Genomic DNA, 72,089 nt, shown 5'->3' on the forward strand with positions numbered 1-72,089 from the left:
CCTGCTATATCATCATTTTAAATACTTAAATATTTTATATGAGTTGGTGATTATTAAATATATTAAATCCATGAAAAGCTTCATATTTTTAAATTTTCCTCCAGTTTAGAGAATCAAGTTGGAAGTTTCCTTAGAACAATCAGAAATTACAGTCAAAAGTCAACTCCTTATGAAAGTGAATAATAAATCATTGTAGATATTACAGGAATGTCTTTCCTGCCTGTCTTCCCATTGCACAAAGACTGTAATGAAACTGAAGTGAAAATCTGACTAGAGCTGCAGCAATACAAGTTTTTCCTTGCATCTTGTTCTGTTTTGGGTTCTACTGAGCTGGAAATTGACCAATAATTTTTCTGTAAGTTATACCAAAGCAGATAGTCTGCCGAGGGGGTGGGAAAAATGTTAAAACAAGCTGAAATAGCCAAGCACAAAAGTCCATGAAATTTCAGCAACAATGTTTTGACTCCTTATCTGTTATGTCATTTGCCAATATCTTCTCCAATTCTGTAGGCTGCCTTTTAGTTTTGCCGACTGTTTCCCTTGCTGTGCAGAAGTTTTTGTCTTGATGAAGCCTCAAAAATTCATTTTTGCTTTTTTTTTTTTTTTTCTTGCTTTTAGGGATGTGTCTTGCAAGAAGTTGCTATGGCTGAGGTCAAAGAGGTTGCTGCCTGTGTTCTTCTCTAGGATTTTGATGGATTCCTCTCTCACACTTAGGTTTTTCATATATTTTTTTTAAAAGATTTTATTTATTTATTGACAGAGAGATGGAGATAGAGAGAGATCACAAGTAGGTAGAGAGACAGGCAGAGAGAGGGGGGAAGCAGGCTCACTGCTGAGCAGAGAGCCCGATGCGGGACTCGATCCGAGAACCCTGAGATCATGACCTGAGCCAAAGGCAGAGGCTTAACCCACTGAGCCACCCAGGCATCCCAGGTTTTTTGTACATTTTGAGTTTATCTTTGTGTATGGTGTAAGAGAATGGTCCAGTGGCTGTCTAATTTTCCCAGCACTATTTATTGAAGGGATTTTTTTTTCCATTGTATATTGAAGATTAGTTGACTATAGAGTTGAGGGTCCATTTCTGGGGCCTCTGTTCTTCCACTGATCTATGTTTCTTTTTTTTGTGCCGGTACCATACTATCTTGATGATTACAGCTTTGTGATAGAGCTTGAAGTCTGGAATTGTGATGTTGCCATCTTTGGTTTTCTTTTTCAACATTCCCCTGGCTAATAGGGTCTTCTCTGGTTCCAGATAAATGTTAGTATTGTTTGTTGCAACTCTGTGAAAAATATCTATGGTATTTTGATAGGGATTGCATTGAACATTGAATGTGTAGATTGCTCTGAGTAGCATAGACATTTTAACAGTACCTGTTTTTCTAATCCATGATCATGGAATGTTTTTCCATTTCTTTGTTCTTCTTCAATTTCTTTCATAAGTGTTTTTTAGTTGCTAGAGTATAGATCCTTTACCTCTTTGGTTAGGTTTATTCCTAGATATCTTATGGTTTTGTTGCAATTATAAATGGAATTGATCCCTTAATTTCTTTTTCTTCAGTCACATTATTAATATATAGAAATGCAACTAATTTCTGTGCATTGTTTTTGTATCCTGACACATTGCTGAATTGCTGTATGAGTCCTAGCAATTCTTTGGAGGAGTCTTTGGGGTTTTTCCACATAGAGTATCATGTCATCTGTGAAGAGTGATGGTTTGACTTCTTTGCCAATTTGAGTGCCTTTTATTTCTTTTCATTGTCTGAATGCTGAAGTTAGGACTTCTAGTACTATGTTGAACAATAGTGGTGAGAGTGGGCATCCTAAGATCTATAAAGAACTTCTCAAATGCAACACCCAAAAACCAAATAATCCAATCAAGAAATGGGCAGAAGACACGAACAGACACTTCTCCAAAGAAGACATACAAATGGCCAAAGTCACATGAAAAAATGCTCCACACCACTTGTCATCAGGGAAATACAAATCAAAACTTCAATGAGATACTACCTTACACAAGTTAGAATGGCTAAAATAACAAGACAGGGAACAACAAATGTTGTCAAGGATGCAGAGAAAGGATGCAATATGGTGGAGCCACTCTAGAAAGCAGTGTGGAAGTTCCCCAAGAAGTAAAAAATAGAGCTACTTTATGACCCAGTAATTGCACTACTGGGTATTTACCCAAAATATACAGATGTAGAGAGAAGAAGGGACACCTTCACCCCAATGTTCATAGCAACAAAGTCCATAATAGCCAAACTCTGGAAGGAGCTGATTTGCCCTTCAGAAGATGAATGGACAAAGAAGATGTGGCTCATGTATACAAGTACAATACTACTCAGCCATCAGAAAGGATGAATACCTACCATTTACATTGCCGTGGATGGTACTGGAGGGTATTATGCTAAGTGAAATAAGTCAATCAGAGAAAGGCATTTATCATATAGTTTCAGTCATATGTGCAATATAAGAAATTATGCAGAGGATCATAAGGGAAGGGAGGGAAAACTGAGTGATAAGAAATCAGAGGGAACCAAACCATGACAGACTCTTGACTCTGAGAAACAAACTGAAGATTGTGGAAAGGGAGTCTGTGGGAGGATGGGGCAATTGGGTAATGTGTATTAAGGAGGGCACAAGATGAGATGAGCACGGGGTGTTATACGCAACTAATGAATCATTGAACACTACACCAAAAACTAATGATGGCTATGTTGGCTAATTAAATTTAAATTAAAAAAAAAAGATTTTGACTCCCAATCTTCTAATTCTTATATCCTCTCTTTTAAAAAATATTTTTTTATTAATGTATAATGTAGCATTTGCCTCAGGGGTACAGATCTGTGAATCATCAGGCTTACACATTTCACAGCTCATGTGATCTGTTTAATACAACTATCTAATTCAATACCATATCATTTATCTCCTAATCTTCACTAACATGGGTAAACTATGATGTCTCTTTTTTAATTTAATTTAATTTTTTTCAGCTTTCCAAGATTCATTGTTTATGCACCACACCCAGTGCTCCATGCAATATGTGCCCTCCATAATACCCACCACCAGGCTCATCCAACCTCCTACCCTCCCTTCCCTCCAAAACCCTCAGTTTGTTTCTCAGAGTCCACAGTCTCTCTTGACCATATTTCTTTGCCACACAATTTTCTGGGCTATCCCATTGTGGATTGACGTAGTTAACTAATGGTTTCCATTTCTTGCAGCCAAATGGCCACTGATAAACAGCCAACTCAACTTTTTTGTTCCAACTAACCTCTATAATTCTGATCTCTTTTTGTAATTTCCACCTTATTTTTTTTTTTTTTACTTTTTTCAGTCTTTATTTATTTTTAATACATAGTTGAGCACCTTCCAGGGGTCAGACACTGTTCTAAGCCCTTTACAAATACAATAATCCTATGAAACAGATAGTGTTATTGGCCTGATATAACAAGTGAAAAAATAAGCACTGCCCAAGTAGAATGCTAAAGATCATATGAAGATTGAACCTCAGGCATCTGGCTCTTGCGGTATAACCAATACCTTCTACTCCCTCCCCCTCCATTTCAACTTGGAAGGATTTTAGAGGATATGCATATTTTATTATTTAAACTAGCTTCTGAGTTCTGAAAATCTGCAGGACATTACAAGCACATGTCTAACCTTAGCTCACAGTCTAACAGAAGACAGAACTTGGTAAACAGTATGATAATGTTTACTGTAACTGGATATAATTATCCTTTAAAATGCAATTTTAAATTAATTTCAATTAACATATTAAGAGGAATGAACTAATTATGTCCTTTTCATGGGATAAGCTGGTCTCCTGGCAAGAGGTAGCTTTCTTTGTACCAAAACAGTATGTTTTTCTAAAATCGGACTTATTTACCAAAAACATAACAACCTGCCTTCATAGGCTCCTTTAAAGAGTGAAGCAACCTTAGCCAGGACACTGAGCAGCATATTTCTGAGTGACTGGCTGGCTACCTGCCTGTTGTGAGGGGGAGCCAAAACACCCAAGCAGTACTCCCTCAAAGGCTGTAAGCAAAGGGTAGGCAGAGTCTAAGCTCCTAATTTATTTGCGGCATTTATCGGAGTTCCTGATTATATGAGCTGGAATTTGGATAGACAGACTGCTTACTGAGTAAAACAAAACTAACTTCTTACACCAAGAAAGTGAGGCAACAAATAAAAATGTTAATGTTTGGCTTGCCTTTGAAAATGAAAAACAAATACCTAGCCATAGGCTGACTCAAGGAAACAAATACAGGGGCGCCTGGGTGGCTCAGTGGGTTAAAAAAAAACAACAACAAAAAAAAACCCCACAAATATAGTCACACAGACCATCAAGTTTTTTTAGTAGCTGTCAAGAGAATATAATTTAATATGAAAAGGTATTGTTGACTCCTTAATCTGTGGCAGGGTCAGGTACCTCTACACAGGTAGGGCAGAACACCTTTAGACTTAACTGCTGGCAATATAGTCATCAGATTGAAATCATTCCTACTGCTATTGTATTGGTTTCTATTGCTTTTCTAACAAATTACTACAAAGTGGACACAACACAAATTTATTTTCATGTTATTCTGGACATCAGAAATTTAAAATCAGGGTTATTAGGTTAAAGTCAAGGTGTCTATAAGACTGAATCCTTCTGGAGGATCTGTTAGGGAGAACTCATTCCCTTGACTTTTTCAGCTTCTGGTGCCTGTTGGTTTGTGGCCCCTTCCCCCAGCTTCTAAATTTAGCACTCTAATCCATTGTCACTTCATCTTCTCTTCTGACACTGATTTCTCCTGCATGGGAACCAGGACTGTTGTGGCTATGTCAGGCCCAGCAGGATATCAGAATTATCTCCCATCTTAAAGTCCTTGATTTAACCACATGTGAAAAGTCCTTTTTGGTGTATGAGGTTACATTCATAGCTTCGGAAGATTAGGAAATGCACATATTTGGGGGGACCATTATTTAGCTATAACTACATACTTATGTTGTTTCTTTTCATTGTTGCGCCTTGGATCTCTCCTTTTTTGATTTCTGAAATAAGGGGACTTCTGATGGATGACAGATTTGGGAGGAAAAGATGACAAAGATAGAATGTGGTACGTGCTTCCTGTTTGATCTGGTAGACTGAGCTCCAACTGGGAGGGAAGTGAATAGGTTAACAACATGGTTAAAAGATATGGCTCAAGCCAAACCACAAATCTTTGAGTTTTCAAGTATTCCTATATCTAATGGAATCAGAAAGAAGACACCCCTGGGTCTGCTCAGAACTGTTTGTTCTCCCTAAAGCATAGGCCAGATGTTATTTTTAAGATGTTCCTAGTCAATGGAATATTTTTTGCAAAAAAAAAAAAAAAAAAAAATCAACAAATAACAGGAAAGATTTTCTTTTAACTGACCTATGGGCATGTTTTAAGTCATTCTGGGAGCTAGCCCAAGGAAGGAAAAAAATGAGCCAATGCTACAAGAGGATTGTCATAGGTAATTGGTTTGTGGGCATGTGAAAAGCAGACATTTGTTACTATTTTACTTATCTATTTCCATATAACTAATAATCACATAAAAACACCCATTATGTTATCTCTTACCCCTTTTATGAGTTAACTGGATTCAGCTGAGCAGCCCTACTGATCTCAGTTGGGGATTCTTAACTACTTGTAGTCAAATGGTTGCTTAGCCTGGTGTCATTGGAAGGCTCAACAGAAACACTGGATTGGTTGGAATTTTCTCATTCTTCCTGTAGTCTCAAGGTCTCTCTGACTATATACCTATATAAGTCTCCTCTCCTTATAGTTTCTCTAGTTCTGGGTTTCCAGAAAATATAAATGCAAATGCTTCCAGGCTCTAAATGTTTAAGTTTAAAAGTTCCAGATTTGAGGCTTTTGGTGAGGCAAGTCACACCCAGGTCAGATTCATGAGAATTCCACTAGGGCCTGAGTGCCAGGAGTACCGTTTCTAGAAGCCCATATTTTTGGTGACCATTAAAAAAAAAATCAGAGCAAACCAACTGTTCCAGTTTTTCTATGACTAAGAGAATTTCCTGGACATGGAACTTTTAGTACTAAAACTAGGTTATTTATTTATTTATTTTTAAGACTTTATTTTAAAGTAATCTCTATACCCAATGTGGGGCTTGAACTCACTATCCTGAGATAAGAGTCACATGTCTTACTGATTGAGCCAGCCAGGCACACCAAAACTAAGTAATTTCTAGAAAAAGTAAAATGATTGGCCGCCCCACAATAAACCATTTGAGAATTTGTAGATGGGAGGTCTAGTAGTCTATTAACACACGAATATGAGATTGTAAGATATTTTTTATATAGATTAAACTCCTTTTTCTTAACCCAGTTTTAAACTCAAGTATTGTTTTAATCATTTAGAGATAAGGATATACAAGCTAAAAAACAAAGACAAAAAACAAACAATAGCAATGACCATAACCAAATGTATTTTCCTTATCCATGGTCAGCCAGTTATAGATAGAATGGCTTGGATTTAAGCTTCATGTTTTTTTTTTTTTTGTTTTTTTTGTTTTTTTTCATCAAACTGCACTGCCTGGAGACCTGTTACAATGGACTTGCCTATGTTTTTGCTTATCTCTTTTGCCATTAAAGCTTGAGGTTTGGTCTTCTATATAATTTTTACATAGGGTATAGGTGGATCATGCTACTATATCACAAGAGCCTGAATAGGAGAGTTCACGCTTATTTATCTTTGTGGTAGCTGTTATAGAGCTTGGTATATGACACCTGTTCAATAAATGTTTGTGAGTTGTAAATTCTAATTGTTGAACTTTTTAGTGTCCTTCCATTCTTTAACTCTATACTACTATTTCCAAATGTGTGAAAATTCTGTAGTCTTTTTTCACTTCATTTTCCAAGTGTATTGTAGTAGCTTCCAGGGCTTCTGTAACAAATTACCACAAAATTGGTCGTTTTAAACAACAGAAATTTATTTTCTTGCAATTCTGGTAGCTAAAATTTTATAATCTGGCAAGGCCATCCTCTCTCTGGAGGGTTGTAAGGAAAAGTTTATTCCTTACCTCTTCTAGCTTCTAGTGGCTACTGGTCTTCTGTGACATATGACTGACTCATTCCAGTTTCTAACCTTGTGGTCCTATTGCTTCCTTCTTTGTCTCTGTGAAATCACCCTCTACCTCACTAGTATAAGGTGGGTCATTGGAATAGAACTCACTTGTAAAATGCTACGATAACTTTCTCCTATCAAAACTCTTAAATTAATCTAGCTTTTGACACCTAAGAGAATAGTCACAGATTATTGGAATTAGGATGTGGAAATATCTTGTGGAGGGCTACCAGGAAGCTCATTAAAGATATCAATGCCTACATGTCCAAATATTCGGAGTTAAAAACCAAAAGTCTAAAGTACTTTATAACATAATTAAAACAAACACTACAGATCTCTAGATGATGAAAGTAAGAATATTTTAACCCAAATTACTATAATAGTTTTATACTTTCAAGCTCATATGGTCAAAGAAATTCATAGTTAGTTAGTTTCCTTAAAAACAATATAAATAAGAAACTGAAGAAATGAGTTTCTAGTTTCCATGAGAGAACATTGGAATTCATGAGTCTGGGATAAGAGCTGATGAGCTCAGCTAGAGAACTTGTGACTCTTCAGATGATGAGTTTCACAGTCACGTACTGGAGTCAGCTGAGTAGTTGAAGGGAAAGAATACCTTCCTGGAAATAAGAAAGAAGCAATTGATTTTTTCCTTCTGAAGGAGGTGTGTGCGTGTGTGTGTGTGTGTGTGTGTGTGTGTGTGTGTGTGTGTTACTGACCTAGGAATTGATATATTCCTAAGAAAGAGGGTTGAGTTTACTAAGAAAGAGAGCATCTTCTGAAGCAACAGTATTATTAATGTAGAATTATCTAAAACCATCCTTGGCCTCAAGCCATAAATAACTTGATAACAAAACATCTGTATTTAGAGAACATAGCATACATTTTATAACAATTTGATACTTATAAACTGTTTGTTTTCTATAAATATTTAAATTATTTAACACAAAAATGCTTTTTTATCAGTTTTCTTTCCTTACAATATAGGAATATCCACAGTACTTTTAATTAGTGAATGTGGCCCCAACAATACATTACTTGAACAATTGGTCTTTCTCAAGAATTGCTCGATAAAGATTTATTTTACTTGCTATGAATATGGAATATTAGCTTTTTATATAAATATTTCCAAACACATAGAAAACAAGTTATAACGAAAAGATTCAGCTTTCATTCTTTTTCTGTCCTATTCTGAACTATAACCTTCTTTCCACTCTATTTATTTTGATTCCTTTCGACAGTATATCCCCTTGAATTGCATTTTAACACGGATGTCCAGAAATGTCTATTGTCCTTCACTTTGCAGAAGCTTATACAGCAGATGGTGCAAATGGTCCAGCATATATTTGAGGGATTGATATAAAAATGATCTGCCAGAATGCTAACATTTTTGGCATTTTGTCAAATTATAACAATGACATGTTAGAGGAATTCAGAATATATGAAATAATTGTAATGTTTTCTCCTTATTTTCCAAGTCTATATTCTATTTTCACAAAGTATGATGTAATTTTATCTCCTAAAAATATGCTTTTCCTCAAATCCTTTCTTCATCCTGCTTCTCGGGTATCATCCTTGATGGCAATATTTTTATTTTTTCTCTTTGCTTTCTTCTGTGAAAGTCTCAAGTGTTTAGCTTCTTTTAACTCACAGCAGATGAAAATTAGATAAATTTGCGTCTTTTATTGTACATTTATTTTATATGTATAAAAATTAACTGGGAGAGACTATGGACTCTGAAAAACAACCTGGGGGTTTTGAAGGGTCAGGGGTGGGAGGTTGGGGAAATAGGTTGTGGGTAATAGGGAGGGCACGTTTTGCATGGAGCACTGGGTGTTGTGCAAAAACAATGAATACTGTTACGCTGAAAAAATAAATAAATTAAAAAAATAAATTAACTGGGAACAATGAAAATGCTCTTTGTGACTTTAAATTTAAAAGCACTTTCTCAAAGTAGATATTTTAATGAATAACAATTATTTAAAAAGTAGATTAGTGGAAGAAACCTCTGTACAAGTAGCTTATCTTTTCAACTATTTTTATATAAACTAACAAATTGAAAATATTACAGAAATAAAAGTAACAGCTATGACTTTTTAAGGTATTTCATTTATTTCTGTATTCTTTGTTACATATTCAGTAGAGATTTTGTTGGGAGATTGTTCCTGTGAATCATTTTGGGAAGGAGAAAGGACATGTAAACCTTAGCGAAGTTAGCCTTCTAATCCTGACTTGACAGTAGGAAAAGGCTACTCAAATCAGACATCAGTAGAGGGGAAGGCAGTTTCATCTAGTATAATCAAAGATGCTATAAGTGAGGCCATGGTACTTATTTTGGTACAAGATTTGTGGTGATTTTTTTTTTTTAATTTACTACTTCAAACTGAAATGTTTAGTATCTTACAGTTACATTACATATTTGTGATAAAAGCATAATGTAATGAAGCCAGTTTTATATAACTCATTACCTAAAAATTACAGTTTTTTTGGATTAAGATTTGTTCATCATGTATTGAAAAAAGGAACAAATCTGGAAAATAGTCTGAAGCCTAACTGGTTGACCACATGAGACAGAAAAAAAAAAAAAAAAAAAAAAAGGTAAAATTGTAAAAAAAATGTTACATGAACAACAACAAAAAAAAGGTAAAATTGTAAAAAAAAATGTTACATGAACTGATTTTGGGGCATAACATTTAGTTGATTATTAAAATGAATTAGCTCAGTCTCTGGAAAATGTACTATAAAATACTGAAACTTCAGGATCAGTTATCCTCCTATAGGTTCTGAAACAAACTTTATCCCCAATTCCCTGTGGATGTAAAATGAAATACTGCTAAATATCAAACATTTAGTAGGTTTCCTTGTTGCTTCTATGTCTTCACCAACTTCTTGCCTTCACAAATTGCAGGACTCAGTGATGGAATGAGTATATGCTCTTCTCCTTTTCTTTGGCTCTGATCATGTAGCTTGCTTTGGCCAATTATTTAGGTGGATATAGGAAGTCAGTTCTGATTCTAGGTCATAAGATGTCCTACATTTTTACGTTTGCCCTTTTGCACCCTTGCCAACACCTTGAGAAGAACAAACAGGTAGCCCAAGAAGGATGAGAGATATGTAAAGAAGCATCACAATATTGAGGAGTAAAGCCACAACAATTGTTACCACCTGAATCAGAATGATGAAAAGAGCTGAGAAAACTAAGAGTTTGGAATTTACAGATGTTGGTTGACACAGTCTATAAGAAAACTGTAGTGATGTTGTTGGCAAAGTGAAGTTTTAAGTTTGATATCACAAATTTAAAAATAAAATTACTTTGGCCACGTGTACATTTTTTACCAACAATCATGAGTTCTCCTTTGTGGCCCAGAGAAAAACAGGATGATCTTATGGGGGGCTAGGTTTGGACATGGATCATAAGAGGGTGGAGATCATTCATAGTATATTCAATAGACTGATTAGAATGATGTCCTAAGTAACCTAAGATGAAATAGTAGAAAAAGGAGGATGGCACTGTTGAGAGATATTGAGATGAAAATGGTATCATGACCTCATAAGACTTAAAAAAGGTAGAAAAATTACAACAAATGTGCTGAAAAGATACAATTTACAATTGAGAGTAAAATATAAAAATTAAACCTTTCAGAGATGGTACCATTCATTTTTTTTATCTTTAATTTTAAGACAGAACTTTAGTTTCCTCTTCCTGTCCAATTTTGGCAAAAAGGAATTACAAAATAAGAAAAATATAGGGTTTAGATGCTAATATTGTTAAGATGCCAGTCTGACTGAGTGACTTCCCAAACTTATAAGTTTAGAATTACGATTAAAAAATATTCATCCACTGGTTTTTCACCTGTAAAAGGAAGAAATAAAATAATAGTATTTAATTATTACAATATATCTAGAACAAAACAATAATTATACAGTAATTATAACAGTAATTATAAACAGTAATTAAAACAGTAATTATAGCAAATAGAATTATATCAAAAATAGCTCTGGTTACTTCAGAAAACATTGAAATGTAGAAATCCATGAAGAAATATATAAAGGCATATCTATTTTATTTACAAATAATGATTAAAATATGTGAAATCATAAATGACTTTATGTATATATGTATATAATTTTTATATATGTATATATAATTCATTGATACCACGATCTCTATTATAAGGATTTAGTAGTATTAACTCATTTAATCTTCACAGCACATTCATGATATTGATGCTAATATTATCTGCATTAGATATATTTAATAAAGAAATGGAAACAGAAAAGTTTGTAAATATTCAGACCTCATAGGCAGTTTAGCCCAGATTTGAACATGGGCAACCTGGCTGTAGAGATTAGAAGCTCTTATCCTCTGCAGTACATTAAATATAATTGTCATATGTAAATTAAATAGTGTGTACACAATCAATACTCACTTTTAAATATTTACATATCCTACTGAAAATATATCAACGTCAATTAGAATATGGAAAATATATTTTTGTGGTGAAAGCAAATATTCCTTTTGTTGGATGTACCTTGATATTTCATACACTATTACCAAAAATATGTCATGTGCCTTTTAATTATATAAATGCCATTTCAATGAACATCAGAGGACATAGATTGCTCACTGTTTCTTAACTTATTTTTTCTAGAAATATATTTAGATCTCAGTTTTCATAAATGAGTATAAAGAGAGTGTGAAGATTTATGAGTTTGTTAAAAAATTGTGTGAAGATAGTGTAAGCCAAGTGTATAGATAAGTATAAAAATGGATAGCATTTATAAGAAATTTGATATAATTTTTTGTCATAAATTCCTAGACTGCTTTGGAGAAACATTTTTCATTATCACTTTATCTATTACAGGGACATAGGTCTAAACAAAATGGTTTATTACCATTTTCAAAAAACAAAAAAGCTTATTTTTAACTTCACACAGCTAGAATTTACAAATGTATTAAGGAAAAAGCAGTAGGGGATAAGTCCACAAAGGTAATCTGACAGCCAAATTTGGAAGAGAAGAGAATCTAGCAACATGGGAATCAGTGAGAATTAAAATAATTATCTAGTTGTATAGTAACAAGAGCACAAACCAGGGTAGTCCCTGTGAGAGAATATAATTGAACTGATGAAAACTGGGAGGTAGATAAAGAGCAACTAGAAAGAGAGCAAATAAAAAACAGAGAGGAAAAATGTTGATTTGTATATCTTCAGCTCAGGAGGATGGAATGATGGTGATGTCAAGAAATATTACTTATGAGAGTGGATTTTCTAAATAAAATGTCTGGCTTACATCCACATTGAATGTAATCTTCTTTTCTACTTATCCTTTCTTTCATCTTCCACCTATGCCAGTTCTCCATAAATTTATCAGCCTCGGGGAGAACCTTATGAATTAATCTTATGAAAATGATTTCAAATGTTTTTTTTTAAGTGTGCTAAGGGAGAAGCACGAGAAATCATCATCCTATGTTTTATAGATCAATATATGCCAACAAGTATACACATTCTTCCACAGTCAGTATTCAGTCTCACAATAGATTCATAAGATCTCATCCAGTATGCTTCTAAGGAATATCTCCTAAGTGTCAGTTCATGTATCTTAAATGAATATAAATTAATTACTGAATAATCCTGAGTGAGGGTTGATTGGTAAGACAATTATTCTTTGAATTGCATATAATAAATTTAGATAATATAACTATGGCTTCTTTCTACTGAAATATTGAGGGTTATATCCAACATGCCTTCCTCAGTGCTTTAGAGATGCTATCATTTCTGAATATTACCTTTATCCTCCTTCTGATTCTTTATTTTTAATATCATCTTTAAAGCTTCAAAATATTTTCATTTCCCCAGTTTGATGGCAAGTTTATGATGTTCATATATTTACGATTGCAAGTACTGGAATAGAATATTGAAAAGGTGGGACTGGCTGAATGGGATAACTATCTGAAATTATCTTATTCTATTAGCATATAAATCTACCCTGAAGCAAGATTGTAAACTATGAAATATTTTAACTGTCCACTAGTGAATAGGTGGATATTTCAGAAGTTGTCAGAGACCTATGGTGCACCATATTCTATTATTCTGCTTATTTCCCCCTATTTCTCACGACCCCACATTTTCCCTACATGTATGTCTGTAGGGTCTTCACATGATACATGGTCAATGATATTCTCTTGTGCTCCTCAGTGCTACATCTCCTTTGGGGGGCTTCATTTTATACTTACATATTCCATTTTGATTAATGATAATTTTTTTCTTGGTAACATTAATATGGCAATTCACTAGAGGTCTCAAACTTTACATCTGCAAAAATTCACAGTTCAGGTCTTATGTTTTAGTTTTCTAATGGCCAATATATCATTTAGCAGTGTGCTTTTGCTTTCTTTGCTATTTCTATTCTAAATTATTGCATGATAGTTCTGTAAAACACAGTATAAGAAGTTGGTAAAGCGTAACTTGGGCTTTCTTTGCATAGGTTTCCTATTTGTAGGGGATAATAGTACTAAAGTGCCCTGATTAAAAAACAGAAAGAAGATGAAGAAGAAGAGGCAAAACAAAACTCAATTACTACCAAGCTCCTAATCATGATGAAGGAATTTCATTGATCCTAATATTCCTTAAGTCAGTCCACTCAATTTAGATCAGGAATACTGCCTTCAGTATTCCTTTCCTAGTGCTACTACATTAGTTAGACTCTTTGTTGCTAGTGATACATATCTAGCTCACTTAATCAAAAGTAAGTTAAATTTACATCTGGAGAATAGGAGTGACCATAATATTACTGTTGCTTGCTGTATTCTGGGTAATGATGTCCACTGTTTCTGACCCTGAAGTTCCATGCCTTTGGCTAGCTATCCATGAAACTGTGGAAAATTAATTTTTAGCTTGAAAGTAGATTAATAATTCATACTTTTTATAGTTCTTGACACCATTCTTTCGATGGATATTCAAATGGTTTCTAGTTTGGGGGACTATTAAAAATGAAGGGTCTATAAGTATTTGTGTACACATTTTTTTTTTTTTAATATTTTATTTACTTAACAGAGAGAGAGGTCACAAGTAGGCAGAGAGGCAGGCAGAGAGAGAGGGAGAAACAGGCTCCTCACTGAGCAGAGAGCCTGATGCGGGGCTCGATCCCAGGACTCCGAGACCATGACCTGAGCCAAAGGCAGAGGCTTAAACCACTGAGCCACCCAGGTGCCCCTGTGTACACATTTTTGTAAGAATATTTGCTTTCTTTTCTCTTCAGTAAGTATCGAGGAGTGGAATGGCTAGACGGTAAAGTGCATGGAAATCTCACCTACTTTAAAAACTGAAAAACTATTACTAAGGTGGTTGTACCTTTTCACACTCTCACAGAAACTTATGAGAGAAGTTCCTCCACATCCTCCCATTTGTTCTAATTAACATTTTCCTAGTTACTATTAGGGTTCATCTTTTCCTATAGTCACTTATCATTGTATATGTTAATTATTTGTATATCTTCTCTGGTATAATGCCTGTTTAAATATTTGACTCATTTTTGTAATTGGGTATTTATTATTATTATTAACTTTTGGAAGTTCTTTCATATATTTGGGATAAAAGTTCTTCAGATACATAATTTGAAATATTTCTCCAGTTTATACCTTTTTTTATTTAAAGATTTTATTTATTTAATTATTTGACAAAGAGAGAGAGACAGAGAACACAGCAGGGGGAGAGGCAAAGGGAGAGGCAGAAGCAGGCTCCCTGTTGAACAGAGAGTCCATCAATTTGGGGCTAAATCCCAGGACCTGAGGATCATGACTTGAGCTAAAGGCAGACGCTTAACCAACTGAGCAACTGGAGTACCCCCTCCAATTTATATTAAATGTATCTTATACATTTCTCTCTTTTGAAGACTAGATATTTTGTTTGTTTGTTTTTATGAAGTCAGCTCTTCCAAGGTTGTTTTTTATGAGTCAGGATTTTGATCTCACATTTAAGAAAATTTGCCTAGCCCAGTGTCACACAGATTTTCTCTGGATGCTTTTCATTTCCATTTTTGTCTCTAGCTTTTGCTGGAACTTGTTGGAACTTCGAAAACATTGCTGAATAATAATGGTAAAAAATTCTTATCTGGTTCCTGATATGGGAAAAGCTTTCTGTTTTTCAACACTGAGTATTATGTTGGCTGTGGTTTTTTCATGAATGACTTTTTTTCCTTTGTGGATGTTTCCCTGTATTTCTAGGTTTCTGAAAGTTTTTATCATGAAAAGATGATGTATTTTGTCAAATGGTTTTCTTCATTGATTGAGATGACCATATGATTTCTTTCTTTCATTATACTGTAGTGTGTTATATTGATTGATTCTCTTATTTAGAACCATAGGGATTCTAAATCCCAGTGCTGGAGTATATTCAACTTGGTTATAGTTTCATTTATTTTCATAAGAAGTATTGATCCGTAGCTTTCCTTTCTTACAATGTCTATGTGGCTTTGGTGTCAGAGTAGTGAGTATTACTCAGGGCTGGTGTTTATTCTTTTTTAAATATAATGTAGAATTCACTAGTGAAACTGTCTGGCCCTGGGCTATTCTTTTTGGGAAGTTTTTGATTACCAATTCCATTTATTTGCTTGTTTTAGATTGTTGATATTCTCCCTTTCTTCTTGAGTCAGTTTGGTAATTTGTGTGTTTCTAAGAAATGTGTTCATTTACTCTAGGTTATTTAATTTGCTGGCATAAAATGGTTCATAGTATTTGTTAATAAGCTTTGCTATTTCTGTAAGGTTGATAGTAATGCCTGCTATAATTTCTGACTTCAGTTATTTGCACCTTCTCTTTGTTTTCTAAGTCCATATTAGTACTCAGTTTCTGAAGTTGAAAAGCCTAATAGGCTCATGTAGAGAACACTAGAAGTGTGACCCATTATCACCTTATTTATCTTAAGACTGGCCAGTATTCCAAGTAGGCCATCTCCCAAGTGGCTAGTTAGTGGCCAGTTAGTGAATGCAGTACACAGTGGAACTGGCTTAATTAGGCACGTCTTTCTGAAGGTTGTCATGAGATCCACTAGAAAAATGAAAGGAATGCTTTGCCTCTAAAACAAAGAATAAATTAGGATTGGAAAGGAAAAATTTTGTATAGTTCTTATGAAAGCTATTAAAAAGAGACCTTTATTGTGAAGTCCGAGTTCAGAAAAAATACATTTTACCACAATAAGGCCAGAAGTGATAAATTGATTTTTTAGCAGTTCAAATTTTCTGGGTAAAATATACCTATAAGTATAAATATAGCTATCTCAACACCTATAGCTCTATCTACATCTTAGAGTGACTCTCCCCTCAAACATACAAATGGTCAGTTTGAACACATCACCTTGATGACCCTTCTCTTCTCCAACGTAAGGATGGAAACTCCTCCTCTTATTCCACACAAAACAGTTAAAATGGGCAAGGAAATAGGGTGGGGATGATTAGAGGAAAGCAAGATAATCAACAAAGATAGAGTCTAGCAGTCAAGTCAGGAGGACAAGGAGAATAGAATGCTAATACAGTCAAGGCTCTACTGCTAACTGGAACAGATACACGGGAATATTGCTAATGGCTGAATAGTAACTAACTTTTGGGCAAATACAAGTTAGCTGGACTGGGGAAATGCCCTGACTGCACAGTTCCCCACCCCATTATGTCCTTTCTTTATAGTTGGTATCATATCATTGATCCTGAAATAAGGAACTGACTGATCTTCATACTATGGTATCTTAGTTTCTACCTATGATAGTGCAATTCGTGAACTGACTTCATAAAGATACCCAAGTGAGGAGGTGATTGAAGACTGCCATATACTGTGACACTATGTTTATGTGAATGTTGGGACATTTTCTTCTTTGCAAAAAGTTTTCATCTATTCATTACGGCATGCTTTTGTAGGGCTGTATCCACTAAAAGTAATCACCTTTTTCAGACTTGTTTGAAGATACTCTATGGGCTAGTGGCATATGTGTGCAGATTTGCATATGCCTATACCCACATGTACATACACATACTTTCATTAGACTGAGGAAGAAAAAAAAAGGAAATGATATTTTCTGCTCTCTTTTCTGGTCTCTACTGATGACCATGACAATATCTAACTCCTTTCTAAATTGAAATTGGTTGGCAAATGACTCTAACATAGATCTATAATATTTTTAATATTATAAGTTAAAGGTTGGGATATAAGAATGGTGAAAATGAACAAAAGAAAGAATGATGAAAAGGTATGGCTTTTGTCCTTATTATATCTTTAATTTGCCCTACTACTTTAAACTATAATCTGTCTTCTGAGTTCAGTTACAAAGCAAATATGCTTTAACTCTAGAAATGACTATGGAACTTGTAAAACATGTGAATAAGTTTTGAAAAATATAAATTATGCATAGTATATTAATACTTTGGACTGGACTTCCAGTCTTAGTACTAAACCATATTCATGTAATTCGACCAAAATTGAGCACTAAATCCCCAATTTTTAGTTATACTATATTATATTCACCATAAGCGCATGTTGTTTTTTTTTTCTTTTTCTGATTTATTCTGTCCCACTGGATTCCATATTGAGAAGCAAGCAGGAAGGTGCTGCCATATCTGGTCTTTTAAATTACATAAAGATGAAAGAGAATATTTCATGCTATTCTCCTTGCACATATACATGCCTCCAGTCTTGAAATAATTTGCTTGGATTTTGTGCTAAGCATAGAATGAGGAAAAGAAAATCCTCTGGAGAATAACTAAAACTGGGATAGTTGCTACCTTTATATTGACTTGCAGGTTTTCACTGAAAATCTCTTCATTTCACTTCATTGAATAAAATCATACATATATATCTCTGCCTGGTTACATTATTGTATATCAGAAACAGAGTCACAAAAGACATTTGAAAGCACACACATTTGTAAGTACAGTGAGAATGACTCTACCTTGACTCCAAGGTTAAATCTATTGCCCGCATGCACACAAAGTCAATCCAGTTAATTTAGTCAGTGTAAATAAATCCAATTGACCGTCATACTTTGTTTAAAAAAGAAATGACTGCTGAACAGGATTTTTTTTTATTATTTGAATATTATAAAATCTCAACTACCAGATTTACTTTAGGGAAATATAGTAATATATGTAAATGTACAGTAGAAATTTTGGATTAACTATACTTGTAATTTATAGTTTTTTTGTGATTATAAGGCTAACTTAAATAAGACTTCTAAATTCTTATGACATACTTTTAATTTGTGTTAAAGAAATTTTCTATATTGCTTTCTAGATCAAGTTAATTTCATACTCCGTCTAGACTCTTTTTTATTAAAAGTTATTTGAAACTCATATTTTACTATAGAGTTCTTTTTAACATTTTCTTACCTTTAGTTATTTTGTTTGTCTTTCCCTATAAGGAGCTTGAATAAAATAGAAACAATTGTTTGAGCTGTATTTTCCAGTGCTCTGTTATAACTTTTATGAGTCTTCACAAAAAGTTCCAAACCCTAAGTCAATTTCTTCCCTGTCAGCTACAACTGATATCTTTCACTTTTCTTTTGATAACAAAGATTATTTATTTCAGTTAACTGAACCTTAGCTAACCAACATGAGCAATGATAATGCATCTTTGATAATGTATTTCTTGTAAACAAAATCTTTCATTTAAATGAATGAGTTTGTTTTCATGTTATTTCACAAGGGCTCTTAGCTTCATTATTTACAAATCATAAATTCATATGTAGAGTGTGAAGAACAATTTCTCATATGGGTGAATGTGATGAAAAGTGTTTTCCTAGAATTATTAACATATTTTTTTATTCAGTTTTCCAAATGTCTTAAGGTGTTTTGTAAAAAAATATTCTTTAAAGATGTCATCTTTGGAGCAAAAAAAATAATTTAAATTTCTCTAATTCTAATTGAATCACAGGGAGGGAGAAAAAGAAAACTGAACTGAGTGATTATCCAAAAATCTTCACTGGATTATTTCATCTACATACTTTCTGGCAATTGCAAAATAATTCAAAATTGGTTTATATCTGTATTAGGATAAATTAAAGAAATCTACAATATAAAATGGTTCACAAATGACGTAAGTTTATTTCCCACTCAAACAGTAGATGAAGGTGGATATTGTTTGTTGGTAGGTCATCCTCTTCCATGAAGTGAATCAAGGCCTGAATCTGTTTATTTTTCCATCTTACAGCTTTGCCATTCCTTTGGCCATCTTTTTTCCACAACTGGTTTGTTGAAAAGGAATGTGGTCTTAGCTGAAGTAACACCTTTCCTTAAAAGCCTTTGTCCAAAAGTGTCATGCTTCACTTCCACTCACATTCATAAGTGAAGTTTCATCCAAGAATTAGAAATAGCATAAAGGTTATTTACCTGGGTAGAAACAAAATTTGATGAACAGCCAGCTGGCTCATGTAATTATTCTCATGGGTTGAGATTCTAAGACATATAACCAGAACTATAGCATTCATCCTTCCATGTCCACTCATCATTTAGTCAAAAGGCTCAATAAATATTCTACTACTAAATCCAGATTTTTTTTTCTTTTAAGATTTTATTTATTTATTTGAGAGAGAGAGAGAGCATGAGATGGGGGAGGGTCAGAGGGAGAAGCAGACTCCCCACTGAGCAGGGAGCCTGATGCAGGACAGGATCCTGGGACTCTGGGGTCATAACCTGAGCCAAGTGTAGTCGCTTAACTGACTGAGCCACCCAGGTGTCCCAAATTCAGATTTTTCTTGATGCTTACTTATTTATTCTTAAGGGTGTGTGGTATGTCTGTGCATGTATGTGTGTGTATTTCCCAGAGTTAAAGGATTGTATCAAATCTTAGATTTGCCTAGGTGTACTTCTTCATGAACGCTTTATGCTTGTACCCTTCTTCAAACTTGGGCTTAACATGCTCCAAAACTGAGTCATGTACCTTTAATTGATTCTTTTGGTGAAGCTAAGGCCCATTAACTGACTATTTTAACTTTTGTCAACCACAAAAGTGACAGTAGATACCAAAATATACTTTGGTTATTTGAAGTGGACAAAAGGACAAGGGCTACTATGTTATGTACTTCCACTTATTAATACCTATCTTAATTAATAATTGGCCTTTCTGTGCACTCAATGAATTATATTCAGTTCAATAAAAGAGCAAACTTAATTTCATCTTTCAGAAATCTAATTTTTTTTTTAATAAGTGTGTTTGTTATTTATATCTTAAACTTTGATGAAGGTATGGACTTGATGTTCTGTTTTCAGGAAGACTTTTTTGAGTGGTTAATTAAAGTTAGATTCTTTTATGTAATGAGTTTATACTCCAATCAAAAGTAAATGAAGTATATAAGATAGTGAACAAATTATATGTTTCCTAAGTAAATTCAAATAATTGAAACTACCAAGTACCCACCTCGAAATGACTCCTATGACCACAATCCATACACATCAGCGATAAACTTCAGAAATAATAGTTTCATGAAGGTGAGGATTTCTATACTGAATCCCAGAGAAAATAAGAATTAAAGAACTAAAAATCTTAATAAGCCAGTCTTAGAACAGAAGGAATGAGTTTATTATATTGGTCGCCCATAAAAATAGTGTGGTTCATATAAAAAGTACTTTGATTCTTCTATTTTTTTTTACATTCCAGTTATATCTATTCTGTACTGTCTTTAGAAAAACCTACATAAACTTTTTTCTTCTTCAAGCCAGGAAATTTGACTCTTTATTTTTGGATTCTTTCACAAAATTTACTTTTAAATCACATCTTATTGCCAGACTATTTCTTCCCAAATAAGAGGTAAAATGCTTCAGGCAATGGTTCAGTTAATACAAATAATCAATCTTAGTAGGAATGAAAACATGTGCTCCATGTTCTCAGTTTGTCCCTCTAGATCCGTTCTCTCTGGTCTTATTTAGGCAGGGCACTGATCTCTAAGCATTGTTATCATCCAGGTTCCCTCTTCCTACTTAAAGGCAGTGGCCTGGGATCAGAGACCAATTCCCCTCCTCCACTTGGACTTAACCAGGCGCCAGTACTTTAGAATATCTGTAGAATTTTATCCTTCCCTCACCTGTGTGGTGATGGTGATGACTTCTTATTTTACTGATTCATGGGTGCCTTATATCCCTTCCAGGGCTTTTAGTCCTACCCCCACCTCTGGTTTGTTAATACTGAATTGGCTCCATGCATTTCCTGCCGGAACCCCATTTGGGACACTGAAACCGATTTACCATTCAACTGATTAATGGCGTGTATGCTTCAGAGCCTACATTTCTACAAACCCCTGGTGACCCTGAAATTACTAATATTGTAGACTATTCCAGGTGAAGAGGTAAAGAGGTGGTAATCGGGAAGCATTACTTGGTAAGATTTCTGAAAAATGGCGGAAAAATTTTCAGAAGAAAGAGACCTCTATCTCTAAAGCTCAGGTAACTGTTTTTTTTTTTTTTGTTTGGTTGGTTGGTTTTAGTTTTTGTTTTTTTTTTTCCCCATCATAAATAAATATTTAGGACACCTGGGTGTCTCAGTGGTTAAGTGTCTGCCTTTGGCTCAGGTCATGATCCCAGTGTACTGGTATCTAGTCCTACATCAGCTCCCTACTTAGCGGGGAGCCTGCTTCTCCCTCTGCCTGCTGTTCCCCCTGCTTGTGCATGTTCTTGCTCTCTCTCTCTCTCTTGAAAAAATAAATAAATAAAATCTTTAAAAATAAATAAACGAATAAGTATTTACCTTCATGGCAGATTATATATTTTTAATTTTATTTTTTTTCTTAAAGAAGACCCCCAAATTATAAAAGTTTTACATTACCCTGAATTAGATACTGCAAATAAAATGTTATTTGCTGGAGATATAATTCAAATACTAATTAGTAGATCTATCTAAATGAATTCAGAAAGCAGAGGAGAGAATATGATTGTACACTGGCTGCTTGGGTTAGTGGGAAAGAACACAATAGGAAGGTGACATCTGAATACAATTTTGAAAACTGACAATGATGTAGGAGGACCAAGACTAGGGTAAGGGCAGGGGAGGTACTTGCCTCAGGCAGAAATTTATTAATCTACATCAGTCATATTTTCATCAATGATTGCCTCAGAGGAAAGCCACCCATTTTTTTGTCTTCTTCCAGGTGGGACAACAGGTGGAATCTTGGGTCTGTGCACAGACCTGTGCCCACAGGTGGACAAGGAACTAGGACGTGGAGAGAGACAAGACAGGAGCGCAAAGACATCAATCAGGAAAGATCAGGGCTGAGAGCTGAAGGAGAATCAGAGACAAAACACTAGTTTACAAATAAAAGGAGGGGAGAGGGCAAAACCAAAATCTGCCCGAAATCAGAACCTGCCTAGGAATAATGGAAATTCTCCAGACTTGTCGTAGCTGCCCCTGTGGCAGGAGCAGTCAGACCTCAGTGCATCCAGAGAGATGGTGGTGTAGTCCCTAGGGCTCCTCCTGGACCTGAGCAACTGCAGCATCTTCTTCCTCCTTTTCCTCATTGTCCTTGTTTTCCTCATCCTCATCCTTCTGCTCATTGTTGTTTTAAAAAATAAATAAATAAACTGACTCAATGTAAAAACTCAGGATGAAAAAGGAAGCAAAATTTTAAAAGGACATGATTAATATTGCTGTTGTTTTCCCTTTTTATCTTTGTTTCCAACAGGGCTCAGCACAGCACTGGATCTAGCTATATTCTTTCTTCAACTCAGGTCCCCACTCAAAACACTCTATTCTCACTGTCACTTTTCTCAAGGCACACTGAGCATTTTTGTTGTTCTTCAAATGTATTGAATATTTGTATCCTCTTTCCAGCTTGACTATAACATTCTTCTCCCACATTTCTCCTGGCTAGTTTCATCTTTGTTCTCAGCTGGTAAGTCAACTCTCAAAGCCTTGTTCTTTTTGTTTGTTTCTGATTTTATTTTTTTATTTATTTTTTAAATTTTATTTTATTTTTTCACTGTTCCAAGATTCATTGTTTATGCACCACACCCAGACCCAACCCAACTGCCCACACCCTCCCCTCCAAAACCCTCAGTTTGTTTCTTAGAGTCCACAGTCTCTCATGGTTTGTCTCCCCCTCTGATTTCCCCCAATTCACTTTTCCTTTCCTTCTCCTAGTGTCCTCCGTGTCATTCCTTATGTTCCACAAGTAAGTGAAACCATATAATTGACTGTCTCTGCTTGACTTATTTCACTCAGCATGATCTCCTCTAGTCCCATCCATGTTGATACAAATGTTGGGTATTCATCCTTCCTGATGGAGGCATAATACTCCATTGTATATATGTACCATATCTTCTTTATCCATTTGTCTGTTGCACATTTTAGCTCTTTCCACAGTTTGGTGATTGTGGCCATTGCTGCTATGAACATTGGGGGTACAGGTGGCCCTTCTGTTTACTACATCTGTATCATTGGGGTAAATACCCAGTAGTGCAATTGCAGGGTCATAGGGTAGTTCTATTTTTAATTCTTTTTTTTTTAAGATTTTATTTATTTACTTGACAGAGAAAGACATAGTGAGAGAAGGAAAACAAGCAGAGGGAGTGGGAGATGGAGAAGCAGGCTTCCCGCTGAGCAGGGAGACTAATCTGGGGCTCCATCTCAGGACCCTAGGATCATGACCTGAGTTGAAGACATCCGCTTAATGACTGAGCCACTCAGGTGCCCCTATTTTCAATTTCTTAAGGAATCTCCACACTGTTTTCCAAAGTGGCTGCACCAACGTGCATTCCCACCAACAGTATAAGAGGGTTCCCCTTTCTCCACATCCTCTCCAAAACTTAACAACTAATTTAAAGTTAACTCCTGGTTTCTCCCTACCATTTCACACCAACATCTAAAATTATCTTATTTATTTTTTTGTGCTTAATATTTGTCTTTTCCCAATATTATGTGAATTTCAAGATACAGTTCCTTCCCCAGTCGTTTCTAAAGCTGAAACCACACAACTTAGAACAAATCCCGGTACCTGATAGAAATCCAATTAATGCTTGCTAATGATTAATGCTCTGCAATAGTAAGTTCTCTATCACTGAAAATGCTATGCAAGGTCTGGGTGACTTGCCTTGTGGGGTGCTTTGAAACATTTGCTTGTTCTGAATGCGAGGTTGTACATGCTACCTTCAAGCACCTATTTAACTGTAAATTAAAAACTGTAATTGATCTTTTGCTCCTAAATTGAATGACAATGAATACCCAAGCTATTGTTTATCTCCTACTTTCTAGATTAAATATTGAGAGTTCTGGACTGTATAATAATAAAAGAACTAAACTGCCAACATGATGTTTTGACTGTCAAAAATCCACAAAAATATCTCTATAGTTTTTATAATTGTTATATTTATATATTTTATTTATATAAATTTTATGATTATACTTTTATACAATTATATTTATTATATATTTTTATAAATATATTTTAAAGCATAATCTTTATTAAAGTAATCTTTATTTTCATTGATAAACCAATGTATTGAATAAGAGTTTAGTTCATATTTTTCTTCTTTATGGCTAGTACACAAAAACTTTTCATTCACTTTAACTATCTAAAAGATAGAATTCATAAGAACAAATATGATTATTGGAGCTGCATTCATACAAGCATTTACACAATCTTAGGCATGTCCAGTTTCTTCAGACTTACCATATGCTTTATGTCCTAAGCACACTGAAAACCTGACTGGATAAAGAGGTTCAAGCTCAGGGGTAAACCAAAACTTACTTGATTATACATAGCAAGGGTAATCATGATATCTTCAATATGCCAGTGAAACAGAGAAAAATCAAAGAAAGAAAATGATACATTTTTCATAGAATAGTTGAATGTGAGTTTAAATTAAACATATTTTTAAAATACCTAAAATCAGCAGCCATTCTTATATGTGCTCACAGGCAATTTGTTGTTAAAATTATTATTATTCATAATTCATTCATTAGGGAGTTATTTATTAAGTTTCTGCAATATACCTGGTTCTGTGCTAGCTGGTAATGATACGTTATTGAACAAAACAAAGACTTTGTCCTTTTGGAGACTATATATATATATTTTTAAAGATTTTATTTATTTATTTATCAGAGAGAGAGAGAGAGAGAACACAAGCAGGCAGAGCGGCAGGCAGAGGCAGAGAGAAAAGCAGGCTCCCTGCTGAGCAAGGAGCCCCATGAGGGACTCAATCCCAGGACCCTGGGATCATGACCTGAGCCAAAGGCAGCAGCTTAACCAACTGAACCACCCAGGCCTCCTTTGGAGACTATATTCTTATGGGAAGAGATGGTAGAAAGAGCTCCATATATGTCAACTGGCTATATAGGCTATAGAGGAAATTCAAATAGAGAAGTTTCTGAGAGAGAGTGCTATTTTTAAGTACACTGATTTTTTTTTTTTTAATTATGTTCAGTTAGCAAACCATGAGAGACTCTGGACTCCAGGAACCAAACTGAGGGCCAGGGTAACTGGGTGACGCGTATTAAGGAGAGCATGTGTTGCAATGAGCACTGGATGTTATACGCAACTAATGAATCGTTGAAAACTACATCAAAAACTAATGATGTGCTATGAGTACACTGATATTTTAAATACAGTGATTAGGAAAGTTATCTCTGAAGAGATGATATTTGGGCCAAGACCTACAAGAAGTCAGGAAAGGATATTAAAGTTAGAGAAAAGAACAGATGCCAGCATCTAATGGAGAAAATGATTAGAGATCTTGAGGGATATCAAGGAAACCTCTGTAACTGGGGAACAGAAATGAAGGGTGGGAAAGAAAGTCATAAAAGTAACAGAGAACAGGAATTTAACCTGAACCAGCTGGGAAGCAACTGGAGGATTTTGAGCAAAGAATGACATGATCTAACATGCATTATAAAGGGACTGGTGGTGTAAGAATAGACTAAAAGAAGTAAGAGTTAATAAAAAGATAATTCAGGAGATTATTACAATAAACTAGGTAAGAGTGATGAAGCAGTTTGGGCTATAGTGTTAACAGTGGTTGAGGTGAAAAAAATGGCTCTATTTTGAATGCATCCTAAGAGTAAAGACAACAGAATTCATTAAATAATTGGATGTGGGTTGCAAAGTAAGAAAAATGCAGTGGTGATTCTAGTATTTATGGCTTGAGTAACTGAAAAGATGCAACTGCTCTTCAGCTCAATGACCTACATCAGAAAAGAGAAAGTTTGGTGGAACAAATCAGGAGTTTGATTTTCAAGATGTTAATCGAGATGTTTCTGGTTGTTAGATATTTATATCTGGTGACCAGAATGTGGAGAAAGTTGGAAATAAAATTTGGGAGATGGTGGTTAGGTACTGGAGCTGGATAAGAACATTTATAGGTTCCATGGTCTTGATATATAAAAAAAAAAAAAGCAGTTAGATTTTATAGCTGTTTCTTGGTAGATAAGAAAAGGCTGGAAATTTTGATTTGAGAATCATCCATGTAAAGGTCATGGGTGATATTAAGAATGGATAAATCCTCTAGTTATATTTCAGCTTGAAATTTCAAAGATAGAAAAAGGACCTTGGGGCAATAATGATACCTCTCTACTGCTAAACATGAGAAAATAAACACCCACAGTAAAATGTCTTTAGCATTAATATGTCAAGCTACTCCATAGCACTCCCACAGCACCCTTAGAAAATCTCCGCAGTAGGCGTGGCCTCCAGTAATTTCTCACAGAAATTCTCACAGAACAGAGTTGTATTTTACTAAATTTCTTTTTGCCATAATGATGCTAGATGTTAACACGATAAATACATCTCAATATTTTATGTTTAAATAATGGGTAGATTTTTAAATTGTTCACTGTTATTAATTGTTCTTGTCTTTTCACTTTGGACATTTTCTAATGTTTTATATTTTATTTTACAGTCAAACCTCAACTTAGCCATGCTTAACATCTGAATACCATGAAGTTCAGTTTTACATTTAAACAGAAATTGTTAAATATTTCAATGTGTTAATAAGTTATTGATTTGGTTATAAATTTAGAGATAGAAATTAAATTCAAATTTTGAAGAATTGTTTCCTTTATGATGAGCAATGGAAGCCTTTCTTTTTAATCACTATTCCAGTTATGTGCTTTTTAATGATGTTTGAAGATAGCTAACACATAATATAATGAATACATAATAAGTTATTTAATGTTCTCCACTTAAACTATCTAGAAATTTTAAATGCAGAGATGTTAGATAGACTGATATTTCTATGATTCTAGGGACTCATATTAACCATGTTGTGAATCTGTGCATCGGGTCAGAGACTTAGAAAATTGTGCAGTCTGTGTCCTTTTTAAAGTAAATTGTATCTTACTGATATTTATAACTCTATTATCATGAACAGTGCTGGCACATACTAGGTACTGTCACTGATGTAATTACATCATATATCCCTGCACTACAATTAACTGGAAAGCTTGTATATACCAGGAAAAGGCAGCTAGCTAGACATTGGGCATAGTCATCAAAAATCCTGAGATGTGAAATTAACTCAACCCATGTCAGAGTACCTGGAAGCAGATTTCCCTGTTTGTTCTCCAGGGCATCTTCATAGTTCACATTACCAAGTAATTTTTGAAGATTTTAATAAAAACTTATGGTTATTTCCTAATCTCTTTTCTAATGGCCGCTTTCCTGAATTACTGTCACAGTGGGAATTTTGTTATATTAACATGGTGGATTTTTGGATACATTCTATCTTTTTGCATATTTTCTCCCACGGTGCCTGTTCATCCTAACCTTTTTTTTTTTTTTTTAATCTTCTCAGTTTTGAAAAGAAGATACATGAATTTTTCTTCCTTCCAAATATTTCCAACTTCCTTCCAAATACTTCCAACTTCCAAGCAGCAGAACAGCAGCTCTAAAAGTTTAATTGGAGGAGTGAAATGATGTTCTGTAGAAATGAGGACACCCTAAGTGGTACTAATTGATCAAAAGTGGTTAGGTTGTCTGAGTAAGAGTCAAAGGCTAGTTTAAAAAAGATAATTAAACTAGGTTCAGTAACTGTTATAAGAAAATACATATACATACAAGTCTTTTTGGAATCTTTCCCACGTCTTATTTTAGGGATAACATAACTGAGGAAGAGATTTCCAATTTGCTAAAATAACTTAGACTTTGGAAAATAGTTGTTTCTATCACTGTTATTTTTAATGGTGCAAATGTGTATCAGGAATTATAGGGGAGGACCATAATGTGAATTCTCATTCTTTTATTTTTTAGTAGGGTCTATGCGGTGGACATTGTACTGTGTGTTTGTAATAAGTATGAGGATGTAAGGGCATGTTTCTTTCTCTCAAAGAATTAAATTCTGGTAGGATTAATTTTGGTCATGAAATATAAAACAATATGTATATACAATATGAGATCAGAATATAATAAGTATTTTGGTAAATGGCATGAACTGTGTTTAATAATAAATTTAGTCATTTTGGGGCGCCTGGTTGGCTCAGTGGGTTAAAGCCTCTGCCTTCGGCTCAGGTCATGATCCCAGGGTCCTGGGATCGAGCCCCACATCAGGGTCTCTGCTCAGCAGGGGGCCTGCTTCCCCCCCCCCAACATCCCCTCTCTGCCTGTCTCTCTGCCTTCTTGTGATCTCTGTCAAATAAATAAATAAATAAATCTTTAAAAAATAAATAAATTTAGTCATTTCAAAATCTAATTTTAATTGTTTTAATGACAGAATCACCTATGTGTTTATATATCTGCTGCTTCGTTGCTTACTTGCATATAGTGGTTCCAAGTATAAAATTCATTACACCCACATCCTGCTCTATTCAACTAAACACAACCACGCAACGCTATTAATTAGTGCTTTAGAGGTAAATATTACCAATTTTATGACTCTATATCGATAACTGATAAACAAAATCATGCAGTTATCTGTAACCTCCCTGAGCCATAGTTCTGCCTATTACTCCTTCTTTGTTCAGTAACTTTTTTTTTTTTTCCAAAGATTTATTTATTTGACAGATAGAGATCACAAGTAGGCAGAGAGGCAGGCAGAGAGAGAGAGAGGAGGAAGCAGGCTCCCCGCTAAGCAGAGAGCCCGATGCGGGGCTCGATCCCAGGACTCTGGGATCATGACCTGAGCTGAAGGCAGAGGCTTTAACCCGCTGAGCCACCCAGGCGCCCCTGTTCAGTAACTTTTAATCCCAGTCTTCTCAATGTTTTTTCCAAATATCCACAGCTCTTCTCTTTTCTTCTAGTCTAGCACTTACCCTTAGCCCAGAGGACAACCTAACATAGAATATTAAATCAATAATAAAATCTCTCAGAAACCAATGCATTCCACCCTTATCTGTGGTAACTTTAATTTCAGGGGATTGTTCCAACACATATCCCTCTTATCTCTATCATCAGCAACCTCCAACCCTCTACTTTTAATGGTCATTTCTCATAAATATGTTTATGTTTACTTCATCTTCACCTTATAATTATTTCTTTACTGGATATTATTCTCTCGTCTAGTATTTTACAATATGTCTGCAATTCTCAAACTATATTAGGGATTTGACACAAAAGAGGACTGCGAATGTAATGTGCATTAAAAGTATCATCACAGTGCTTAAATTGTAAAAATAAAATATAACAATTGAAAATGAATGAGCTATTAATAGTTTCAGTGGATGAGGGAGTTAATATTGTTTGTAATCTTTTCCAGGCTCTTTATATCTACATTGCTGATGAATGGCTTAAAACACTCATCTGGTTTGACCTTTACTAGGTTTCTCTTCTTACTCATTACATATAATAAATTAGAATATCCCAACTTATAATTATCATTTATTTCAAATGGCAGGAAGCGTTTGATGATTTTGTCAGGCAATTTAAGATATTTGGATTGAACATGGACCCAGAAATTATGAAGAGATTTCTTACTTGTCAAGGGAAACTCACTTTTCATTGCTTCTTGGAAATGAATCTGTTAGAGGCACAAAAGTTGTATTCCCAAAGAAAGCATGTGAGGACAACTTTATAACGTGCAAAAAACTTACTTCCCTTGTCTATGAAGTCAAGCCATCTACATAAAAGTGATTATAAATTTAACAAATTAATAAATATATATATATATTAATTTCAGTATAACCAGTTGAAATTAATATGGTCCTACATAGTGAGTTATATTTTAACAAATATATTTTCTATAAAAATTTGTAACAAGTAAATAAAAGTGTCCATGCTGAATACTTATATAGACAGATTTGAAAATACAGTAATAAAATGCTAAACATTTTAGAGTTAAAGGCAGTACAGTCAAACGAGGACTTCTTATAAATAACTAGCCAAATTCACTTTCATTATGAACTATCACAAATATAAATATAACTTGAAATAATGCTAACACTAATCTGGATTATATACACATTTTGTTTTTTTCCACATATCTGACTTGTAAATATCCTTTAGGTTTCATTTTTTTTGTTGTTTTCTATAAAATATGATTATATATTCAAAATACTTCTGATTTCATATGTTCAAGGTGTTTTATTCAGAGATATTGAAACATTTGTCCTATAGCTTCAGCTATAATTTTGGGAAAACTGAGACAAACTATTTAATATTTTTAATTCTATTATTACACAAAGAGTACTTCAGTGCTCTAGCAGATACGTACTCATTTCAAATCTAGAATCTTGACTATGTTTTAGTAGTGGAATTCAGTAACTACTTTTGGTTAAATAAAACTGAAAAATATGTTTTATCTTACAGGTGTACTTATTAAATTTGCCAATGACATTTATCTATTTGTTTTCCAAATCACAATGAAATCTCAAGAATTAAGGAAATGCTGAATTCTCAATGATTATATCATTGGTGTCAGTTGGGCCTTCCAAGAAATACTGAAATGCCATTCTTAATATCAAAAATCCTAAGATTTTTACCTGAGGCAAAAGACTCCGAGTATTTAAAATATAAAACACATATCACTCAACTACCTTAGTAATCTGATTGAAAATTAAAAATTTTCCTTTACTGTCTTTTTTCAAGATCTTATTTATTTATTTATTTGACAGAGAGAGAAAGAATATAAGCAGGGAGAACAGCAGAGTGAGAGGGAGAAGTAGGCTCCTCGATGAGCAGAGAGCTTGATGTGGGGCTCAATCTCAGGACCCTGTATCATGACCTGAACTGAAGGCAGATACTTAACCAACTTAGCCACCTAGGTGCCCCCTTTACTGACTTTATCAATGTCATAAAATATAATCATATGTAATCACCAAATAGAGAACAAAAATAAAATAAAAAGAACAGCAATGGCCAAAACTCATGAGAGTAGCTTTCCTTTTATAGCTACCTAACTTCAGTTAGAAAAATAATACCAAAATGAACAATTTTTATTAAATGTCACACCACATTCTGAAAAGGTGGGTACCCACAGATAAGACACTTGACCAAAATCACAATTTTACTGTCTTAGTGAACAAGAAACCAAGGTCAGTCAGCATATTATCACCACCCTTTCACTATAATAAAGCAGAATGTGATTGTTCTGTATGTTCAGACTCTATTTGCACATGAAAGACCTTTGCTGTATTCACAGGTGGATGCCCACTAGTATCAGCCTCAACTCTTTTTTAGTTTTGTTTCCTCTAAATGTGATGACCAGTTATTTATACATACACTAGCACATTGTACTCACACAATATTTACACCAATAGCTAATTTCGTTACTAAAGATCATTTATATTATCCTTAGTCACATAACACCTAGTGCTTGTTCTTCTACAGTGCACATCTTTGATATTAGGTGGCATTAATTAGTAAAAAGTAATGAAGAAATTTTGTCTCTAGCAAATTTTTCTTTATAGAGATTATAACACTTAACATCTCAGGAATAATGAAATGTATCTGGTTTTGTTAGTAAGACTGACAATTTTAATAACGTCTCTGTAGTTGTCATTGTTTTTTCCTCTTCTAGGGGTAGAATTATCAGTTTTGTACCCAAAATATCTACTTTTGATTGTTTTAATACATATAATAGCATGTAAACATTTAAATGTTTAAAACATTAAACACTTATGAATAATGGAAAATGTCTAAGATTGTTAAATGGAGATCTATAATAAAATGTTGAAAGAAATTAAAGTAGCCCTAAATAAATATATATTTTATGTGGATTGATTAGAAGACTTGTTATCCCAGTCTTTTGGAAGATGTTGATTCTCCCCTAACCTATTTATGGAGTGAATATAACCCAAATCAAAATCTGTAACAGGCCTTTGGGGACAGAAAATTGTGGTTAATTGATTTATGTGCACATAAAATTAATATGGAAATACAAAGTAATTAAACAGCCAAAATTAAATATATATTCTATTTATAAACATTTTCTATAAATGTATATGTATGAAGAAAATTGGGGAAGTACACGATTACTACTTGCTTTTGAGCTTACCATTAGACAACAGTAATTCAGAAGGGTGTAGAACTGGTGGAAGAACAAAATAATGATCAATGAAACAACAGAGAGCCCAGACATATACCCACACATACAGTATGACTTCATTTTTTTTTTAAAGGCACCAAGAAAATAGGAAAAGTCTTTTCAACAAATTGTAATGAAATAACTGGATAAATGTATCAACATTCATATCAAGCACAAAAATTAGTCCAAAATATTAAGGAGGCATAAAAGAATATAGTCCATAACATTGAAGTTAGCAAAGATTTCTAGATGGGGGTAGGGGGGTAGGGGGAGAAAAATGTTATTTAGGCTTTATGAAAATCAAAACTTTGAGTAACTCCATAGTCATCACTTGGAAAATGAACATTGCTCAACATTATTACTTGTATGGACAATTAAATGTCAAATTAAATTTGACAGTTTGACAATTACTTAAATAACTAATAAGACCTTGAAGTCATTGACAAAATCAAACATTGGTGAGGATGTAAAATAAGCTTTCATTCTTTGCTGGAGGGATATAAAATTATACAACCACCTTGAAAAACTACTAAAGATTTTTTTATAAAATTAAGCATGCATGCACATTTTACTTAGTCTATCCTTAAGTATTTGTACAGGAAATATAAAACATTATTTTCAGACAAAAAAGATTTAAATAAAAATATTTTTATCACCTTCATTCATAGGAGATCAAAACACAAACAACCACCTGGATAATTGACAAATTTTTTCATCAGCTGGTTAATTGACAAACAAATGTCGTATTTTAACTAAAGGCATACTACTCAACAAGACACAAAGAATTAACTACTGACATTCACAGCAATGTAGATAAATCTCAAACACATGTTGAATCATTCCATTCATATGAAGATTAAGAATGCATGGAACTAATTTATAGTGATAGGAACAGAAGATTGGTTTCCTATGGAGATAAAGAACGACAAGGAAGGGTCAGAAGGAAATTCTCCAAGGGAGATGAAAAGTTTTGATATGTCGATAGGGGTATTAGTCATATGGGTGTGTATAAACATCAAAACTGAACAAACAATTCCTGACTTGTCAATTTTAGCCATTCTAATTGGTGTGAGGTGGTATCTCATTGTGGAGAAAGGGGAACCCTCCTACACTGTTGGTGGGAATGTAAGCCAATACAGCCACTCTGGAAAACAGTATGTAGGTTCCTCAAAAGAAGTTAAAGATAGAGCTACCCTATGACCCAGCAACTGCACTACAAGGTATTTACTTAAAGGATACAAATGTTGTGATCCAAAGGGGCACCTGCAGCACAATGTTTAAAACAGCAATGTCCACAGTAACCAAATTATAGAAAGAGCCCAGATGTCCATTGACAGATGAATGGTTAAAGAAGATGTGGCAGATGATATAGACATAGATATAGATATAGATATAGATATAGATATAGATATAGATATAGATATAGATATAGATAATGGAATATTGCTCAGCTTTCAAAAAGGATGAATTCTTACTATTTGGCATGACATAGATGAACTGGAAGGTATTATGCTAAGCAAAATAAGTCAATCAGAAAGACAATTATTGTATGGTTTCATTCACATGGGGAATTTAAGAATCAAAATGGATGCTCATAGGGGAAGGGAAGGAAAAATAAAATAAGGCAAAATCAGAGAAGACAAACCATGAAACTTTTAACTATAGAAAACAAACTAACTGAGTGTTGCTAGAGAGGAGGTAGGTAATGGAATGGGGTAACTGGGTGATGGGCATTCAGGAGGGATGTACTGAGCACTGGGTGTTACAGGCAATGGAGGAGTAACTGAAGTTTACACCTGAAACTAATGACACACTATATGTTAACTAACTGAATTTAAGTAAATATAAAACCAAAACAAACAAACAAAACTAAACAAATAGATATTCTTAAGAAATACACATTTTGGGGGTGCCTGGGTGGCTCAGTGGGTTAAAGCCTCTGCCTTCGGCTCAGGTCATGGTCCCAGGGTCCTGGGATCGAGCCCCACATTGGGCTCTCTGCTCCACGGGGAGCCTGATTCCTCCTCTCTCTCTGCCTGAGTCTCTGCCTAGTTGTGATTTCTCTCTGTCAAATAAATAAAATATTAAAAAAAAAAAAGAAATACACATTTTGCTGTATGTAAATTTAACTTCAATTTTAAAAAGTGAAATGCAGTGAGAATTAGGTTAAAAAAAACCACAAAGCTGATAAAATCAAAGTCCAAACTTCTTTTAAATTTTAAAATGTTGGTTGCTTTTATGAATCCTCACCATACAATATTAATTTTTCAGTACAACTAGAATTTCATTTTATCGTTTTATTAGATTCCGCTTTACTATTTCTAAGAAGAGAAACAGGAACTTAATAATTACTTTTAGTAAATATTAAATAAATGGAATTTTCTATTCATGCAGTATGTATATATCTATAATTTTGATAATTTTATGCTTTCAATGAACCCTGCTTGATGCCAGATACATTGTGTCAATCAGTAATATAACATAGTACTATGTCATATTTTTTTACTATAGTAATGTGGTAAAATTATAAAGCTGTAAATTATTAAATTTTTAACACAAAAAATTGTGAAAATACTTTGGGAGAAATAAACTGCACCCACCTAACTGAATTTTAACTAAATTTAGACTAGGACAGTGTATGCATTCCTTGTATAACATTTGAAACAAAAAAAATATTAAGATCACAATGTGATTTTATAAAGTTATAAATATAATGTTGCAAATTGTGGAAATATGACAGTAAAATATTTAACCATTTTTTTTTCTTCTGAAACTAAACAAATCTCCTTTAGTTCTTTTGACAAAATGTCATAAATTATCAAATGTACATCAAGCACTTTTTAAATGAAAAACTACTATGGGCCAATATATGCTTTCTACCATCACCATTCTTGTCCAGTCTGTTCAATGGAATTTGTTTCATGCATGGTATTCACTTCATCTTTCATTTAGGGTTTCTCTATGAAGTTCATTATGACACCACTCCCTTTCAATTCTTAAAAAAAAAAAAAAAGATTCCACTATGTGCCACATTAAAGGCCAATTTCTATGCCCTCATTTCAATAAATCACCTTCTGTAATCACAATTGATCTATATTTCTAGTTGAAAATTTATTCTTTAGGACTGGATTATGCCTCCTCTTTGGATATCTTTAATCACGGCTTTTTAGCCTTCTCTTGTAGAAGTAATTCCACTATGTACCTACTAATGTTGGCTTATACATTCTCTCCTATGCTCTTCAAATATCCTCACATTGCCATAGCATATTATATTTGTATTTTTCTGTATCCTTCACTTGATTGTCAACACCTTGAGGAAAGAAAAGAGCTTGTTTGCTTGCTTGCTTGCTTTCTCTCTTTTTTAAGACTTTATTTATTTATTTGAGAGAGAGAGAGAGAGAGAAAAAGTAAAAGAGAGCATCAGAGGGGGGAGGTCAGAGGGAGAAGCAGACTCCTTGAGGAGCTGGGAGTCCAATGCAGGACTCAGTTCCATGACTCTCGGATCATGACCTGAGACAAAGGCAGTCGCCTAACCAACTGAGACACCCAGGCACCCAAGAAAGGAGTTTTCCAGTAAAAGTATTCTTAATGAAATAAGAATGAAAATACATGAAAGATCCCAATAATAATATACATTAGTGTATATAATTTTTAATAGTAGACAATGGGAACTTGATAAAGAATGATTTGTGATTTAGAAACGTTTTCTTGTAGAGATCACATCCCCCCACCCGCCCCGATTCTTAAAGATGACTACAAATGAGAAGGAAAGAAATGGAGAGGGGACATACCACTTGGAAGAAAGCATATATAAAACAATCAAGAGAAATATAAGTACCTTACAGTCTCAAAAACAATCTTCTTCCTCCTCTTCTTCCCCTCCCTCCCTTCCTCCTCCTCTTCTCCTTCTCCCTCTTCTTCTTCTTCCTCCTCTCCTCTTCCTCCTCCTCCTCCTCCTCCTTCTTCTCCTTGTCCTTATGTGATAGTTTATGTGTCAACCAGGCTAGGAAATGAAGCCCAGATACTTGATCAAACATATCTGGATATTGCTGTAAAGGTATTTTTTAATGAAATTAACATTTAAATAAACAAATATTGAGAAAAACAAATAGTCTTCCATAATGTGGATGAGCCTCATCCAATTAGTTGAAACTCTTAAGAAAAAAGGAAAGAATGAACTATCCCAAAGAAGAGGGAATTCTGGTAGCAGACTGATTTTGGACTGGAGCTGCAACATGAGCTCTTTCCTCGATCTCTAGCCTGCTGGCCTACCTAGCACATTTTGGACTTACCAGCCTTCACACTCATATGAGCCAATTCCTTATACTCAATCAATCAATTACTTTCACATACACATACCTCTCTCTTTCATTCTCTCTCAATCTAGATACATAAATAGACACATATCTACATATAGATATACATATACATATGAATACACATACACGCACCTACACCCTATTCTGTTCCTTTGGAGAATGCTGACTTCCACATCATGTTTGTAAGTTTATATTTAAAATGGCTATCTGGGGCGCCTGGGTGGCTCAGTGGGTTAAAGCCTCTGCCTTCGGCTCAGGTCATGATCCCAGGGTTCTGGGATCGAGCCCCGCATCGGGCTCTCTGCTCTGTGGACAGCCTGCTTCCTCCTCTCTCTCTCTGCCTGCCTCTCTGCCTACTTGTGATCTCTGTCTGTCAAATAAATAAATAAAATCTTAAAAAAAAATAAAATAAAATAAAATGGCTATCTGAAAGACATTAGCTCTTTAGGCATAAAACTGGATTTATAAATACTTACACATAATTCTAGTTGTAACATAAAGGATAAGTTCAAGGCTATGTGTAATAGGTGCTAACAGTTTTTAATGTTATAAATTATACTCTACATAAATAAAATTCTATAATTATATAATGTTATAAATTATACTCTGTGTAAATAAAATTCTAAAGGAAATGCAGAAAATATGGCAAGAACATAATCTACTAAAATAATATAAAATATTAGAAAGAAAAAAATTCGTTAGAAATAATAAAAAAAGAAGTTTGTCCAAAAATATTTAGCAGAAAATATTTGAAAAATTCAGCTGACTAAAATCAGCATCTGGGCCAAATATTAATATCACCTTTTTACTATTATTTTAAATATAGTTCATTCTCGGACTGTAAAACACTTCATTTGTTTCAAATATCTTATCTATTTCTTAGAGATTTTTGTTAAGGTGATGGGTTGTTTTGAAATGTCTAAGCCATTTTCATTCAGTTTTTGACTTACACAAATTGGAAGAAAAACAGTTTGCACCAACTGAGAATTATATTTGTGTCTGTCATGTTTTTAAAACTAATTTGTGATTGATGCAACCATTTTTAAGAAAAATATGCAAAGAAAAGATCTCAGTACATAGAAACTAAGATGATGAACATTATCTCTGGAAGAGAAAGATTGAGTATACTTACAAGTACTACTCTTTGTCATTGTTTGACATTGTTTTCTATCAAAAGCTAACTTTTGGGGCACCTGGGTGGCTCAGCAGGTTTAGCATCTGCCTTTGGCTCAGGGCATGATCCCAGGATCCTGGGATCCAACCCTGCATCAGGCTCCCTGCTCTGCGGGGAGTCTACTTCTCCCTTTGCCCATCACCTTGCTCGTGCTCTCTCTCTTGCTCTCTCTTTCAAATAAATAAATAAAATCTAAAAAATAAAATAAAATAAAATCTAACTTTCAAAAAACCTTTGAAAAAATAGTAGGTAGAATTTTTCCATTCTGGTAAATTTTATAATGAAAAAATTAAGATTTATTTGTTGTAATTAATATAATCTCTGATTTTTTAAAATGCATTTCAAATACTTTTTATCTTTATTACTCTGAAATTATAAACCCAATTATTATATATAAATATGCCATCATCATAATGTGATGGCAAACCCCCATCTCTCAATGATGGAAAGACGCAATGTGACCAACCTATCGCCATGTAGTTGGCTGTTCCTTCTGGACAATGGTTCTATTTTGAGTATTTAGTTTACTTGGTTTCTTCTCTTGGTGGGCTGGGAAATCAGCAGTTAGATAATCAGATCAGCCTACCACATATACCATGATACAGGAGAAGCTGGTTGAAGATAATTTGATGGGCCAACTGAGGAGTCAGTTATGATGTCAAATGGTAACCAATAACCAAAAAAGATTAATGAAATGTCCTCCCAATTTTTTGAATCAGTTACAAATCTAAGGTACTCTTTCTACCGTAGGCCAGATTACACAGATCAGAAAACCAAAAATGAAGTTGAAAATGATACTTCTTAGCATTATACCTAATAATCCACCAGAGATTTTCTGCAACTTGTTTCTGTAAACTTGCTTTTATGTCCCATAGTTCTTAGTTTCTTTTTCTTGTTTAAAATATTTTATTTATTTATTTGACAGAGAGAGACACATTGAGAGAGGGAACAGAGGCAGAGGGAGTGAGAGAGGGAGAAGCAGGCTTCCCACTAAGCAGGGAGCCTGATGTGGGCCTCCATCCCAGGACCCTAGGATCATGACCCGAGCTGAAGGCAGATGCTTAATGACTGAGCCAGCTAGGTGACCCCATAGTTCTTAGTTTCTGAATGAAGATGTTTTCATCAGGGAACAACATGATATTATTAAATTGAGAGTTGATACTACCCATAAGATATTCTGGCCACTATACATTACTGGTCAGAAAATATATGTCATTTATCAGGGAAAAATTAAGTTGTTGCTACAAAATACTTGCAAGGAAGTCAATGTTTAGGACTCAGGCAATTTGGGGGATGGGTATTTTTCTTGTAAATTCATGCCCTACAATAAAGGTGACTGGAATGTTAGAACAATATAATAAAAGCAGAATCATTACTAATTCAGATATTTCATGAATAACATTTTATTACCAAATTAAAAAGCCAAGAGAAAACAATGAACTGAAATATTAACTGAAGATAAAAGCTAAATGATATAAGTAGAGAAAAAAATAAATAATATCAAGTGAAACTCCTTTCAGTTTCAAATATGAGTACTATAGCAACTATGTGTACATTCCTTCTTTGTGTCTTCTCCTTCGTTACTCTGTATGAAGAGTACAGGTTAGTTTTGACTTGACATTTGGTTCCTGGTTCTTCTCCAGATCATTGGTAGAAGGTAAAAGATTCTGTGTTTATATGTGGGATCATGGTCTTATATTAGCCAGAAGCATGAGGGTTTCTTAAGACAATCAAATATACCAAAAGGGAAGAAAGAAAATGCACACAGAGTGAAAAAAAGATGGATTGTCCCATTCTTGGACCGGTACTCCCAAAGACATTTTTTTTTTCTTGCCATTCCTCTGCTCTAGTCTTTATTGCAAAGGGGCTAACTGAAGCAAGGAACTTTCCCAGGCACATTTATCAGTTGACCTCCAGCTAGATTTTACCTATGAAAAGAACCAGTGGAAGATTCTGTGCTCCTTGATGTGTGGGGCAGCATCTCTGACAGCATCTGAATTTACCCATATGTAACCAGCCTTTACCAGACTCCCTAGTCTTACAGTTAGTGCAGTCTTTGGGTTCTAATCATAGTTCCCAATAATTTTATTTTAAGAGTTGGAACTATAGTATCATCAAATCGGAACCTAGTGACTTTACTTCCAGGATTCAGCAGAGGACCCAAGGCCCAGGTATGAGGTTTGGAAACTTTTGCTGTGATCAATATCATAAGAACTGTGTTGGGTATTATGCTTCTTTAATGTCACAGAGTCTGTCCTTTGAATTGTACTTCCATGTAACTCCTGTTCTTGTTCAAACATTCTGATCTCAGAGAATAGAAAAATAAGTCAGATAAAATGAGATACATTGTTTATATAAATCTAAAAACTTTAAGTTAGAACAGGATGAATTATTATATATTCGAGGCAGAAATGTTTTTTATCAAATATAAAAATTCTGTAACAACTATGGGAAAATGGAAATTTTTATCTTTAATGTCAAACTATCCATAATTTTCTCTTCTAAATCAACAAAGTGTCACTTATGTAAATCATTAATATATTCATTGCTAATTTATGCTTAAAGTATAAAAATTAATAGGTATTTTAAGACAATTAATGCAACATAAGTCATTATTAAGTTAGTATTACTCAAGAGCCACTAAAATAAATATTTCATTAGTGTGCCAAAATAAAATAATGATGCAATTAGGAAGATGTTCTTCATAATTTTAAAGAGAACTTATTTATTTTAAATTTTTTAAGAAAATATATATATATTTGTTTTTTTTGAGAGAGAGAGTGAGAGGGCACAAGCGGAGAGAAACAGAAATAGAGGAAGAAGTGGGCTCCTCACTGAGGTTTGGGTTCAGTCCCAGGACCCTGAGATCATGACCAGAGCTGAAAGCAGACCCTTGGCTGACTGAGCCACTCAGGCATCCCTTAAGGAGAATTTAAACCAATTTGTTTTAAGGTGATCTGAAAGAAAAATGAATTCTGGATGAAACTTATTTCCATTCTATAAAAACTACTACATTCTCCAGTTTTACATCTTTTTCAAAAATGACAAAAATAAGTTTGCCTTGAAAATCACAAATGCTTAGAAAGTAAAACATTGTATGCATTAAATTCAGATAAATTTTGGATGTATCACAATTAGGTGTGACAAAAATACCTCATTTGGGGGAAATTGAAAAAAATCTAAAAATTAGTAAGTATAAATGGTTAAATTAAAAATTAGTGTACAATTAATTAATTAATTAATTAAAAATGCATAATGGCTCTGCACATATAAGTCAGACACTCTTGTAGACAGTGGCTATATAGTAATGAAAAGTAGTAGAATGCTTGATTTGAAGCTTGTTTTAAGGTGGAGACCAGACAATAAAAGAACGACATATAAATAAATAATATGTCCCGTAATTACATGTGTTATGGATAAAATAAAACAAACTGAGAGAAATAGAGAATCCTGAAGATAGTCAAGAAAAGGGTTTGCTATTTTATGGTAGAGAAAGCTTGTCTCTAAAGATGTCATGAGCAGGGAGCTGAAGTGACTTAAAAACAAACAAACAAAAACGAACAAAAAAACAAAACAAAAAAAAACTATGTGGTATACAAAATAAGAATGTTCCAGTTAAAGGAGGTAGAAAATTCCAAAGTACTGAGATTGGAGAATACTTGGAGATTGCAATAAACACCAAGAGGCCAGTAAGAGGCTCTCAGAATAATTGAGAAAAAGACATTGATGTGTTGGACAGTAGTTACCATTTGAAGGCAATTTTTACTAAAAAAAAATAAAGATTTATTTATTTATTTTAGAGAAAGAAAGAGAGAGCATGCATGAGTTAGGGGAGAGGCAGAGAGAGAGGGATAAAGAGAATCTCAAGCAGATTTCCAATCAATTGTAGAGCCCTATGTGGAGCTTGATACCATGACCCTGAGATCATGACCTGAGCCAAAATCAAGAGTTGGATGGTGAACTGACTATATCAAACAGGTGACCCTGAAATTTAATAAAATTTTAATAAATAAATCTAATGGCAAGAAAATATGGTGTAAACACTCATTTAAAAGGATTTAAAAGGATTAAAAGGGAAGAAAGCATATGTATATGACTTTACATTAAAAATATGAATGCAGGGGCACCTGGGTGGCTCAGTGGGTTAAAGCCTCTGCCTTCGGCTCAGGGTCCTGGGATCGAGTCCCATATCAGGCTCTCTGCTCGGCAGGGAGCCTGCTTCCCTTCCTCTCTCTCTGCCTGCCTCTCTGCCTGCTTGTGATCTCTGTCTGTCAAATAAATAAATAAAATCTTTAAAAAAAAATATGAATGCAGACTCAAGGTGTATCATTGATGGATGGTAGCATAAATACTTAGGTATATGCAGAACTTTATGTATTATATAATTAGTTGCACAAAGGCCATTGTCTACAATCATAAATAATTCTGATTAATTAACCAGGAAGACTTCTATTCATAATAGATACAAAAAATCAATAAGCACAAAATAATTTCAATAATTTTACTTGGTATTTTAATTAATTCATAATAGGATTAAATTTTGGATTTTAATGCACATTTGAAATAAACAGGATATAAGTCAGATCAATATTTTGCTTTCTTTGAAATATTCTTTAAATACTCAATCTAAAAGAAATTAATTAAAAGAATTATTTGTTTATGTGCACATAAACGCACAAACACACAAAGTCTTAATCATGTGGGAAGCAGTATGGGATAATGGAAAGAACATAAGCTTTGTGGCTAGGCCCATGTTTAAATTCTGTCTCCGGTAATGAAATATATACACTTTCTGGGAATTTACTTAATTAGAACCTTATTTTAAAAATGGGGATATTAAATGATAATATCTGTTGCATAATATTGATGCAAATATTGATGATAACACATGTGAAATATTAAGCATATATCAGGTACATAATACCCTTTCAACTAAGATTGCTATTATATTAATGGTTTGCTTTTTATGCTATAGGAAACTAGTTACATATATATAGCTTCAAGGTATACAAATACAAATCATGTAATCAAAATCCTTTAGTGCAACCCTAGAATCTGTGACTATTATGAAAATAATTTTTGTTATGTTCTTGTCAGATGTACAGAATGTAATTTCGAGGATTTCCTTCCTTATTACCCATTATTAAAGGATAATGAATGCAAGATTTTCTTAAACTCAATGTATGACTGACTTCTCTAGCACTGTCAGAAAGTATTCAATAAATGATAAATTAATAAATTAACTTAAAAACAATAAACAAATCTTGGTAATTCCACCTGAAGTGTATTTCAAATATTTTGGAACAACATTAAATGCTTAATGCTTATGCAACATGCTTCTCTGTCAACTAAAAATTAAAATAATTTATTGTCTTTTTTTTCCATTCTATTTGATGGGACGTGACTAGCAATATGAAGAATGTATTAAACTTATAGCCCTACTTTCATTGTTCTAAATCATTTCATGTATTTCATGCATTTGGTATTAAACACACCTAAGCCAAAAAAAGCAAAACTATGGTTGTATTTATGAAATAAAAATACAAAGACTTTTTTGAATTATTGTCAAGTTGCATGTGATAACAAGTATTATTAATAACAAATTGAATATAGATAACATTTTGGCTAATACTCCTTTATAAATATTATTGAGTTTGTTATTTTCATATTTAACACATTTTATTTTATTATTTTTTAGAAGATTTTATTTATTTATTTGACAGAGAGAGATCACAAGCAGACAGAGAGGCAGAGCAGAGGGCAGACAGAAAGCCCGATGCAGGACTCAATCCCAGGACCCTGGGATCATGACCTGAGCCAAAGGCAGAGGCTTAACCCACTGAGTGACCCAGGCACCCCTTAACACATTTTAAAGTGATGAAAAATTTAATAAGACTTAACAACCAACTAACTTATTAAGAAGAACAAACTAAATAGGGCTTAAAAGATGTAATTTAGAAAGCAAACCAACAGCTTTCCAGTTAGTTTCTTTTTTAAAATAAGTAGATTTTAAAATTGTTTCAAATTCTTTGACACCTTCTGATACATCTTTCATTTTTTTTCTATTGTCTTTACTCACACACCCATGCACATGCACACACATGAAGACATGTACACACACACTCACAAATATTTTGGTCACAGCCCAGAATTACTATTGAGAAGTTGAGTAAGCAGTGATCTCTCATAATATGAAAGTTAGAATACATGTATGAATAAGATTCTAACATGGCTGATACATAATATGTAGGCAGTATGTGCTAGAAAGAACATTACTGCTTAATTCTATTTTGTAGTTGTGGTGTGGGTGTCTACTTAAAAATTATGAAGTTCAGGATAATTTAGAGCATTAGATCAATGGAAGAGAATAGAGAGCACAGAAATAAACCCTCCATTATATGGTCAATTAATCTTCAACAAAGGAAGCAAGAGTATAAAATAGGAAAAAGACAGTCTCTTCAACAAATAGTGCTGGGAGAACTGGACAACTACCTGTAAAAGAATGAAATGACCATTTTCTTACACCACACACAAAAGTAAACTCAAATGGATTAAAGAACTAAATGCAAAACCTGAAAGAATAAAAATTCTGGGAGAGAGCATCTAGGCAGTAATTTCTCTGACATCAGTTATAATATCTTTCTAGATATGTCTCCTGAGCAATGGAAACAAAAGCAAAAAGAAATTATTGAGACTACCTTAAAATAAAAAGCTTCTGCATAGTGAAGGAAACAATCAACAAAACTAAAAGACATCCTACTGAATGGGAGAAAATATTTATAAAAGACATATGTGATAAAGGGTTAGTATCCAAAATATATAAAGAACTTATACAACTCAACACACAGAAAAACCAAATAATCCAATTTAAAAATGGACAGAAGAAATGAACAGATATTTCTCCAAAGAAGACATACAGATGGCCAACAGATACTTGATATCACTCATCATCAGCGAAATGCAAATCAAAACCGCAGTAGGATATCACCTTACACCTGTCAGAATCTCTAAAGTCAACAACACAAGAAACCGCAAGTGTTGGTGAGGATATGGAGAAAAAAGGAACTCTCATGTACTTCTGGTAGGAATGCAAACTGGTACAGTTAATGTGGAAGACAGTAGGGAGGTTCTCCCAAAAATTAACAATAGAATTATCATATGATCCAGTAATTGCACTTGTGGGAATTTACTCCAATATAAAACACTAATTTGAAGGGATATGTACTCTCCTATGTTTACTATAGCATCATTTACAATAATGAAATTATGGAAGCAGCCCACGTATCCATTGATAGCTGAATAGATAAAGAAGATGTGGGGGACACACACACACACACACACACACACACACACATTATGTATGTATAATATATAATAGGTATAACAAATCATATAAATAATATGTATCATATATAATGTGTATATAATACATATTACATACATACATATAAAATGTGTATAATATATAATATGTGTAATATGTATGTATAATACATTATATATTATATATAATGTATAATATGTATAATACATACATCTGTATGTATGTATAATGGAATATTATTGAGCCATAAAACATAATGCTATCTTGCCATTTGCGATCTAAAGAATATAATGATAAGCAAAATAAGCCACTCAGAGAAAAGACAAATATTACTCATGGTGGAAGTTAAGAAACAAAACAAAGAAATAAAGGGGGAGGGGAGAGACAAACAAACAAACAAAAAGAAGTAAAGTAGTCTTAACTTTGGAGAACAAACAGATGTTTGCCTAAGGTGAGGTAGTTGGGAGGAAGGGTGAAATAGCTAAAGGTGAGTAAGAGGACACTTATATTGATGAGCACAGAGTAATATATGGAATTGTTGAATCATTATATTGTACACCTGAAACTAATATAACACTGTATATTAACTATACTGGAATTAAAATAAAATTTAAAGTTAACTTTATTCAAAAAATTAAGTATTTAATCATGAAAAATATCAGAAACCATTATTTATTACTCATTACTCCCTGGTATATAATCAATTAAATAAACTCTTTAAAGGCATGTTATATGTGTGTTCACCATTGTGTATCCTGGCATTTAGACTGTATCTTGTTTAAGTAGCAATTATTGAATAAAACATACATAATGCTACTCCTAGAAAACTAGCCTAATTTCTATACATGTTTTTCATCTTGCACTTTCTGTGCCTGTATCTACAATCATCTACCTTGCTTCTAAGAACAGGACTTAAGAATTATTAACTGGTGAGCATGTGGGAAATAAGCAGGTAATAAAAGTGCATTTGGCTTATAAAGTTAACTTTTCTCATAATAAAGTATTTTTATAATGTATATTCAATTATTAGCAAATGAAGAGATAAAGGCACAATGTTATATTTTATATAACCTGTCCTTACAAGAGAGAGGCAGAGAAAGAGACTTGATGAAGAAAAGGAGAAGGAAATTTGACCATGGAGGCAGAGATTAGAGTGATGTGGACATGAACCAAGGAATAATAACAGCCATCAGAAGCCAGAAGAAGTAGAAAATGGATTATCCTCTAGAGCCTCCAGTGGAAGTATGGTCCTGGTAACAGCATGATTTCATCCTACTAAAATTGATTTTGGATTTCTGGCCTCCAAAACTGTGAGCAAGTCGATTTCTGCTATTTTAAGCAACCGAGTCTGTGGTAATTTGTTACATCAGCCACATGAAACTAATACACACTCCTCCCTGAGCTTACACCTAATGCCTCACAGAAGGTCCTGTATAACAAGCTTAATATGGGAGAAAATTTTAAATTAGTGACTGCATATAGTTCTGAGATGAAAATGGACAATAGCTGTACTGCAGCCATGTTCAGAGGTAACTTTATAAGACAATGCAGAGAGAAAATCTTCCTACGTTGAAGTAGGACACTTTGTTATCCACATCGTCCAGAAAATGTGGCCTGAAGAAAAGCTACATATCAATCTAATTATGTGATCAGGTTTGGAGAAGAAAATGATCTTTTAAAGTTTGAGGACACAAGGCTCTGGGTAAAGGCATTTCAGTAGGCATATCAGAATGAGCATCCAGTGTGAAGATGTCCTCCATCACATGTTGATTCTCACCTGAAAGCTTTTATCCTGAAAGAGGTACTGAATGACCAAATAGACTAAATAATGTGGCCACTTAACCATCCACCTATGGGTGGACACAAGGGTAGAGTAGTCATGGTGGCCGACTGAGGCTATGCTCGTATGGGCCCAACAACATGGACACCCCCTTGCCAATACCAGTCATTTTATCACTACCTCTGAATATCCAACCTATAAAAAAAGAAGACTTATATGGAACTTCCAGAACAGCACTATTCCCTGAGGAGTTAAGAAGCTGCTTGATGATAAGTTAATTATATTGAGACCTTTCTTTCTTAGGTTGCTTTTCTTGCCTGTAGAACCTCAGCCAACACAAATGAAGCAGACAATGATGATTTGCTCTTCTTTCTAATCTCTATAACCTTTATTATTTTGTGGTTAATTATCTGTGATTTTCTCATATGGAAGGTTGTGTTCTCAGTACACAATCTTCAATTTTGTTACTTCCATACAGCTTTCAATTTTGTCCTTTATCCTTCATTCATTTTCTGAAGCCCAACACATATGAGAAATAAGATTAGTTTTTAGCTGATTTGTGAGCTAAAGTTCATCTACCTTTTGTTTTCTTGTATCTCAATTTAGAATTATATTTTCAGTGTCTTTTTTCCCCTTTAATTTGCTGGGAACATGGAATGTTTCATTCTGTTGTATAATATCCTTGCATTTTGGGAAGTTTGTTTTCGTTTTATGGATCCTCTGCATGATAAATTATATGATATTTGCTGCTTGTTCAATGGGAGTAGTTTAATCCTGGCTTTTCATGTGCTGAAAAATATGATGTCAATAGGTAGAGAAATGAACAAAAGCTGCTGGAAGCTTTAATCATATCAAAAAAAAATTGGGGGGCTCCTGAGTGGCTCAGCGGGTTAAGCAGTGGACCCTCGATTTCAACTCAGGCTATGCTTTAAGGGTCGTGACATTGAGTCCCTCCTGGCATGGAGTCTGCTTGGCATTCTCTCTCCATCTCCTTTTGCCCCTTCGCTGCATGTTCTCTTGCTCTCTCTTCATCTCTCTCTCTCTCAAAAAAAAAAAAAAAAATGTCACATATTAACTTTATTTGTGAGTCTGAATATACAGGGCCTTCAGTTTCCAGCGTCCCACCTTTTAGGGTTGAGCAAGAGGTTTTCATCACTCATTTTGAGGTTAAGTATAAATAACGGGCTTTTTTTTTTTTTTTTTACACTTTACATTTCTTACTTGGTTGCATTAGGCCAACAGCAGAAAACCTCTAATTTAGGAAAGTAGGCCAAAGGGAAAAAAAAAATAGAATGTCATTTCTTTTTAAACATTTCTGACATTATGGATGTGGAATTCAGTGGGCCATTTATTATACCTTCTCTGTGGTCATGCTCAAACCATGGAATTTTCATTGTTCTCATATTTTGCACGTGTTTTCAACAATGTCCATTTGTTACTAGGAAAATCTGTACCCTGTCAGTTTATTCAATGTGTTTCAGTAAGGGAGGGAGTGCAGAAATAGGCAGCTTACATTTATCTTGAGAATTGTGCTCTGATTGTTAATTCGCTCACTCTGTTTTTATACCTCCATGAGTGTGTATGGGTATGTATGAATGTGCGTGTTAGAGCCGTGATTATGAAAAGTAAGGATGCACAAATTATCATGTCTCTATTTCTTTTTAGTTGGATATCAGCAGAATAATAATCATGTCACCCACACAGGAATAAATGCTCTTTTTCATTCACACCCTAGGTCCCAGTTTATTTTTTTTCATAGCATAATTTATGTTATTTGAAATGATTTCTGATGGTCTAACCAATCTGTGGGCACATTTGATCACATTATTGATAACTATCATATTTTATTCACTGTTGATTCTACTTCTTCATACTGAATACAGTCCAACATCTTTCTTTCTGGTTCTGATGTACAAGTCCAAGCAGCTACCACAATGCTCCTTTCAGAACTATCGCTATCTTCTTCTCACAAAGAACAGTAATGTGTTTTAGTTTTTCAGCACAGTCTCTAACTCTTCTCCACAGTGAATGTCCTGCTGATCCGGAAACTTCAGACTACCGCACTCCAAGATGTTTTATGGATCCCTTACTTCTGAATTCTACTCAGTTATATGTGTTGCAATATACTGCGGCTAGTTTTCCTTAAGTTTCACCAATTTTTATGTAAACAACTTTTTATTTTTTATTTTTTTAAAGATTTTATTTATTTATTTGACAGACAGAGATCACAAGTAGGCAGAGAGGCAGGCAGAGAGAGAGGAGGAAGCAGGCTCCCTGCTGAGCAGAGAGCCTGATGCAGGGCTCCATCCCAGGACGCTGGGATCATGACCTGAGCTGAAGGCAGAGGCTTTAACCCACTGAGCCACGCAGGCACCCCTGTAAACATCTTTTCAAAAGACCTTTCTTTCTATATGATCTAAACATAATTGCATAGACTAGATAGATGACGTATGTTAATGACAGGAGCCTTGCTACACTGTGAATCACTTCCCCCTTCTGACAATCAAGGCTTTGATAATAAAACAAGCTCCTTGAATATGTATTCAACTTCCTTTAAATTTGTTTTCTTCCAGAAAACACATCAATCCTTTATGAAAACAGAATCTATAAGTTTTCAGTGCACCATTTCTTAGTTATGCCTACAGATGCCTGAATCTGAATGGCTAATAGAGTTTGGCTTCAAGCTAAAATACCTCTAAAATGAATTATGTATATAAGACAGTACATGTTTGATTATGTTGCTAGATGTTTTCGTAACGGGTATTTTAAATGTAAAATGTGAATATTGTGATTCATTAAGTTGCTTTATTTAAATTACATTTTTCAAGTTAACATTAATAATATCCTTCAGTATGCATCAACTATCCAAATCTTTTGGATAATTTGATTAGTTTTATCTTCAGTCTTCAACCTTGGAAGTACTTTCTAAGCACTTTCTTGAACCTACTTTTGAGGTTAAATCACTGTGTCATTAATATTTAAAAAAGACTAAATGGAAAGAGATGCTCATAAAGTCCAGACATCTTTGTCACTGATATAATAGGGCAATGAGACAATTTCCCTCCTAAGAACCGGAAGATGGTTCTGTGTTGGCTCATTTATCTCTGTTACATTGATGAATTCATTTTCATGACAATACTTGGTCTGAATAATGAAAAGCTGGAAGAGATAGTCTGATGGTCGAGACGGAATATTTAAAATTTTCTTTCCAATTATAGCTAACCATCTTTTTGAGATTTACCATTGAGATGATCAATCATTTAGGGTGAACAAAAATTCCTGGATATTTTTAAACTAAATTACAAGTCATTTGAATAGCATGATCTCTTTTAAAGCTTTATTAAACCGGTATGAACTCCAAGTCATTATATCTTCTTAAACTTAAGTACATAAAGTATAACTATGTGTTTTCAGCTATTCATTTGGCCAAAACTTGAATACACATGACAAAAAGTTTATTGAAATAATGACAACTTTTATAAAATAAATCAACTTTTTATTATATGTTCAGTTCTGTATGTGCTCACTAGTTAAACAGATCGGCTAGAGTGCTATTTCTGCAAGGTGACTTAAAGCACCATTTCTCAAACTTCAGAATGCCTAGGAAGCACTTGAGGATCTTGGTGGAAACTGAGGCTCTGCATTTTTAACAAGCTTTCTCCACATCTACCTAACTAGTCAAAATCTGGTGGCAAATTTTCTCCATAAGAAGTTCATATAGTTGGGTGGATTCTGTTTTGTTTTTTTGTTTTTTTTAAGATTTTATTTATTTATTTGACAGACAGAGATCACAAGTGGGCAGAGAAGCAGGCAGAGAGAGAGGAGGAAGCAGGCTCCCCACCGAGCAGAGAGCCTGATGTGGGACTCGATCCCAGGACCCTGTGATCAAGACCTGAGGCAGAGGCTTTAACCCACTGAGCCATCCAGGCGCCCCGGATTCTGTTTTTTGATTGGTAGTTAAAACATATACAATTCTGAAAGAAATGATGCTTTAAACTAAGTGACAATTTACAATATTTTTAATGAAAACTGAGAGGATAAATTGTGAACCAATTTGACTAAATTTTGCCTATGAAATTCAGTAACAAAACAGGATATTATCATTAAAATGATGACTCTTCTTTCATAATTGTTACAGCACACCTCATATGGCTTTTTTTTTTTTTTTGTGGTGCCAGGAATTTTTCTAAGGTCTTATATTTAATAAGTCATTTTCATGCTTCATGCTTACAAGAAGCTTGTCAATTACAGAGAATAATTATCCCCATTTTACTGCTGATAAAACAGAGGTAGAAATTGTTTAAGTAACTTTGTCAAGATCCACAGAACCACAAGAAGTAAATCAAGGAGCCAGACTCAAAATTTAAGCAGGCTCTATAGTGTGAATTAAACACTCTGCTGTACTACTTGTATTTCAGAATGAAAGCATTATAGCAATTTTAATTTAAAAAATTGAACTAATAATTCAATCAAGGAAGAAATGGAAGGGAAAACTTAAGGTTTTGTAAAGATGCTGTTGGCAGATCTTCCTCCAGTTGAAGAAAGAACACACATGGAAGCTTCAGCAGTCAGAGACTCTTGCTTACTTATTTGTGGCTCTATAAAATGAAATCTCCCAAACCCAAGCATGACCTTACAGTTTGTTACATGTTGTTAAGTTAAATGAATAATAAAAATCAAGCTAATTGAATCAGTGACAAGAGGCTCATGTAAATGTACTGCCCTACATATAAATAACCAGAAGTGGATTTTCTAAAGAAACAATTTGAATGGTGCCGCTTGCCTCACTAGGAAGAGACTAATGAGCTGTCCATGCACAGAGAGTCAGAAGGTATGCATATATGCTCACATTCATGAAAATTATAATTAAACTAGGCTATAAAGTGGAATGTTTTGTCAGTTATTTGCACTTCTAAAAAATATTATTTGTTTCTAATTTACCAGCTTGAGTTTGGTTTAGATGCTGGGTGAAAATATAAAAGAGTTCTCTAGATATACATTTTTTTTTTAAATCTCACTTTGTACTTATAGACACAAAAAATATCAGCATAGTGCTTGTTATACACTGTTTTGTGTCTTCCCCCAAATTCACATATTGAAGGCCTAAAATTCATATGTTGAAGACCTCATCCTTGAGGTGATAGAGATTTCAGATGAGGCTTTGGGGAGATACTTAGGTTTAGGTGACATCATCATGGTGGGGCCTGTAGGTAGGATTAGTGCCTTATAAGAATGGACACCAGAGAACAATTCTCTCTTGTCCTGTCATGTGCCAGGGACATGGTAAGAAGATGGCCATCTGTAAGCCAAAAACAGAGCTCTCATCAGAAACTGAGCATTGTTAACACCCTGACCTTATATTTTCAGCTTCCAGAATGTGAAAAAAAAAATTCCTATTGCTTAACTTACACGATCTATGGCATTTTGTTATGGCAACCCATGATGTGGCATTGAAAAGTGGGGTGCTACCATATCAAATACCTAAACAGGTGAAAGGAGTTTTGGAACTGGATAATGGGTGAAATCTGGGAGAGTTTTCAGGTGCATGCTAGAAATATGGATATTAAGTGTGATTCTGGTGAAATCTGAGATGGAAATGAGAAACATTTTACTAGAAACTGGAGGAAAATTAGTCTTTATTACAAAGTGGCAAGGAACTTGGCCAAAGTATATTCTAGGGTTTTGTGGAAGGTAGAACTTGTGAGTGAAGTACTTGTATTTTAGTTGAGGAGATTTCTAAGTGAAGTGTTGAAGAAATGGCATGTTTTTTCTGACAGCTTATAGTAAAATGCAAGAGCCAAGAAATGAATTGAAGAAGGAATTGTTAAACAAACAAAAAAGAACCCAGAAGTTGAAGATTTGGGAATTGCTCAGCCTTTCCATATTGCAAAAAGTAAGAAAGCTTGTTCTGAAGAGGACACTAAGGGTATGGCTGAACAACCATTTGATAAAGTTTGTGCTATTTTATTTCACTGAAGGGGTGGAGATGGGACAAAATAAAGGATGGCTGTGAGGCTTCCTGGATGACAGAGATTTTTGTCTGAAAATAAGTTCTTCAAGAAAAAGGAAAAAATATTGTGAATCAATTCAGAGATCATCACGGCACTACTTTGGTTCAAAACTTCACTAGGCATTTTAGGATAGGATGACTAGTGACTCAAAGACAGGACATAAGATGCCTGGTGGACTGAAAGAGTGCTAAGAAAGCAGAAAACAAAAACAACAAAAAACCTCAACTATTATTTGTGTGATTTTTAAAACATATCTTATGTAGTATCTGCTGTAATTGTCTGAGAATAGAAAGAGGTTCAGAATTAAACAAGTCCTTTCTTTACCCCCATTTTACATATATATACCTCTGGTATTCAAAAGACATGTTGGTTTTACTTCCTAGATATTTCCTGAATCTTTGAGCACTCAGTGCTACAATATTAATAACTAGTGGTTGGGGTCCAATTCTCTTTAACCATTTCATTCTACTTTTATGTCCCTTTCTCCACTGAGCGTTCTACTCATCTCATGGTAATCATTGCTTGGTATTCTTTGCAATATATATCTATTTCATTATGTTTCTTCTTTGGTTCCCACCATATTTTAGTATCATGTCTGTATTTCCTTGACCTCCTCTCCAATACTCCTCATTTCCTCTTTCCAGGAGTTTCCCTTACCAGGTCCTTCTTTGCGAAATTTTGCTAACCTTGATCTCAACACCCCGTTATTATTATTATGTCTATAATCACCCCTATGTTTCCTTGGGCCCTGCCAGTCTATCTGAAACCAAGTATTTTTTTGTCAATTTCTACCACCCCTTACATGAAATTCCTTGCCTTAGATTCCCAGTATCCATTTCAGACTTTCTACCTTTAGCTTTTCACAATTTCACCTTATAGGTCCAAATAATTCATGTCTGACTATTTCATAGACAGCCCCAGTGACTTGCTGTCCAAGTCTGTTTCCTTGGTGGACAACCAGTGAAATTGCACAGGATCCTAAGTCAAAGGGCTCTAGTACTTGAGGTTTAATGTACTGCACATGCTGTTTTGATTTTTAGTAAGTTTATCATTGTACTTATATTTTCTAAGTGGAATCTGAGGAAACCATGGAGCATGTGCCAGAGGCTCAGAGTGTCAGTTTTGGGGCTGGTAGAAAGGTCTTCTGTGACCACCATGGGATCTATTCTGGGCTGCCAGGATGTGGGGATGTGTCTGGGTAGGAGTGTGTGCAGGGGCAGGAGCAAATTACCACATCACTTGCAGTCTTTGTTGGAGTAGATCATTGAGAGGACATGGCCCATTGGTTGACTTGTGAGCTGAACTTGGGCAAATGGAGCCTCCCAACCTCCTCCTCTTTCCTTAGAACTACATTCTGCCCACTGTTCTTGCCCACAGCAAGAGCTGTTTTTAAGGACACAGCCTTGAAAGAGCAATGTGTTGTTAAGCGCCTCTGCACAGTGTACATGAATGGACCCAGTTAAGGCTTCTTTAGAAACTTTTAACATTTGGTCAGTGAGTGAGTGAGAAGATCTGTTTGTCTTGCAGCCACCCAGGACAAGCTTTAAATGCCAATCCCTTGGTTGATAAAACTGCCACCTACCACTCTGGAGTCCTGTGTGGCTTTCTTTGGTCCTTCCTTGCCCTCCAAGGGCAAGTGGAGGGGGCAGTTACTAGATTCCACTTCAGAAGCTCCCAATTTGAAAACCAACTGTCTTCAGAAGTGACATAGCAGAGGCATAGGTCCCCAGGCTGGCAGCTTCACAGGGTGTTTGGTGAGCAGAAGGCTGGAGGCTGCTTCTGAATGGGACTGAAGCTCTTACCCATCCCATTTCAGGAATGGTATAGCCCAGTGTAGAATCTTAACCATTCTTGAGTTTTGCCCTTCTGCAAGTATCCCTAGGCCAGCTTGCTTGCTTGAACAGATCCTCCCTTCCTTCTTCCAACAGAGTCTAGTTTGCATTCCTGTCTTTGGCCAGCTTGAGGCATCCTCCAGAGATGAGCCATGATATAGGAATGAGGCTAATAATTAAACATTTTAATTTTTCTTTACTTAGAATAGGATTACATAGAAAATAAAACCACCATGACAAACTGGGAGAGGGGAGAGAGAGAGAGACAGAGACCAATAGAAAGAAAAACATTCTATATATCATTAGTGACACTTTTTATTTGACCTTTTAAACAGAAAACCCTGCATCTTTACTTTGCATTGAGCTCCATAGATTCCGTAGCTGCTCCTGCTTGACGTTCACTGCCGTCCTCAGGCCTAGGATACAGACCACCTACCTAAGACTCACCACTTTTGGTTTTGCGCCAGCATTTCTTCTTTCTGCCCTCATTTGATGCGTGGCTTTCTTCTGGGATCTTGTTACTCACATTTTACCCATTCATTCTCTTCTTGAACTGTATTTGAATAAAAGTGGGAGTTGATTTTAAAAATGCATATACTGATAATGATTATACTGACATTATAAAATGTGCTAAAGTTGTACAGAAATGTTAATAAATTAATGACTTTGAGCAATGGGCTCTGTTAAATACCTTTCTGCTTGAAATATCTAGAGGAGCTTTCCTTTTCACAAGTGAATATTGAATAAAACAGTTTATAAACTAAACTAGACTAAAAGAAATCCCATTTCTTCCTTAATATTGCAGAATATCAAAAGTTACTGGAATGGGATTTCTCATGATATTTAGGAGGTGATATAGCTCCAAGGGAGCCATATTTGAACAATTGAAGAGTCTAGGCTCTGAATTTACAACTTGGAGACTTTTGCTAAGTTTAGTAACTGCTAAGATTTAGTTCCCTCATTTATACAATAGCGAGAAAATAGTACTTTTCACATGGTTAACTCAATGATTACATGGATAGTAACACCTCACAAGCACTATGCAAATATCTCTTATCGTTTATATAATGTCTTAACTTCAGAATTGTTTATGGGGATTAGATATATAGAAGTTTGAAGATTTTCATAACTCCAGTTTTTAAGACCCCAATACTAAACATTTGGTTTGGCACTTATGAGGTGCCAACCACACAAATTTAAATAACTCAGATTTTTTTTTTTGTTTTAACAGTGTAGAATACAAAGTTTGTCCTCTACCCACCATGCTTTTTTTTTTCTAATAATGTTTTATTTTATAGTGAATCTTTAACATTTTTCATGCCAATGATTTTTCTTCTTTAGTATGGAACACAATGGGATAATAATTTAATCAATTATTTACTTTCAATGATGTGATTGCTTTCAAGTTTTCAATGTTCTAAGCAAAATTGTAATGAGCCTTCTTGAGGCTAAATTGTATGGAAGTGTGATTATTAGCTTCTATACTTTATTCTTAAATAATGTAATTGTTTGCTTAGGATGATAAAATAAAATTTTCATGTTTAACTTTTAAAAAAATTATAAATTAAAATTTGTGGGTGGAGGGTCAGTGAAGTTAAATTTAGTCAACATAGGTCATCTTAAAAATGACCTGGTTGATTTCATTCAAATTTAAGTTGTACGTAATTGATGTTAGTTATGTAAGTGAATTCACCAGGCAGTTTTTAAACATCTATTAAGGATAATTGGGATCTTAAGTAGCCAAATTTTTGTATTAAATACAGCAAAGGAGTGAGCCAATTGAGAAGCATTCACAACCTTGACAAATTTAAGAAAATTCAAAAAATTTATGATATTTTCCACTGCGTGAAATAGTGTACAGCATGAATAGAAAGTTACAAGAGAAAATGTTATATAGGACTCAGGACATTTTGTAATTTTCTGGTAACATGGTTTGATCACTTTTTTGCTTAAATTTAGGTAAGGTAAATCAGGATCATGATCAATAAAGAAATGACAACTGCTCTTGTTAACAACCTGGGTGCTATTGCTAAGAGTGTTGAAAGAAGCAAACTATCTATGTCTTCATATCTTTTGCTCAATAAGCATGTTTTAAAATCATTTCCTGGTGTGCCTCATCAAGCCACTGCTTCATTTCTTCCTGCATAATTTTGACAGAACTGTTTGTAAAATCAATGCCTGAGAGCTGTGTTTGGATTTACTGCTGGATCCAATTACTGTGTATTATCATAAAAAGCATCAAACTGAAAATTATTGATGGTGCTTATTTTGTGAGCATGCAACTGTTAATTCTGAATATAAATATTTTAATGGCACAATTTCTTACTATTATAGAAAAGAAAAGAGAAATAAGACTTCTAATATGGAAAAATACACCACTTAAATTTAAACAAACGTCTTTCTTAAAAAATAAATGCAATTGTGTTTTATACACAATTTGGACAAAAGAGTACTTTAAACAGCTATGATAAATAATACTTGCCAAAGATTGCATGAGCGAGTATTTTTATGCAAAGAAAATAGTTTGTCAGGAATGTTGGCTTAAAATTTTTATTATGTCTCAACTGCACTTATGATTTACAGAAGAATTTGGCAAACTGTAGAGCCTGTGGACCCAAAGTGTCCCACCCCACTCATCTATTTGCAGACTGGGGTTGGTTTGCCTTACAACAACAAAGTTCAGTAGTTGTGACACAAACCTAATAGACAGCAAAGATAAAATACCTACTCTTGATCCTTTACAAAAGAAAAAAAATAGTCTGCTGGCTTGCTTTAAAATATTAAATGTAGATTTTTATATAACAGTTTCAATATTTAAAGGAAATTTTGAAACTTTAGTATGATCCTAAATTTGTTAGAGGTATATAATTGAACTTTGAAGTTTGAAGTATAAAAAATACTATACCAAATTAAATTTCTATCTATGTATGCCATTTGCAAAAGAAAATAATCGCAATTACAACTACTGTTCACTACAGTTACTGATGGGAATGGCTTACTCTTCAAAGACTCCTACTGACTCTTGTCGAAAAGGTATTTTTTGAAGAAAAAGTTTAAATACAAAGAAAGCATTTACTTGGATAAAATGATGATAGAAAAACATGCATATGCATAAAATATGATGATAGTTGAATACAAATGGCAAGAACTGCTGGTTCATTAAATGGGCACTGAGAGACTTAAGAAGGAAGATGCAGAGAATCTGAGCCTAAATAAAGCTCTCTCATTTCCTCAAATCTACTTGAGTTTGAGAGTGTTTTCCATTACCCTACCTCTGTGAGTATCTCCAGCACCAACATGGTGATTCCCATGAGGAAGGTGGTATTAGGAGAAATAAAAGAAGATAAGCTCACTACAGAACTCACTGGAATGAGGGCAGTTACAATTCAGACATAAAGATGGGAAAATAAAGTACCATGTGTACATGTAATACAACTAAGTGTTGTAATATTTGTTTCTAATTGAAGTATAATTTACATACTGTGTTATGCTAATTTCAGGTGTAAAATATATATATTATTTTTATATACTCAGTAAAAGTGTTATTTTTAAATTCTTCTTTTGGATAAACACTCAGAAAATATTAGATATATTCAGTTGAATTTTTTTTTTTTAAAGATTTTATTTATTTACTTGACAGACAGAGATCACAAGTAGGCAGAGAGGCAGGTAGAGAGAGAGAGGAGGAAGCAGGCTCCCCGCTGAGCAGAGAGCCCGATGCGGGGCTCGATCCCAGGACACTGGGATCATGACCTGAGCTGAAGGCAGAGGCTTTAACCCACTGAGCCACCCAGGCGCCCCGAATTTTGTTTGTTTTAATTTTAGTGTAGAGCCCTTTAAAATTCCCCTTGAGAAGCAATGGCATTTAATAAGTGAGGGGAAAAAAATGGTGAATTGCTTTTGCAGTCTTACCCCTCGGTGTTAATTCCAATTCATTTTCCCCAGCAGTTTTTTTTTTTTTTTTGTCTTGATCATTAATCAACTTTCTTAGACACTAACTTAATGGAAAATATAATGCAAACAGCCTTTCTTATAAGAAAAATTTTAATTTTCTTTGCCCGGGACAAGCATAGTGTTTTTTCCCACTTCCCCCACCACCCCAAAGGACAAAAAAAAACTAATGATAACAGAGCTATAAGAGGGGTTGTCACAGTTCTCTATCTATTATAATAAGACAGTGGAAATTGTATAAAAGAACAAAGTAAATGGGATTTTTGAACTCTCTCTAATATGTCTATTATGTCTTTTTAAAAAAATTATTATTTTTTAATTTCTTTTCAGTGTTCCAGAATTCGTTTATGCACCACACCCAGTGCTCCATGCAGTATGTGCCCACCACAAAATCTGTTATGTCTTAATATTAGTATGACCACTTATTTTCACATATAAAATTAAATATTTAATATAATTCATAAAGTTACATCCTCAGTATTTTCCTTTATGAGAATTCTATTTAATATTAAAATTTAAGGGTACATTTTTTCTTCTTTGTTACAATAGCTCTATAAGGACTGTAAAAGTAGCAATCATTTGTTTAATATGCTTGTAACAATCTTGCTAATACTGATGATCCATCCAACATTTAAAATCCTTTTTTATTTTCTCATCACATTTTTTTCTAAAACATGTTTTTATATGATGAATTCTCCAAATTATGAAACATAAGTTTCATGATAGGTTATATGAACCTACAAGTTTTTTGTTATTTCCTCATTGCAAAAAACCCCAGCAAAACTTGTAGTCTCCCTAAGATTCTGCATTTGCAAAAATATAATAAACCCTATCCCATAAGTTTGTCTTAAAAACTGAACAAAGTAATGCATGTGGAAACATTTCGTGAATTTTTAAACACCCTTCAGACAGGTATTACCATGGTCATTGTAAAACATATGTCTTAATTAAGAAGGGACCTATTATTCTTGATAAATTGTTATTTAGTACATATTTTAAAAAGAGAACTCCTAGGGCGCCTGGGTGGCTCAGTGGGTTAAGCCGCTGCCTTTGGCTCAGGTCATGATCTCAAGGTCCTGGGATCGAGTCCCACATCTGGCTCTCTGCTCAGCAGGGAACCTGCTTCCCTCTCTCTCTCTCTGCCTGCCTCTATATCTACTTGTGATCTCTCTCTGTCAAATAAAGAAATAAAATCTTAAAAAGAAATAAAAAGAGAACTCCTAAGTAAGCACTACCTCAAATAGTGCTCAAGTTCAAAGATTCTTCAATTCATTTAAAAAGTGTATATCTAAGTTTTCATTAATATCACACCAAAATGTTATTTGCTAAAATTAGAAAGTTAATGATTCCCTTCATCATGCTAATCTTTAAATTGAAAAACCCAGTAAGGAAACAGGAACATTCTGTTCAACAATAATAATGGAGATGATTACAGAATTTTAATCTAACAGACACAAATTTTAGAAGAAAAGTAAACCCAAGTATTTACTTGTCAAGAGGGAAAAGAAATGTTAGTTTTATTTGTTCGTTGTCTTAGATGGATATGAATAAAACAACTTAGAATAAATATGCAACTTTATTATTTTCTGATTTCTGGAAAGAACCTCTCATTAGCAAAGGGTATCTATAATTTTTCTAAGAAAAATTGTTATAATCAATCATTTTTCTTAATATTAATAATTATGGCAATATTAACAATGCAGCTATATATATTATAACATTCATATCATAAATAATTTATACTATATTAGTAGTTGCTGAATAATTAATATAGCTCAAGCACACAGTAATTGGTTTGAATATCTGAGAAATATAATTGTGAAAATAAAAACAATTCGGATTTTACTTTTTACATTGCTTTCGTACGTGTTTTCAGCCATCTCAAAATCATAAGAGTTGGAAGAAATTACATTTGGAAATGGAAAAAGAAGGATTTTTCCTTAGTGTTTTTGACAGGTTAACCAGGCTACTGAGCTCATCCTATAATCACAAGAAATTTGTGAGATCCAGGAGCAGGTATACTAATGCATGTTTCCATTCAGGTAACGGAGGTTACCAGAAGCTATAGAGTTATGATTTTCAAAAAAATGAATTTAATAAATGAAAAGATATTATCATAGCTAGTCAAAATCCTTGAATTCAATTTAATAATTGCTAAGCAATGTCTATGCACAAATTATTTGCCAAGTATTTTAAGATATAAAACATGAGAAAGTAATAATTCATACTTTTAAAAAACAGATTCAGCATAAATGTCCAGAACTTGAGGCTAGAGTGAATTCAGAATAAAAATGAAAACTTTCTCAACTCTGCATTGTCTTTTATTTATTTATTTTTTTTTCAGTGTTCCAAGATTCATTGTTTATGCACCACACCCAGTGCTCCATGCAATGTGTGCCCTCCTTAATACCCACCACCAGGCTCACCCAAACCCCCACCCCCTTCCCTCCAAAACCCTCAGTTTGTTTCTCAGAGTCCACAGTCTCTTATGGTTTGTCTCCTCCTCCGATTTCCCCCAATTCACTTCTTCTCTCCATCTCCCAAAGTCCTTTGTGCTATTCCTTATGCTCCATAAGTAAGTGAAACCGAATGATAATTGACTCTGTCTGCTTGACTTATTTCACTCAACATAGTCTCTTCCAGTCCCATCCATGTTAATACAAAAGTTGGGTATTCATCCTTCCTGATGGAGGCATAATATCCCATTTTATATATGGACCATATCTTCTTTATCCATTTGTCCATTGAAGGGCATCTTGACTCTTTCTACAGTTTGGCCATTGTGGCCATTGCTACTATGAACATTGGAGTATAGATGGCCCTTCTTTTCACTCCATCTGTATCTTTGGGGTAAATATCTGGTAGTGCAATTGCAGGCTCATAGGGTAGCTTTATTTTTAATTTCTTAAGGAATCTCCACCTGTTTTCCAAAGTGGCTGCACCAACTTGCATCCCCACCAAAAGTGTCAACTATGCATTTTCTTTTCCATTTTAGAGGCTAGGAAACTTCCACTGCTATATGTAAAACTCTTACCTTAGCTCTTTGGTATTTCTTTTTTTGTTTTAATGCATTGACCTCACTTTTTAATATTTCATTTGACTCAAACTTTTCAAAAATACTTATAACTTATTTGATTTTTCACTATCATGCTCATGCCCTATTAATATCACACATCATTGTGTGTTTAAATATTATATTTTAGGTACTGGTAAATATTGTGTCTTTTATTAAGAATTGCATTTCTACCCCATCTGCCACTCAAGATACATCTATACTGATATTTGTCTGGGACCAAACTGTTAGGTTTAAAACCTATAGGTCATTTAACTTAAGAAATCATATGGGGAATGAGCTAGTCTAAACTGGCTTAGGGCAGGTAATCACATTTTAGCATTGAATTGGGTGTCTGTAGAATCAATATTCTTACGTAGTTCAGTCTTTTAAGAATCAAAACTATTAAATGAAGGAAAGAAAGGAAGGCAGGGAAGCAATAAGGAAGAAAGGAAGGGAGGGAAGAAGGAGGGAAGAAAGAAAAGAAGGGGGGAAGGAAAGAAAAATGAAAGAAAAATTATAGAATATATTGGCAGGGAAAATAGAGTCAGAATAGGCAATTTTAATATAATACTATATTTTTCTTATAAAAATATAACCTTCATCATTAAAAAGACCAAAGAAATATGAAAATGTCCCTAAGAAGACTTATAGTAGGTCAAATTTTAAATAGCACTAATATTCTGCCTATCAGAGGCCGAATGGCTTTACATTAATTTTTATTATCATGAAGTTATCTTGTTTGAAATTCATATTGAGTACCTTGTTGCTCTCAATAATTCAAGAAGGCCAGTAAGTTTCAGTAAAAGAATCAGTGTAATTCATTTGTATGACTCATTGAATCCAAACTAAGGCTGCTTCACAGTTTTGCTTTTTTTTTTAAGTTTTTGTCTATGTTTTATTTTTCTGCAAAGTTTAATATTCAACTTCTATTAAAAGTTAGTACATTGTGACTAGTAATTCATAAGGCATAAATGAACAGTATTTCAACTGAGACACATGTCATGTCTTTCAAGGAATGGCAAACAATTTCTTAAGTATGTCAGTTATAGATACACATATGCTATAAGAGAACAGCAATGACAAACCTACTGTGGAAATACATAGAGACATATTGGTGAACTTCCTGCTTGTAGTTCTGAATACAGTAGACTATGACAATTCTTAGGAAATAAGTCTCATTTCAAAATATGAAAATAATAAACAACACAGACCACCCTTGAAGTGTTTGAAGATGCACAAAAAAATTTTTAGAAACTACCATGCCTGATTTTTTCTGAATAAGAATATGAGTCAACTATTTATATTGTAAGTAATTGCCAACTCCAAATTTGATCATTCACTCTCAATCTAAATGTTTTTGGGAGCTAAGAGCCACCCATTTTGAAGTAATAACTTCTCTCTCCATATTAATCTTATTACCAAGGTTAACAGATTTATATGAATACCAGTCTTTACATTATTCTGTCATAAGAAATACTATTCAGCCAGAAGAAATGGAGAACAATCAAATTTATTTGATGAGAATTCTGGGTAGATGCCTGGGATCCCTTATTGAAAAAAATAATATTCATCCATAATCAAATATCTTTTATTACCTTGTAGAGGGTATAATTCTTCCCTTCAGAAACTAAAATCTTAGACTTAACAATGATCTCAGATATACCCTAATACATCTGAAGAAGGAATCAGGAATCTGAAGAAGATTCCTTTTATAAAAGGTCATGGACATGTGACTTTTTGGCTTCTGCTTTAAAGCATTCAGAGGTCACCATATTTTGTTTTACTGAAAATAACCATTCTCATTTCCCTTTTGTTGAACCAAAGTTACTACAAATTTGGTATGCAAATAAGAATTATTAATTAAAAAACTGCTCTAACCATAATTTTATTTTACTTTCATCATGACCTATGAAATAGACAAGGTGGATATTAGTATCACCAGCTTATCTATAAAATTGTGGTTGAGAAAAGTTGTAGCTTTTTTTTAAAATATTTTATTTATTTATTTGACACAGAGAGAGATCATGAGTAGGCAGAAAGGCAGGCAGGGGGGTGAGGGGGCAGGCTTCCTGCTGAGCAGAAGCCCGATGCAGGACTCGATCCCAGGACCCTGGGATCATGACCTGAGCTGAAGGCAGATGCTTAACCCTCTGAGCCACTGAGGCACCCCTAAGTTATAGCTTTTTAAGATGTTATGTCCAATAGTTGGAAGCTGAGACATACTCCCAGGCATTCTGATTTCTAATCAGGATTCACTTTACCCCACACCCTACAGTCAAATTACCCATTAATCTTTTCAGCATCTTTTATTTTTTTTTAATAATAAAAAGAGACCATATTAAAGTTCTTTAGCATGGGAATGTCCTTGATTGACACATCCCTCATGATAACACTACAATTCAGTTTTTCAAAACTAAGTGTGCATTTCTCCTTTAATTATCTAAATATTCTTAAATTACCTAATTCCTCAAGATTCTTGATACACTTGTCAAAAAAGAAACCAATATTTCAGAGCTTCTGGTATGGCTCAAGAAAGGCACACTATCTTACATGGATTATATAGGACCGATTTCACTAATTATCTTTCCTCTATTGGACACCATGTTCAATAAATACATTTACTATTTAAAAGCCACATAACATTACTGGTTCATATTTGCCAAAATATTTTTTAGAAGTCTTTAACAAGTACAGCAGTGGATCCAATTCTTTTTTTTTTTTTTTTAAAGATTTTATTTATTTACTTGATAGAGAGAGAGATCACAAGTAGGCAGAGAGGCAGGCAGAGAGAGAGGAGGAAGCAGGCTCCCTACGGAGCAGAGAGCCTGATGCGGGGCTCGATCCCAGGACCCTGAGATCATGACCTGAGCCGAAGGCAGCGGCTTAATAGTGGATCCAATTCTTACCAATTCTTGTACTTGCATAACTTTTTAACCTAAATGCATTAATTTACATTCTTCTTCTTGAACACAATTCCCTTGAATTTTACACATCAATCTGTTCTGTCAAGAACTTTCTGAATCTTAATTTTGCCATCTATCATATTATATCTACTTCTGCTTTTTGTCATCTACAAAATTGATAAATATATCTTCTTTATTTTAATAAAAATTGTTTGGATAACAATTGCACAGGACAAAACTGTGAATTTCAGATGTGCACCTCTGAGCCTTGGTTTCTTTATTTCTAAAGAGGTAGAGCTGATTTAGCAGCTTTAAAATTCTATGACAAGCAAACCAAGAGCCATATTTTGCTAAATACATATTCTTTAGAATATATATAAATAAATATATATCATATACATGATGCTTAAAGCAATTAAAGTATCTAGTTCTTTAATAATTCTGCCACTAATTACTATTTAAAATTTAATGCATCTACTAGAAATTTTCAAGTGCAGGGTTACAGTTTACTGGTAAGTTGTGATTACCATAAAGCATTCCCAATGAATTGTTAATACCAATAATTAGATGTCTATATTATTGTTATTTTGTAATTCTGTCATTATAATATGGTATTCAACTATATCTCAAATATATCTTCAATCTCCTCCTGTTGTATTCCAATGATTTCTGAGTGAGACCAAAAGGTGTGGAATTATAGACACCGTACCAAGCCTGTAGTACTCAGAGATCTGATTTCAAGCCTACTTATATAAAATGTGAAAGGAAAATTTGAGACAGCTAAATTGAAATGTAAATTCCTTGACTAAGATAATGGATCTTATTTGCCACAGTATCCCTGAAAGAATACATAACAGCACGGTACATAACATTTCTGTTTCATTTTCTATTTGCATAACAAGATTAATTAAAGAGACATTTTTATAAGTAATCCTTAAATTAGCATCTCTGAATTAGCTCATTTTTATGTAACAAAATTTCATTTCTTGGTAGATCATAATCCAGCACTTTACTTGAAACAGTTTTGCTTGGTAACACTATAGGCAATAATAAACAAGAACCATTTTGGGGCACCTGGATGGCTCAGTCAGTAAAGCATCTGCGTTTGACCCAGGTCATGATCCCAAGTCTTCATCTGGCTTTCTGCTCAGCAGGGAGCCTGCTTCTCTCTCTGCCCTTCCCTGACGCTTAAGTACGCCCTCTCTCTCTCTCTCTCAAATAAATAAGTATAATGTTAAAAACAAACAAACAAAAAAACATTTTAAATAATCTCATATAATAATAAAGATCATCATTCCTTGTTTCCAAGAACATGTTTCTCATTTACTTCTCTGCCCTCCATGAAGTGCCTTTAATTTTCCTATTCCAATGATTATATCTACTTATCTACTCTTCAAGATAGCACAGGCTTTATCTACCAATGTCTTGTTTCCTACAATTACAAAGAAAGGAAAATTTCTGGGCAATATTTAGCTGATGGGATTTCCAAGGAAATTGATGAAGTTATAGCCTAGTTTCTTCTAGCTACTTATTGTGAAATATGAAGGGAAAAATAAAGAGAAAATTGATTGAGAGAAAAAGTGGTAAGTATAAAGGAACTAGTACTTGATAATTTTGGAAATTGTAAGCATCTATATTCAAAATCATGTCTGGAGATAAACATCTGAAATATAGACACTTAAAGAGCCCTCAAATGTAAGTTCAATACGAGCTCCTCATAAAGATTACCATCTATAATAAAAAGCAAGACACCATGAACATGAATTATCTGAAATAAGAAGCAACAGATTTAAATCTCAAGGAATATATGAAATGAACATATAGGAAATATAAAATTATTGTGCATCCAAGCTTAAACATAAAAAAAATAAAAATTATAAAATAGATATGAAAGAACCAAATAGAACTTCTGGAAATGAAAATAAAAACAAACCTTAATGATTAAAAGACTAACTAGAACCAATACTAAAAAGATTAGTTATGTGGGTGGCACAGTCAGTTGAGCATCTGACTCTTGATTTCAACTCAGGCCATGATTGCAGGGTCCTGGGATCAAGCCATACATTGTGCTCTATGCTCAGCGTGGAGTCTGCTTGAGATTCTCTCTCTTTCCCTCTGTCCCTCCCACTCTTTTTTTTTTCTCTTTCTCTCTAAAATAAGTGAATAAATCCTTTTTAAAAGAGATTAATATGATTTTACCCAGATAAATGAAAACAAATAAAAATGTGGGAAATTATTGAGGAAAGTATCTGGAATATATTACAGAAAGAAAGGAAATAGAAAATATGAGATCAGATAAGGATATGGACGATAGATTATTAGGGCCCTGGCATATATTAAGCAAGGTTTCAGGAAAATAGAAAAAAAGGAGAGAAAGAAAAGGAGAAAGAGAGAGAGAATTAAGAGACTAGTTCAAAATCTACTACTTAAAAGGAAATTGATGATAATTTTCCAGAATTAATGATAAATATCAATAAAAAACATGATGAACATATTATTCTCATGTTAATATTTATGCAAAACATTTAAAAATGCTCAAGACAAAAACAATAAGTATAAGAGTCGGAGAAAAGGTACTTATAAAGCTAAATGTGTGGATGTTATGTGGAGCAAAATGGAATTTATAATATTCAGATAAGAAAGAAGCAAATTATGGGATTTACTTAACTGCAAAAACAAACACTTTTGATAAAATTCAACAACCATTCATGACAAAAAGTCCTAAATCAAGTATTAAGGATAACTTTGTAAATTGATTAAATGTATCTATAAAAATAATCTATAACTTGCTTCATAATAATATATATAATAATATAATATAATAAATAATAAGGGTGAAGATTAGAAATAATTTTATAAATATGAGAACATAAGTAGGCATGATAAGTATCACTATCATTGTAATATAAGATGATATAGTAAGAAAAGAAAAAGTATAAAGATTGGGTAATTGAAAAAATAGTGAAAGGAAGAAAATTCTCATCTTTCAGAGAAAATATATTTGTATGCATAGGTAACCCCAACTAATCTAGGCTCAAAATATAAGAAAAAAAAGTATAGGAAACCTGTAAACTCAATATCCAAAAATCAATTATAAACCTAAATGTCAGCAAAGCTAAAATTCATGTGTTTGTAAAAGATCAAAACTGAAAATTGAAATCAAAATATGTCATTTTAGATTAAGTCTATCAAAAATGTGTAAGATGTATATATTGAAAGTTTTATTAAGGATTCATCAAAAAAGATAAAAGTAAAGAGATAAGTCATAATCACTATCTAGAAGGATTAGTATCATTAAGATACAAAAAAATATTCAATACAAAAAATATTCAATATTCATGATATTGAATAGAATACTATCTATTCAATATCATGCCATCAATTGAATAGATGTTTTGGCCTTGAAAAGCGTAATATAAAATATACATAGGAATACAAAGGACCACAAATATCATATTACTGAAGAAGACGAACACAGAGAAGGACCTAAACTATGAATTTTCAAGATCTATTTCAAAGCAATAAGAAGCAAAGTGTAAAGTTGATACAGGTATAGGAAAATAGACCAAGATATTATAATAGAGAGTATGGAACAAAAAGCAAAACCTAAAGTTGAATCACGTTATTCACAGTAATGTTCTAATAAAGAATCTGGAAAAAGTTAGTAAATGCTAAACCATTGCACCTAGGGGAATTATAAAACTAAGTTCCTGAGGACCTCTAATCACATACATCAATCCATCAACACATAACCTTGCTTTAAGTGTGTTTCTGATTACAGACACCTCATTTAATATACATTGTTGACTTATTAACATTTAACTCATGGCCAGAACCAAATATATATATATATAATTTTCCCCCCCATAAGGCACATCCCAGACTTCTTACACTTTATAATATCGGGCAGCACTTTAACCTTATTCTTGGGACTATATGAAACAGCAAAATTACAATGAACCCTCACTCAAATTCAAAATAGATCTCCATAAAATGTTTTAAAAGGACTCCCATTTATAATTTGAGAGTTGAAGTGAAAAGGCAAAGTGTCACCTGACTCAACTTCAGTTGGGAACATCATCAGGGTACCTCAGTAGGCTACCTTCTTTGCTGTTCTGCATATGCCCATGAATTGTCATGATAGCACCAAGAGTATTGATTTGGGGGTTACAAATAAATTTTTGTGAGTAGCCAAATTTGTAAATGCTTAATATGCAAATAAAAACAAACAATTGGATCTAGACATTGGTATACAACTTGAATTGTCATTGAAACTTACGGGAAAAGCATGGATATATTAGCTAATTAGTGGTTTCACTGGCAATCACCAGTTGAAAAATAAATCTTATATCTTCCTCATTTTTTAAAAGATTTTATCTATTTATTTTAGAAAGAGAGAGATAGAAATAGCAAGAACAGAACAAGAGTGGCAGAGAGGGAGGGAAAGAATTTCAAGTAGACTCCAAACTGAGCTCAGAGCCAGACATGGAGCTTTTTTCCAGGACCCTGAGATCATGACCTGAGCTGAAACGAAGAGTCAGACACTTAACTGACTCTGCCACCCAGGTACCCCATATCTTCCTCATTTTTAAAAACAATTTGATGACTATTACAAAATTAGTAAGACTAAAATTTTATTTTTTATTTAAATTCAATGAACCAACATACAATGCATCATTAGTTTCAGAAGTGGTGTTCAATAAGAATAAAACTTTAAATGACTAGAAGAAAATATGAGATTATTTTTATGACCTTTTACTAAGGGAATGTTTCTTAAAAAGAGAAAATCTCAAACTAAAAAAAAATAATAATAAAAAAATAATAAATTCTACTATGTTAAAATGTAAAACTTTTGTTTATCATCAAAAGAGACTATTAACAATAAATCATACACTGGGAAAAGTTTTTTGTAATACGTAAAATTTTAAAAAACGGTTTTTTTAAAGACTTTATTTATTTATTTATTTATTTGAGAGAGAGACACACATACAAAAGAGAGAAGGAACACAAGCAGGGGAGTGGTAAAAGGAGAAGCAGGCTTCCTGCCAAGCAGGGAGCCAGATGAGGGGCTCCATCCCAGGACCCTGGTACCATGACTAGAGGTGAAGGCAGACGCTCAATGACTGAGCCACCCAGGCATCCCAAAATAAAAAATAAATAAATTCATAAAACGTATAAAGATATAATCCCACAAATTCCATTCCTGGACAAATGTCCTAGAAAAATTATTTTCCAAGCAACCTCGGATGTTTTGGATATGCATTTGGAAATGTTTATAGCAGCTTGCTTTCAAATAGAAAAATATAACAAGTTAAAAATAACTGTACCTGCCTTGATAGAAGAATGTGTGCATAAACTATAGTATATTTTGAAGAGATACTTGTTGGAAATGGAAGTGAATGAAGTATAGTTATGTAGCAAAATTTAAAAACATGATATTAAGTAAGCAAATAAGTTGCAGAGAAACATGTGCATTATAATATCATGCATGAACTTCCAAAGTACTAAAAACTTCATAATGCATTACTTATAGAAACATGTGTATAAAGACATATAAAACCAAACCGGAAAGAAGGAGAAAATGAGTAGAAAATACAGACTAGTAAATACTCTTGGCATGAGGACAGAGAGTCTTTTTCGATTGGAGTGGTAGACCCAGGAGCTCCAAAGTTACTCTTATCTTATTTTCAATTTGTACTGTATGAACATGTTCTCCTGCTTTTATTCATTATCTGTTAATTCATTATGTTTTTATATATAAAATATGTTACAGAAAAATAGGAATTTAATAAAAGTGAGAAAAGTTGGTATTTAGTAATCACTTTTCTGAAGTAATAATGTATGAAATATTTATGGAAGAAAGACATTTTTAAGCCCTAATAAAGTGTCAAAAATTAGAAATTTTAAAGGCAATTTTTGAAACAACCAAGAGACAGGACACTAATGATATACCAATGAGAGCATTTCAATCCAGAGGTTTATTTTGTGATGAGGCCCATTTCTCTGTTCTGATATTACTTAATGGTCTTTCAAATGTCTAGGATCCATTATTTAATTTAACTTAAAGTTACCAATAATATTTTTAAATTAATTTGATTTCCTAAGAATTTTTAGAAATGATGATAATGTATTTTTCAAACAGGTTAAATATTTAGATCTATTTAACAGATTTAATGGATGGACATTTGAGTTTATCAGAAAATCTCTTGTGGATTTATTTGGAAAGATATTTTAGTAAGTATGAGTGTTGATAAGTGGGATGAGTAAAAGTCATGCTCTTTGCACTTAGCAGGGCCTTCCTTGCAACTTAGACTCTCTTGCATTTATTCCTTTTAATCTTCTCCTTTTTCATTTCAGTCACTCTTGCTACATTAGATCTCCTTCTACAGAGCTAATTCTCCTGCTCTGCCTCTTTCCTCCACCTTGGTCTCTTTCTCACTCCATCATTTTCCCTCTTAATCTTGCTCACAGGATTCTTTTCAAATATTCCTTCATTCATAGAAAACTTACCCAGAGACTGCCAATTTAATAGAATTTCAGTGTGAATAGGACTTGAGTTGAAATTATCTTCTGGCACTGGTTAAGTGATAATCATGTGTGGACTCATTTCCCTTATATATCAAAATTCTTGAAAGCAAGAACTGTTCCTCTCCCATTTTCTATTTCTTGTAATTTGCAAAGTTAGTACAAATCTTGTACTTGCAGTCTTGTAATTCTTGTACAACTTAGTAAACAAAAATTTTTTAAGCTGAATCCTGATTTAGGTCCCAGATTTCCATCAGGATAGTAGTCTTAAGAAAAAAAAAAAAATCTTCCAGATAGTTGTTAAATAAAGTTCAATCCTTAATAATTTTTATCCAATAACTAATTTTCTAATATTTTCCTAATATAAATATTTTGTCAATTATGGTTATCTGATTAAATTTGCATATATATCCAGATATATTTATAATAAACATGTGTATATGAGCTGAGATATACCTAAGAGCAAACTTTAGTTTAATAAACTCAAATTGAACCTGTTGATTGTTTTTACTTCAACTATCCTGCCACGTAGTATTCTTCAGTGAGGTCACAACCACTCATAAGGTCCAAATTAAAAAGTTATGTAGTGGCATTGCTGCTACAGGGTCAAACAAAACAAAACAAAACAAAACAAAACAAAATTCCCATTTTCAGAGATATTATTTGTCGTTTTAGTATGAAGTTTAACATTTTTTTTTAAAGATTTTATT

The sequence above is a fragment of the Meles meles genome, chromosome 5, assembly GCF_922984935.1.
Source record: "Meles meles chromosome 5, mMelMel3.1 paternal haplotype, whole genome shotgun sequence".
Taxonomy (NCBI): Eukaryota; Metazoa; Chordata; class Mammalia; order Carnivora; family Mustelidae; genus Meles; species Meles meles.